Source organism: Anopheles darlingi, chromosome 3 (assembly GCF_943734745.1).
Source record: "Anopheles darlingi chromosome 3, idAnoDarlMG_H_01, whole genome shotgun sequence".
Classification (NCBI taxonomy): domain Eukaryota; kingdom Metazoa; phylum Arthropoda; class Insecta; order Diptera; family Culicidae; genus Anopheles; species Anopheles darlingi.
In genome coordinates this window covers 50,339,630-50,411,718 of record NC_064875.1, presented here as the reverse complement: position 1 = coordinate 50,411,718, position 72,089 = coordinate 50,339,630, and the positions used below count along the sequence as shown (strand labels likewise).

Genomic DNA, 72,089 nt, shown 5'->3' with positions numbered 1-72,089 from the left:
ACGACGCGTTCCGGCGTCCTTTATCTGGTCCGGGCTTCAAAAGAAACCAACCAACGATCGCCATTTCGAAAACGCGTTTCGCCGGCGCGACATCGCTCGAGCATTCGATTATGAGTTGTTCTGACATTTGCATTTCGTTTTTTTTTCGTTTTCATTTTCTTTCTTTCCTTCTCTTCACCTCCTTCTCTTCCCCTTCCTTCTGCCACCACCAGAACGATCGCATCACGAAGCTCAAGATCGATAACAACCCGTTCGCGAAGGGTTTCCGCGAGACCGGCCAGTCCCGGTGCAAGCGCAAGATGGGCTGCAATGCATCAACGTCATCAACGACGTCCTCCTCATCCTCTCACGCCGGCGGTGGACCGCATCATCATGGAGGCGGCGGCGGTCCCGGAGGCAGTGGTGGTGGTTACGGTGACGCCGATGGACAGCTGACAGACGACGAGGATCGGCACGAGCTGTACGGTAAGCGGTCAAGATCAAACGCCGACTCACCGGACGGTGGGGACGGCGAACCCTGCGGGAGCCCTCACGGTCAGCCGCCGGTCCACGGTCAACACCAGCCGGGAATGCGACACTTTCCACCGAGCGTCGCGCCGGAGATGCTGCTGATGCGCCACTACAATCAGATGTTCAATCCGGGCTGGATGGATCTGATGTTGCCTTACTTTGCCCGCCAACCACCGTACCACGTACCGCACCATCATCCGGTGTCGCCGCATGCCCCGCATCATCCGATGCACCTCCAACAGCAACACCAACAACAGCAACAGCAGCAACATCGAGGCCATCCACAGCAGCATCCCGCTTCGCTGCTACACGGACAACAAGGACCACCACCGGGGCTAGGTCACGGTCGACCGTTCCCCGGACCGTTCGGGGGTGGTGGTCCTCATCCACATCCTGCGACGTTACCGCCCGTCCTTTCACCGACCCATTCGAACCCGGAATCGACGGATGATCGTTCGTCGGCTTTCAGTAGTTCGGCGACGCCACAGATCGATCCGGATCAGGCGAGCGAACGGGAGCACCGCACCGGAAGCGGGAGTCCACCGGGATCACCACCGACCGTTCACCGACCGGCCGCCATTAGAGGGTTTGATCCGGTGGTTCCACGATCTCCAGGACTGGCGTCACCGATTCCCGAGCAATCCAGAGCTGGGGGTCCACCGGTGACTGAGGAGCAAGCTGCCGAAGTCCCGGAGGCCACGGGAGCAGTTGGTCCGGTTGGTGGTGAAGGAAGTGCTGCTGAAGCGGATCGGAAGATCAACTTCAGTATCGCGTCCATCTTGTTGCTCTAGTGCGCTAGGTCCGCGTGGCCAACTCCGACTCCCGACGAAGTAAACAATGTGCCTTAGGTAGAAGATGGCGGGATCAGGTCAAGTGCCGGGTCAAATCAATTCGAACGAAATAAAGACAGTGGAACAATCTCTATATACCAGGAACGACTATAACTTTCTGTGTCTCTCTTTTGTGAAGGGTCCTTTGAATCCGAACAAACCCCCAAAAACCGATCAGCTGCTGGCCAAGGAACAGAGTGCCAGTGCCGCTAGACGCACGAACAGTGAGTATCCTTTTAACATAATGCATCTTATTATACGCCTTTGAAGCTGATCCCCATTCCTCGACGAAACCTGAAGTGTATCCTCAGACGCACTTGGTGCCAGGTGAATCCCCGTTGTTCCCATTGCCGGAGATCATTGTCTTGGCCCAAAAACAGGGCATTCAAGGGGCATCTAGGTCATTCCATTCCCAGACTATATCCCACTCGAGACGCTCATCCGCTTTGCCTATTTCGATTCGATGGACAATGGACACAGTTTCAGAGAGGATTCGGATGGAGAGGACAGAGAACGATGAGCCCCTTAGCTCGAGAGTCTAAGGCCGTTTTTTGGGACAAATATTTGTCCCACGCGACAAAGACCGGCCACTTGAGGCACCGGCTGTCTTGAGGTCCGTCGTCGGTCCGTCGGTCGGTAATGGCCACTTACTGCGTAATGGGAATTTGGGCGATTTGGCGAAGTAATTGTCATCTGCCGTGGCTACTGCCTGCGGCTTAGAATGGTACCGCGTGTGCCACCGAATGCGACTACCGTGGTTACTGCTCGAACCTGGCTCTTCTCGACCTTCTCGAGCTGCCTGACCTGAACTGCTGGCTGGTTGGTCGGTCGGCTTTCAAAGGCTTCAAGTGCACGTGCCTCGTGCGATTGTCTCGAAATAATGAAATCCACTCGAAACCGGTGCCAGATATCATTATTATGTTAATTCCAGAATTTAATCCAGTTTAAGGCAGATTATACCAGAGGGACCTGAGGACCGGCGACGATCGGTCGGTGAAAGCGAGAACCATCCTTTCTCCGGGTCTCCGCTTTCATTTGCATTCGGTTGGCTCGTGAGACCGTGAGGGAAAAGGGGCCCCAGACCAGATCATACCGTAATGCGACCGCTAAGGAAGGAATCCGTTCCTCCTAAGGGTCTTAGGGCGGATCGGCGGATGAGCCTTGAGCCCGGTGCTCGAGAAGGAGAGGATCGGTGAGTTGGAGGATTTCAAGAAGTGATCCAGTCACCGGGGGAGGCGGACGTTTTGTGTCTTTCGGAGTGCCTGGCATTGTGCGGCATTGTCTGGGCGAATGTAAAGAGAGAGAGTGGTACAGAGCGAAATGAGATTTAAAAAAGTAAACATAAAAAGGTAATAAGCTCGCAAGAAGGAAAACAGATATAGGCTATACATTACAAAAAATCTCATTACAATGATCAGTCAGAGCCGTTTTTTTCTGACGATCTGTTAACAGAAGAGGAATTTGGGTTAGAAGTGAGCGAGTTTTTATTTTTGCATAGAGTAGTTTGTTTTGAAGGGAAAGGAATTATTATGTACCGATATCTTTAACTCGATAAAGGGCATTGTTATTTACGATCCTATCCAGCCTGTTATATTTCATATCTTTAGTCTTTCTAGTCGAATCTGTTAGTTTGGTCGTTCTATTCTAATTCTAGTCTAATTTAAACATCTAATCTTATTTATCCTAGTTGAGCGTTTTATCACTGACTACTTCTTCATTTGTCTCTAGTTTAGGGTAAGCTTTTTTTTTCAGATGTTTGGATATAGATTGAACTTCAAAAATCTAGATTTTCCTTAACTCCAAAGATTGTTTCACCCCAAAACTTTTTATATAATTGCTAGTAAAATTAAAGCTATATAGTATTTTTCTTATGAATTTGTATATTTCTATTGTTCTTCATGCAATTCTACCTCAAAGATAGATAAGGAAAATTTATCATTCGTGTAGAATTGTTGGCAATATTCAGTCGATAATCTTCTTTAGAAGCTTTAGTACTACAACATGGAAGTAGATCTCTCGTGACATCTGAGAATTTTTACGCGAACTCCTACGAGAACTTGTCGTAATCGTCGTCTTTGTTCGTTTATTCTATGCTAGTGCCTGGATAAAAAAAAGCTGCGACTAGTTACAATGCATCCTGACTTAACGAAAAGGAGTACCTCATTACCATTTACCAGCACATCTATCCTTGTCTTCTGCGATGCAGCTCAAGCTAACCAAACTGATGTGACTCACCAAGAATTATATCCATTATCCTTTCCCGGACAGTGTCATCAAGAATGAGATAAAAAAATTCCGCTACAATACCTGTTGAACACGATCAACACGTACCGCAGGGTGTCACGGCGTGAAAAATGGAATCCTTTTCCCACAATTATAATTCCCCCCTGCCCCTCCCCCTCCTCCTCAAAACACCTTCACGCTCACATCAAAACACTCGAACCGGACTGCCCCTCAACGACCGACCTTCCCTTCGAATTATCCTTCAACAATCTATTCGAAACGAAACGAACCAAACGACTCGGAACGAATTGGAAGTGAAGTCGAATGATCACACGTTGAATGTCCGGTCTTCACCCTCAGCCCACCCTCCTACTCGACATAGTTTTATGGTCATCCCGAGCGTCTAAAGATTGTAGATCGATTTCACAACTAAGTACCCCATGCCTCCATGCGACAACACCATGTGTTCCGTGTGTGTTCCATGTGTGTGTGTTGCGCCTCCACACCCCCGAAAAATACGATCGCGGGCGTTGCACGCGCTCACCCTCCATCCCTCCCTTCCTCGCACGCTCATGACGGATATGATCGTGTCACCAGCATTAACGGTAGCAAACGCGCCACTGATCCGCTCCATGTACTCCGTCGGTAAGGAGCGATCTCAAATGTCCTCTCTCTCTCTCTCTCTCTCTCTCTCTCTCTCTCTCTCTCTCTCTCGCTCTTTATCTCTCTCTTTGTCCTCGTTGGCCGTGGGAAACCATTGCCGTGGCCGTTTGTGATGACGAGTACCGCCGCCGAAAACAGAGAGAACGAACGAAACGACGGCGACTACTCCACTCCGGCGGAATACGAGGTGTCAAAAGGCACCTTCACACATTATTCACTGATTTTTATTGGGAAGCCGATGGACATTAAAAAAAAAGAAAGAAAAACATTCGATACCGGGAACACGGCACTCGCGGACCGAAACCGCAGCCCCGGTGGACAAGGCGGTCGGGACGCCGTTGTGGTCATTCCTTCCGTTCTTGTTCCTTTCTTTCCGACTTCGCGCGCCTTCCTCTATTCTCACTTCGCTTCGCTTCGTGTCGCTCCCTTTTCGTAATCCTGCCGCTCTAGGCCGGGCACTAATCGATAGAAACCGATCTGGGAACCCCCGGGGGTGGGGAATGACGGCCGAGGAGTAGTGGTCGTCGCGGTATTCCGAGCGGACCGAGTGCCAGAATCCATTTGGATGCGATTTGATTTGATTTTTTATTTTTACAACATTTTCCCTTTAAGGCAGCCTTCGGGAGGGGAGGGGGGGGGGAGAGAAGGGGGTACGAGGGGGTGCGTTGGAACCAGTTCCTTTGGGACGAGTTGGTGGTTGGTGGCGCGAACCGCGAACCGCGCTTTGTTGATGGTTCATCTCGATCGCACCACCGATCGCGATCGTTTCGGTTCCTTCTAACAATCGCCGGTGACAACGTGTGTGTGTAGGGGGGATGGATGGGAAGGAGGGGGGAATCAAAAGAAAATAAAATAAGAACCTGACCACGAAACGGGCACACACGCGCGTGTACGCACACACACATTTAATTAATATTCATCGAAGAAACGGATCGCCAAGCGCCTCGGCTTCAGCTCCAATACTAACGATTAGCGAGATGAGTCAACGGTTAATTCGTGGACCACGCGACGGGAACGGAAATGGCCATCGGGTGGAGGGAACCGGTCATGGATTGGGGCCCTTTCCTTCTTTTTGGCGTCGGCCCATCGCCTTGCCATCACCATCCATTGTTTGATAATTAGTTTATCACATCTCGTCGGGGCCGACGACGACGACGACGACGACATTTTGTCATTTTCAATTTCCGGTCCGGTTCCACGGGGCAACATAAACTCATCATCAAGAGCATGTTTTCGTCGTCGTCGTCGTCGCGGATGGCGTGCTAGGTGTGGTGTGTGCCGGTGTGTTGTTGATTGTTGATGGTTCGATCGATTGGAGCCACGCGAAATCATATTCTAACCCGGGGAGGGCCGAGAAAACAGAGAAAGATCCTCGTTAGAGACGATCGGAGTCGGAGCCGGTGCCTGGGACCCTGCGGGAGGAAATGGTCAATTTACGCTCATATTCACCGCCGGACTCGTCGCACCTGGGGAGGTCCATCGAACCCAGGGTCCGGGTCCGAACAGTTGTCCGTTTTGGCTCCACGTTTTGTTTCGCTAATAGGTGTGCTTTATGCTATGATCACTATCTTCGGACGGTTTTAGAAAAGGAGTGGGAGGAAGGGGGGTCCAGTGACCGCACGTGTGTGCGTGTGTGTGTGTAGTGGTTCTACGAAATTACTAACGCAAGCGCGCGCGCGCTCGCACCCCTTCGGAGAAACCGTTTTTAAGGGAAAAGGGGACCGCGTGGAGTGGAAAATCATTCTGGGGCCCGGGGGATTGCGATGGCAAGGCGAGAACGATTCTATCTGGAGTGCTGGAGTGTGTGTGTGTGTGTGTTTCGGGGTAATTGTTTCCTGTTCGTCGACTCGCGCGGCGCTGACCACCGCCGACGCCACAACGGAGTCTGTCCGTGGGGATTGTTTCTTCATCGATCGGTTCGGTCTTCGGTCAGTGGTTTTCATATTTCATGACGATGCAAATGAAGAGCTTTTCGATCGATCGGTCGATGGGTGAAATGGTAGAAAAGTGTTCGGAAAGACGTCTCAGCATTAATAAACGGGTGAAGGTGGTTGAAAGAAGTTGAATAGGATTGAAAATGCCAAGACAATTTTAGTTTTAACAGGAATGAAGAGTGTAATGAAGTATCGACCAATGTTTTGCAATCTAGGAAACGAAGCAACTTCTATAATAATAATATTCGTCAAATTAATCATAAGAGATAATAGCAGAAATGATAAATTGCACAAAAAATATTAATGAATCAAATTTTATTAATTATTGTAGCAAAGATTTTAAACTGATTGGAAAGAACAATCAATCATACCAGACGAGTCTGCTATGACTGTAAAATCAATATTATGCTGATAGAATGCGGATAATTCACTCGATTGTGTAACAAGCAAGAAGCATTCTTTATGCCTTTTAATTGTTTGTGTTTATACTGACAAGCATTTTTAAATAACTCGACATGAAGAAGACTAAAAAAATAATTTTTTTTTAGTTAAGTTAAAACAATTTGCAAACAATCAATAGCTTGTTCAATCAATTGTCGACGAACATTTCTTTGGCTGATGAATTTATCATAAATTAGCAATGTTAAAATGAAAAATAATTAACACATGTTGTATTCAGATGAATTTGTTGCTTCTTGTAAGATTATCAAATATTCACCACCGGTAAAATAAAATGTCACGTAAGCCATGGAATGTTAATAGGATTCTATCGGAAGTTGTAAGTCATAATTTACATTTTAATGTTCTAGCTAACATTTGCATAAAAGGATCGCTGTTGAAATAGAACAACATAAAGAGAGAAAAAAGCAAACAACAAACTTAGCAACTTTTAGCAAAAAGTTGTTTCTGTTAACATGTACACCTTAATGTGATGAAATAGAAATTTATTAAAAACAATTTGATTTTTTTTCTATTTCTCTCTCTTAATGCTGCTCTCACGAAATGAAACCGACTAAACGAGCTTTTCACACTCCGCGCACAACAACATAACAACCGAGACCTCCGCGACCGAGGAGAGAAAAAAACCGGGCCAAAGAATCGGATAACTGCCAATGCCTCAATCCGCGATCCGATCGAGGGGGAAGGGGGAGCAGGGGGATGATGTGCGATCGCGCGCGCGCGCGCCATCGCGAGCCCCGGGGTGGTCCATCATCACCGTACCATCCTGCGACCACGCAGAGTGTTGTGCTGGGCCGCGCGCTCATCTCATTTATGCTGCTGCTGCTGCTGCTGATGCTGCTAATAAATGAATAGCGGTTTTGGGCTGGTTGTGTTCGAGATTCATGTTTTTTCGGCTAATCATCGCGTCGTAACGAGTTTGACCGCCGCAGCCGGGGACGGGATGGTGGGTGCAAAAGCCACTCCACGGACGCCGCCGTCGCCGCCGCCATTGCCGCTGGTTGCTTTAATTGACCACTCGGGCGCGTTCGCTGGCCGCTGGCCGCCGGAAATGAGACAGCTTTTGGGTGGGCATCCAACAACAACGGCCGCGGCCATGCGTGCGCGCGCGCCTGCACGGGTTGCGGCGCCGACCCTACGATAGTCCGGGCCGGATGCCGGATTTTATTGCCCTGGCCCTTGCTCACTCCGGGACCGAACCGGAGTGCCTCTGTGGTCTTTGTGGCCAGCCGGCTGGCGGACCAGTTTCGATTGGATTGTTTTGGGGCTTTGGAACGAAGAAGGAGGCGCCTTTTGCTCGACGTTCGACCCAACGTGGGGTGCTCGCGGGCTTTTTACGATCTTGTACAGCTGGAAACCCCAACAAAAACACACACACACACACAGGCAGAGACACACACAGAGACACATATAAATAAAGCCCTGGGTGGGGCTGGGTGATCACTAAAAGGGGAGGAAGGCCGAAGCGACGCCCTCCTGGGTCGTTGGCCCAACATCCCGGCTTATGTCCTGTGATCGCGCGTTATGCGAACTGCTCGTCTGATATGCTGATCATGTTGGAAGACATTTTTTTCGGAATTGGAAATCGAGAATCGTTTTTGGGATCTGCTGTCTCCAACTGCCGTTGTCCACTGTTCGTTATCCTGTTCGGGAATGTTCGGAAATGGAATGCTCCAAATTGTACTCCAAAACCGCTTTTCGTTCTCTTTATTTAACATTTAACAGTGAAGAATATTTCATGATCGTACAAGAAGTAACACATTTTTCTCATAAAACATGATAGTTATTTTTCATTATAATATTATTATTGTCTCTGTTTGTTGGGGTAAAAGTTGCACACCACCACACCAGAGTACCAGATCTATTAAAAATTTCGATCTCGTTCCCCGATTCCTAAGCTCCTTTCGGATCGGTTCTGGATCCGGGAAGCTGGCGTGACGGGATAATCCGCCGACCAACGCAATGGCCTGGTCAAAGTCGAGCAGATCCTTTCGCAATTCATCCAGCAACATCCTCTGGTCTTCCATTCCTTGGACTCTCTTCGCGCCTCACTGGACCTGCCCTGGTGCCGAGAGCCGTTTCGGATCGTTCCACCTCGGTTCGGTGTGCCACGCCGCACGCCGCGGGAAATTCGTTTGAAATCGGCATCGACCAAAGATCGGGCTGCTGCTGGCTGCTGCTTTGCCTTTGCCTGTCGTCGGTATACCGGTCAGGTCAGAGAGCTCTGTCACGGGCGGCGCACAGACGGCTTATTCACGCATCAGCGCGTCACACCGACACCGATCTCAAGTAGCAGCGGACTTTACTTTTGTCCGGAGTGATGTGTGCGGAGTGATCTCGAAATCGAATATGTTGAAGCGTTGTTTACTGAAGCGATCTTATCAAATCAAGGACGTGATAACACATCTAGATGTGTGATGTTCCGTGACAATCAATGCTTCTAAGGGTAATTGCATTCCCTCGACACGATCGCGAGCAATTTTGACGCCCCAAGACTGATCGATTTGAGTCAATAGCAAGTAGCGTTCAGCGTGTAACATTTTTTCCTCGAGCACGGAAAGGAAAGTAGAACAAATAGCTTAAGCCTTCGCCACCGGGCGAAAGCTACGACTTCAATGATCGACCAACAAGTGAGTCGCGAGCGACGAATGTGAGAGGAGCAAGTAGCTGTTGTTCCCTTCGCGTCGCCGATAAGCGGTCGGTGGCGGGTTGCTACAAAAGCGAAAAAAAGCCTCGACACAAAGACACAAAACAGCGGACAGACACTCCAGCGTCGTCGGTACGTCGATCCGGGAGGGTCGATCACTTCACGCACGCACCACCAGCAGCAGCAGCAGAAGAAAAAAATGAGAGGAAATGGTGGTAGGTGATGGGTGAAGATATAAAAAGGTGATTGAATAATTTAACACGCCGCACTCGAACCGCGGCCGCCTTTGATGTTGCGCCGTCAGCACACACACACCGGGGGCCTCCGTTAATCCGTCTTCCGTCCGTGGCTTTAATGTGGCCGGCTATGAGGCCGGAGATCGGGATCGGATCAAATCGAGATCCGTTTGGGTTGTTGATGCTGCTGCTGCTGCGGCTTCCTAGCACGTACCGATAGCTGGCAGCAGCAGGTAAGAGCAGCTCCCCTGGTGCCTTTGACACTTGATGCTGTGGCCGGTGTGCTCGCGAACGAGATGCACTTTGTTGCAAGTTTTGAAGACTGCAAGCGACGAGAATGTTCAGCCCGGGGAGCAACGACTTGGCGATAAGCTATCACGCACCACCACCACCGACGACGACGACGACGACGACGACGATGATGGTGGCGAAGGGAATCAATTAGCGAATTCGCTAATCGGACCGCGACTGCTTGGTGGTGGTCGCCATCGTCGTCGCCATCGTCGTCGTTCGGTTCGGATGCTTTTGCCCAAGTTTGTCTAATTGCTAAGCAACGGCGCGCGGCGTGATGTTCGTCGCGACACATTTTTCCCACGATCGCAGTGCCCTGGCGCGCTGGCGTGCGCGCGCGCCCCGCAAAGTGACTGCACGCCGCACTGACTGAGCAAGCGACGAACCCTCCGTTTTCGTTTCGCTCTTTTTTTTTTTTACTATGTCCATTTTGCGCACCGGAGGGATGTGGTGGCAATCGGTTTGTGGCCGAACCTTTCTTCTGTTTCTTTCCGGTTACGGTGCCCGGTGATAGCCCGCCATTGGCACCCACTTTGGTGTGGTATGAAAAAAAAAGGTATCAACTGTCAGCAGCGCCGCAGACTCCAGGCAACGGTGACGACGACAGTGACGACGACAGCGACGACGACAGCGACGACGAGGTGATAGAAAGCATGTGGCTTTAAGCGAGGCAGACGCAAGACGTCTCGGGGACTGGAACAAGGATGCGAGCGAGTAAATGAATTGTAAATGATCGCTGGCTGGTTCGCTCGGAACCCATAAAATCGATCATCAACCATATTAGTGGCGCATATTGTGCGCGCCGCTTTTGGTGAGTCCCTCCTTCCCTCTACGATGGTCAACACATCGACGAGCGCTCGTTGGAGGCTCGTAAAAGGAGACAAGATCGCTCGGTTGGCTCGTAAATGAAAATTACATTTCGCGATCCACGCGAGCGAACGAAGATGAAATAATTATCAATCTCCCTGTTTGGGTTTTGTGCGGCCGTCTTGTGCAGTGGCCGCTTCAAACGCTTTACATAAAACTGAAAAGCTGCGAACAAATCGTTGGCCCCGTTTTGGTTGGTCGTTAATTAGCGAGCGAAATATACCCTTAAGTGGTCAGGCGCGACCGCAGCATATATAGTCCTCGGTTTTATGCTATGCAGCCCGGTCTGGTGACTTGTTTCGAGGAATTTTAATCAATTGGTTGCGAGTTTATTGAACCATTGCAAGCAAGCAGCTCACTTCCTAAACCCATGCGCCGGTCAGATATTGCTTTTGCCTAGCCGGGTAAACGATGCCGTGCACACAGGGCGGCCAGTTCCAGTTCCGTAAATCGTCGTGGTTTCTGCCCACTCAGCGCAACAACGCACCTACAGAGGGCAATGGGACCGGTGGGGAGAGTCCGGTGCGAGAGTTATGATCGAATGTCGATTCTGGTTTGTGGTGTCCACCAACACGTTTGCAGCGTTTAATCGTCCTTCGCGACGACTGTGTGTGATTGCGTTGCGAAGATTATGACGTTTACGGACGTGCCCTTCCAGCCTTCAACACCACCCCCCGGAGACGACGACGACGACGACGACTGCCATGTGATGAGCGCGCGCGCGTTAGATCGTCGCTTCTCTCTCGCGACAAGATCGACACCGACGGTCGGTCGGTTTGGGGCGCACCGTTAAAAGGAGTGAAACTGATTTTTATTGTGTGCTAAAATTTTAACACTCACCTCTCTCTCTCTGCCGGGCCACCATACCACTAAACATTATCAACATCTCATCATCTTCATCATCACCATCGCCGTTCGTTCGTTCGTACGTTCGAGGACGCCATCGAGAGATGCTGCTGCTGGTGCTGGTGCTGCTTGCAGGTGTCATGAGGCACATTAAAGCATTGTGCCAACTGCGGCGTGGTCTCTTCTGCGGGTAGGTGTTACTAAAGAAGAAGAAGCACGAGTAGAAGAAGAATCCGGAAAAGGGAAGAGCAAAAACGAAGAAGACTTGTACAAAAGACGATCACCCGGGCTACATCATAATCAATTAAAATGGCTCACATTATTCGCTTCTCAGTCGTCGTCGTCGGCGTCGTGGTCGTCGTCGTTTTCATGTTACGATTTGGTCTCGGGGTTCGTTGTCTGGGCCCGGGCCTGAAGTTAATTAAAATATGTCATCGCCTCAATAAATTCCGCCCTCCCACCCCTCCGAGTGAGTGTGTCTGTGCGCGCGTTTGCGAATGAACCAAAGAACTCCTTAAAACATACGGCGATAAACCGTCTCGGACGATTCACTTGATTAACATTTAGATTGCAGGTGTAAAAACCAAATTGAGCTCGGCTCTGGGGCGTAGTGGTGACCACTCCGATGGCTGGCACGGCACCGCAGGTTCGGAATGTAACTGTAAGCACAGTAAGACCTCGCGGACTTGTGTTCTTTGAGTGGCGAGGTTTTTGGGTTTTGAAATCAATTTCCTCGCGCTGGCAATTCCCTGGCTATATATATATCTCAAGTGATTCGACATTTTGTGCAGACGGACCGGGCGGAGAGGGGGGCAATAAACCGAAAATCAATCATAATTTGATTACCATTGGCTCCAGCCGTCAAGCAAGTGCCGTCCGTCCGTCTCGCGGTCAGCAAATGTTCGGGACCACACGAAGTTAACGAGCCACGTCGCGACACGACCGGACCCCGGAGCTCCGGATCCGGAGGACAGTTTTACAACCACTTAACCCATCCTTGTTGGCGCATTTTCGTTGCGTCGTTGTGTGTCCCTCCCTTTGTGTTTTTTTTTTGTTTCTCTCGGTTTGGTTTGGTTTGGGTTTTGCAAAACCAATGTCCAATATTCGAACAACGCCAGACCGCGCCAGGCCAGTCAATCGTAAATCATACGCGAAACGCCAACAAGACGGACCGTGTGTGCGTGTGTGTGTGTGCGTGTGTGTGTTTCTCTGGTCTGGAGTCAGGTAGAGGGACAGGACACACGACCAAAAACCAAAAACCGAACCCTAATCCGTTAGCCGTATGTCTAGCTGGCCCCCGGTGATCCTGGCGTCCTAAGACGAGATAGAGAGAGAGACAAAGAGAGAGAGAGCAAGGGAGAGCGATCACTAACCGGTTGATCCTTGAGCTGGAAGGAAACGAGAACGCCGATCGGAGCAGCGCGCGCGCACTGTTAGGATTCGCTTCCATTTCGTTTCGGCCCTCAGCCTGCTAGATTTCTCGAGGACCTGTTTGTGGTCAAACGGGAGAGAAAAAGAAAAAAAGAGAGAAAAAGAGAGAGAGAGAGAGAGAGTGAGCCCTCCGGGAGGTGCAATATAATAATTAGCATAATATGTCTGCCGCCATCGCTGATTATCGCCGCCCTTGGGTGCGCGCCAGCGGCGCACCGAGCCGGCCGAGTCCAGAATGCTCCGTCCGTCCGTGTGGCTGGACCCACGGCACCGGCTACCTGCGCTGGCCACCACTCCGGAGTTGGAGTGACAGGCCGCATGTTAATGAAATTATTTAAGACGATTATGATGCGTTCCCTTTTCGCAAATGCGTTCTCTGTGGTGATCTCCTGGGAAAAGGGGGAGCGCCCCCGGAAGAGGCGGTAGTTTCGTGGCTCCGACCGACGCCGCCTCCTTCCACGGCTGTCAAGCATTTCCGTGCCTCGAGCCCCTGAACTTACGGCCCTCATTATCACCACCACGACCAACGGCAGCAGCAGCAGCAGCAGCAATCGAGTCCTGTGGCCGATCGTAAAGACAGTAAAGGAAAGAGAGAGGGAGAGAGAAAGAGAGCAAGTGAACGAGTGAGTGAGAGCAAAGATTTGTTTACGCTTCGGTACTTAGACATTTACGAGCAAGTCATAAAAGGGTACTTGAGAAACGGTTACACAGGTCGCCCACAGGCCAGCGTTCGCGGCGTTCTTCTCCCGGAGTCCCGTATTTTATGGTGACTCCAACGACGGCGATGAGGACGACGACGGCGGCCACCAGGGGAGCCGCCCCCTAGGGACAAGGCAAGGAGGACAGTTTCCTTTTCGCATCTTTTCCTTCGCCTCGCGAGCTTCAACGACTGCGACTTCCAGCTACTCGTCAACATCGTTTAATGTATCATCGCACTTCATGTCCGGCGGCCCGGTCGGCCCGGTCGGCCTGATGGAGTCGATTCGATTGATTCGATGTGCACCACGACCTCCCTTTCCCTCCCACCTCTCGACTGGTTCATGAAGGAGAGCCCTCATCGGTATCACTGGCGAAGAAGAGAAAGAAAAGCAACGCAACGTTCAACGTTCGCGCGCACGGGCGGCGGTCGACGCGCGATCCTTTAATTCCCGGTGGCTTTCACTGGGGCGCAAGTGTGGCACACAACGGCGGTCCGCTCCGACACGCGGGGTGCCGATACCTTTCTTCCAGTGCTGTCTGCCTTTTTGTGCTTGTGTGTGTGTGAGTGTTTTTTTTTTGTTTTTTGCTCTGCAACCAGTGGGACTCCCCGATCGCGAGACTCGTGGAAACCACACCATCATGGTTTGTGTGTGTGTGCGCGATCGATCAATGTTGTAATTGATTAATTCGCAACAGGTTCCCACAGACGCCGGGGACACCGATCCGCATGATCGGTCGCATTAATTCCCTGTACCAGTGGGGGGCGGGGAATGCTCCTTGGAAAACGAGGGGGGATGAAGTGCCAATAATGACGATGTGGCACTGGCACGGGGTCTGCTGGTCCTGCTGGTGGTGGTGCGTGCAAATTATGCAGCAGTTAGAGCGCGCGGTGGGAAATTATAAAATGATGAAAAGCGCTTTCCTCCCAGAGGAAGCACCAGCTGTGCCCCCCCCCCCCCCCCTTGGGTGCTAGGCCGAGGCGCAAGGTGAGAACTAATTTCATCGCCCGCGAGGTACGGGGCGTTATTGTCATTTTGTTTTGATCATGCAATCGATTTATTATCGCAGGAACCGGCATTAGGGATGCATTTGCGGTCGATTTACAAACGCTTGCTGAGTAGTTTATTTAATCATCCAATCGGGTTGCAACTAATCAAATCATTTCATTATTTGAAGCGTTATTGTTTTAACAGAAATGCTTGTAGTACATTATGGATAGGATGAGCAGAGATTGAATGTGTTTTTGTGTATTGTCTTTAATTAATAGATATCACAAGCCAGTCGGTTGCTATTTAGTTATCTTGATGTCAACCGCAATGTAACTGAAATTAACGGATAGTAGTTTAAGACTGATATTCTACTATTGTTTGATACGTTGAATAACGTATTTATAACGTATAACGTGAATAACGTAAATAACGTAATAATGAAAACTATCCATCAATACATATTTTGTAAAGAATAAATTTTGTTAACTGCATATGAGAACTCTCTAGTGGCCAAATATTTAATTCTTGAACACTCGTCTCTTAGTCTCTAATTTTCTATGTCTCTATAGACACCTTTGTGTCTTCCAGTCATTAAATTTCTAGATAGGAGTTTAAAATTCAACAGGTATCATTGACCACAAAAACACCATAAAAAAATAATTAAGAAGAAAACTTACTTACTCGTTGTTGGACTTATGTTTCATTGAACATATTTAGCAATAAATTATAACATTTCTTACACTCTTAGCTGGATTCCATAAAATTAGGAAAACAAATATGTAAAAACTCGAATGACAGCCACAACTAATGTTTATGTGACAGGTTTTGCATTATTGTAATATTAATATTCATGATTCCTATTCGACCTTTATTTATGACATACTTTCCCATTGATATTGATGAGGATTATGCAGATTCAACAAAAGTAAGAAGTGTAAAAACATTCAACACGATGCACAACATAGAATTTTCATTGCACTACCTACCGTAATAGCATATTAATGATGTGTGTTTGACAAACAACAGCAACACCACCACAGGCAGAGCTGTGTTCGTTTTAAACGATTCAAACTTGTCTCTCCGGTTAGCTGAAACATTCATTTAAACAATTAACAGATGTTAATTGAAACGATTTGCCAAAAAGACCCCAAAAGGATCCATGTTTGGTGCAGGTTTGTTGCGGGTTTATAGAATACATCAGCCTAATCGAATCAAACACGCAAACAGTCATTCGATCACCTATCGGTAGCAGGGGAATTGACACCAAAAACCGACCGCACCGTTCCCAAGTCCTCGACCACGACTGCCATTTAATATTCATTAAAATCAACTCAAGAATGTTATGACCACATTTCAGACACTCGATTCCTCCGGTTGCACTCGGTTCGTTTTTTGTTTTGACCCCATCATACGCGACCACCATCCACGAATTGTGGTCCAATACGAATTCGCGTGCGCGGGGACAAATTAAGTCATGAAAGATCGTCATCTTCGTCGTACCGAGAGCATAATTGATCGTCGCTAAAACGAGTATTCCGTTTCAGGAGTCGTGGCGTTGAGTGATCGGAGCATCATAGAATTGAACACAACATGATTATGCCAAATGCAGCTGCGTGTGACAGGAGAAACATCGAACCAGAGCATTATGATCACTTGCGTTGTGCCACGAAATGAAATGATTTAATTAGAACACATTAAAGGGCAACCATAGGGTTTGAAAACTTGTTTTCCATTAATTTATTTAAACAAATCAACCTCCCCTTACCAACCAGTTTGAAACCCAAAAACGTCATTCTAACTCATCAAAGCAACAAGCGACCAATGAATGTTAATCCTTTTTCCAAACATCCGAACATCAGAACCTTAAAAAAACGCGACATCTCCACGTGTATCCCAAGATCGACATCGATAACATCATCGATGCTCCTCGGGTATGATTCGCCATTTTCGGCGCCCCGTTTCTCCGCCGAAACCGAACCAACCAAAGAGGGCGGTCGCCGGATGGCCGGATCGACAGAAAGGATCCAGGCGTCCATTAGTGGATTTTCTTTCTCGTTGTTTTGCTGTTGTTGTTGGCAGCATTTCATTCCATTTTTTTTTTTGTTGCTGTTGCTGTTCGCTCATTTATGCGCTCACCGTTGGCACCTGCCATTGTGGCGCCCATCCACAAACATTCACACGCCGCCAGGATCACGCCAGGAAGAAGAAGAAGCCAGAGTAATAATCATCCGATCGGGCAGCGCTCGGCGACGGCGATCGACCAATTTCTAAAACAAACATCTCGTGTGCCTCCCAGGGGCGAAGGGGATGAGTGCGCGTGCGTGTGCTGGTGGTGTTAGGAAGGATCCTCCGTTGGTCCTTTTCTGTTTCTGTTTTATCCCGAACCGACCGGCATTAGCTCCAGCATAAGCATTCCCTGTAGGCCGCCATAACGCTGCGTGCGCACCAACTGTTGCGGATCCGGAGGCGCAACAGCTGCTGCCTGGTTGTACCGCAGATCGCAGCAGCAGCAGCAGCCGCCGCCGTTCAGAGACCGCAACAAAGTTGAGAAAGGACCGTCTACCGACTCCGAAAATCCGCCAGCGCCTGACGATCGTATCATTAACACGCGCGACACGCTCGGGCATTTGCTTTTCTCCGGTTTCGTAAGCCAGTTCAGGTCAGTCAGGGGTTGACTTGTGCAGACCCTTTGGGCCCTTCTCCATCACTCCAATGGGTAGGTTTTGGGGGGTTCGTTTTAGGTGTAAAATTAGACGCCAAATGGCCGGCTGGCTAGGACGCAATAGCACGATATCCTCTCGCTCTCTCTGTCTGTTTGTACTTCGCATAACAAACTAATGGTTTTCTGTTTGAGCGCGCGCCCGAGATGCTTAATGTCATGATGTATTGACAGCGCGATCGGATCGTTACCTCCTGCCACCAGGTTGTGGTCAATCTTTTGTGTTTCTTTTTTTTTCTGCTTTAAACTCAATTTCGAATCCAACGATAATAGAGTACATCAACCTGGTTCCCATTGTGTGCTTCAAATTTCGTCTAAATACGACGAAACACGGTTCTCTCTCTCCCAGAACATCATTCTAGCTAGGCAAAGCGCTTCCCCCAAAAAGCACTTCCAATTCTCACTCCAAACGGGCTCCAACGTAGCAGAAAGCGGAGTAAAAGCACGAAATTTGACACCTTTGGCCGATCCGGCTGCATCCGGCATGCATGCATGCGGTAGCGACCACGGTCCACAGAGACTCTGAGACTCAACAAACTCGAAGGTGAGTGTCAAAATTGATCTTCGGACGTGGCCACGTCGAAGGGCCACGGGAAGAGTACGCGGGATTTTTTTTTTGGTTCGAGAAAGTTGATACATCGCCCGCGTAAAAAGGTTCTACTTCTCTGCTCTGTCCAAGATCCGCCGCTTGGAAGACGATCGCTAGATTGGTAAAGTCAACAACAACAACACTAGATCGTGGAGAAGAAGAGATACAGAGAAGAGAAAGATCGAGCCTTGTTGTTGGTCGCCCGGTGGTACGCAAACAGTGCTGGCGATTGGTAAATTCACCCCCCTCTCAGCTCAGATCCCTTCCACCTGTTTAGAGACAGCCCGCCAGCCCAGTGTGTGTTCGAACGACGTTCGAACCAATCCGTTCCGAAGAATTCGTTCCGGCGTTGTGCGGCGAAAAAGGCATCCAACCGAAGGGGGGAAGTTGGTTGTTTTCATGTTTTTCTTATTTTTGGTTGAAGAGGACCTCTGTTTTCCTCTTCAGACCGCGCGAGTCGCGGAGTGGTGTATGAGTGTTTGTGCTGACGGACTGGCGCGTTGGATACTTCAACCCAAGGGAGCGGCCGCCGCCGAGTGCGTAACGTAGTTGCTGAGAGTTTCAAAAGCCGTCGAGGATTGATTAATGATGGATTTGAAGCAGTTTGTTGAAAAGGCCGAGACCGGCAACCGCGCAAAACCGTGGACCTGCTACCGGGAGAGGATAGATGATCACACACACACACACACACACACACACACGTGCAATCGACCACAGCAACGAAGAGGTACTTCGGCCCGGGGGGGGGCAGCACACATAAAAACAAAAACATTGGCCTGTTGGTCCGAGAGAAGCTTCCTGGAGCCCTCGCCTCATAAGTGGAAGAAAATGTAGAAAACCTTCGACGCGTCCGAGAGTTCGGTTCAAGTGTCGCCTGATTTGCTCTCCAGCAGCAGCAGCAGGCGACGGCTGCGGTGGCGGCGTAACAGGCGTTGCGTAGCTCCGCGCGGTCACACGCAGTCTACTTCGATTCGCGGATCGACGCTCCTTACGCGGCGATTCGGCGAAACGAACAAACCACCACACCGGGGGCCAAAAACGGGGTCGTCCGCCGGGACCGGCGACGACACCCCAGACGAATTCCCCAGACGAATTTCCTGAGAAATTTTTCCCCAACGCGCGCCCATGGTCCGGCGCGGGGCGTGGATGGGCAGAATTTGTAAAATTTGTAAATTAATGCAGGGAAAGACGCCCGGGGCCACGTCGTCGTCGTCGTCAGCAGAGACTACTTCTTCTCGCGACTTCTCGCCAACCAACCAGTCCGGTGGGTTGGAAGGAATTTTTCACGTTTTTCTCAGTAAAACCGCGGGGTATTAATCGCGGGCAGGCGCTGGAAAAAGCTAGTAAGGGCATCCGTACACAAGATGGACGCCATTGGATGGACACACCGGTGCTACGGTGCTCCCTGGTTCTTCCCTCCGATTCGAGGTTCGATTCGAATTAACATTACAGAATGCATCGCAAGTTGGTTTTCACTTTTCGACCAAACATCCGCTGAATTTGTGCGCAATTTGTAGCTTTTTGTGGTCGAATTGCTCGAATGCCCCTTTGCTTTGCTGTGCTGGGAGCCCAGTGGGGTGGTGCTTCTACGTAATTTGTTTCCGGAATCCGCGTGATCCGCGGTTCCTGCGTTATCTTTGGCAGCACGCAGCAGCCCTAATAACCCACATTCCAGTGCAACAACAGCCCTTCAGCAACCTTCAGCGCGGGGTTAAGGTCAATACGTTTATCGAAGGACAAACAGTGCCACCGGGCTTATTTGGGTTGCCACCGGGCTGTGCGTCCTATAGTATGTCCTAGTTTGGGGCGCGTCCGAACCTTCGATAACGACCTTCGATCACCGGTACGAGCCGGGTTTCCACTGATAACTCGTCACCAAAAAGCGTGACATTCCGGTGCATCCTTTCTCTCGACTTCCCTTCGACGAACACACCAAACACGACGAGGACAAGCACGGACGAGGATGATTTGCATGTTGATTGCACTCGCTTCCCTCGATAACGGCAGCTCGTGGTGCATCCCGTGGTATCGTTAAGTAAACATGATGGACCATCATCATCGTCATCATCGTGATCCCGGTGCTGCGTGTCATCGTCGTCAAACATTGACGCCCGGTTCGCCCGGAGTGGCAAACGGTAGCTAGGTTTTTGGGTAAAAGGCACTCGAACACTACCAACGAACACAGGGCTTATCACTTTCGGCGTCTTCCAAATATTTCAACCACAAATAATGCGCCCATGCGAGCGCTATCCTGGCTGGTTTGGCGGGGTGCAGTCAGGGACGGTCTGACGCAGTTGACGGAAAGTTTTACGCCTGATAAAAAGGGAGACCGTAAAGCTGTTTGCGCATGTTTGCTGCTCACTTCCGGAAGCCGCGGGACTGGAAAGTGACGATGAAAATGTTATCTCTGGCAGCAAATGCAGAAGCTTCGTGTTCGTGGAAGTTTCTTAGAGTTGGAGGTTTTTCGGGTGAGTGTTTCATTTGAAAATATTCAGCTTTATACTTTCATAGATTCTAGGAACCATAATTGAACAGTAAAAGTATTTACTTTTAGTAGTGTTGTCAATATGATGAATAAAACATGAATTCCAGTTCAAATGAGAGTCATTCTCTCCATTGAAATCACTTCTAATGCCTGTAGGAAAGGATTTTTCGCTTATTCCACATAAGTACGCGTGGTTAATGCTACCTTTTACTCAACTCTAGACATTTCTCTTTTCTTCGGACTCCTATTGAACAATTTCTGTAATAATGCTAGAGGTTTGTAAATCTAATTTGTTTTCTTGTTCTCAACTTTCTTTCTTCAAAACAATTAAAAGCGGGATAAATAGTCCATACGGTCGTGATTGTTAGTCATATTAATCTGTATGAAAACGTTTTACACTACAATCGTTTCCTTCTACAGGATATCCATCTGCTAAATCTCAATCTTGTTGGCCCCTTTTCAACCTCTTTCGATGACTAGTGAAAACTGTTTGGAGTTATACCTCGTTGTGCTGTTATTTTTCTCTTACGATCAATATTGTTCTGTCCAGCTTGATTCTGTTCAGATATCCTATACACTTTGTTCTGTCCAGATATCTTATACACGTCAAGTCGAGCACCGCTGGTTTACAGCATTGATTTTATTGTTCTTCCACATACCATCACGTCGAGGTGATCGTGAGCTTTGGTTGTAATTTGAACTGTAGCTTACATCTCCTGCCACACACCGTACCATAGATCAACTGTAACCGGCGCTAGGAGATGGATGCATCCCAAACAAAGCTCCAATGTCTACCGCACCTCCACCGAGGCAGTGGAAAGTGTGCCTCAAGAGCCCTCTCTACTCCCAAACTGCCAAGTACCATCACGCGGCGGGCTCCCGAAATCCCCGGGCTACCGAATTTCACGAACTTGGTCGTGGTCATCCCGTCAGAGATCGTCAGAGACCACCGTCGTTGCTAGATGGCGCGGTGGCAGCCCTCGAGTGTGTCACTCAAGTACCTGTGTGTGTGTGTGTGAAGACGTTTAACTCGACGCAAACGCAACTAGAGCCTCAACTGTCAATGATGCGGCACAGCTTGTGTGGCGCGGTACGTTGAGCACGCGCACCATCTTGATGGCGAACAACATAAACATCATTGTTCGCGGTACGTAAGATACGATACCTTCATCCACTCCTGGACCTTGTGTGTGGTGGACCACCGAGAAGCTCTGACCGATCGTCGGTGTTTTTGGATGTTTGGATCCAGCGATCATCATCATCATCATCGGTGACGGTGACGATCCAGACGAACTTGTACTTTCGGATTTGCTGGCGAGGAGCCGTTGCTGTAACTTTTCATTTTTGGACAAATAGGTTGAGGATCATTTCGCGCTGGAGAACAGCACGCTTTCATCACATTTCGGAAGATCATCAAGTCAAGTCAAGTCAAGTAGGATTTCATTTCAAACATTCATTTCTTTATTTTCGTTTTGTGTTGTTCGACCTCCGTTCGACACTTCTTAACACGTAATGAGATAAAACATTCCAGTATATTACTAACACTAAACGCTAAGGATCCCTACAAGACTATCAAGTACAGTTTACAAACAAAAACAGATATGTACCGACGTGGCGTGACACAGTACGCGCTCTACTCTACTACCAACGCCACACACACACACTCGCTCGCTAAATAAATTAATCTTTGTTCCGTGTTCCCCCACCCAATTCCATCGATCTCCGGAGTACGGCAAACCGCGTAACACTAAAACATGTCACTGGCACCAATCCAATCGAGTCCCTGAGTACCTGAGTCCTGCGGCTATCCTATTTTAATCCACTGCAAAGCTATCAACTAATAGGATCCTCACCCCCCAGGATATTCTACATTCGCTGATTGGGAGATTTTTCTTTGCTTCTCTAAAAATTAAACAACAATCCGGCACCACGATGAAGCTGTAAGCATCGCAGTGCTACCAGACGCATTCAAGATGGTGCGGCCAGGCCAGACCGAGAAGCCATCCGGACATTGCACATTGTATGAATAAGACGGGGAAGGGGGGGGAGGCCGTCTGTATATGGCTTTTAACTTGATCAACATGTTGTTGCCCGCGTGTTGGACAATATTACTCTAATATTTGTCCCGCGTGCGTTTGTTTGTGTTGTCTACACTCTGTACCTGTATGCGTGTGTGTGTGTATGTGTATCCGTGTCCATCTTGAAGGCGTTTTGTTGCCGTTCTTCCGTTCTGCTTCTACACCTCCGAACAACGCAACCACCACCACCACCATCACCACAAGTTCCTTTCCCCAAACCACGACCTTTCGGGATCACGACAACAATGGAACGATCTGTCCACGGTGCGAGGAAGAGTCCCTCTGCCCTCCCTCTAGATTGGTAAACATCAACGGCGACTGGCGGCGGCCACAACACACCATTTGCTCAGTCATTTAGAGATGAAGTCTCACCCTCCAACAACTACAACCGTCATCACCGTCGTCGTCATCACCATCGTTCATCGTTGTTGGCGTTCTGTTTGCCGGATCCGAGCAAGCGTCGCATCCAAGGGCCGCCATTGGGCCGCGCCATGAACCAACGTCACCGTCACCGTTCACACGTCACCGTTCACCTCTCGTCACTCACCTCACGCCATCACGGATCTCGATCATCATCTCGCGTGGCTCCGGGAGGCTGGCTGGCTGGCTGGCACCCGCGGGGAGGGGCGTGAGCGAGCGGCATGTTTGTGTAGATCATTCACACCACTACGTCCGACACCTCCACGTCCTGCCAGACGCACCTTACTTATCCCGAGTGGCCAAGAATGGCCGAGATGCTGAAGGGTAGCTGGTGCTGCTGATGGGTTGGTTGCTTCTTGACGGCGATCGGACTGCTGCTGCTGCTGCCATTGTCGTCGTGTTTCGGTGAGCTGGCAGCACTGCCAACACGTTGCTGGTGTTCCCGGAGCCCGGCCTCTCCGCCCAAACTCGGCAGAAACTCTCGACGAGCGAACTGTTGAAGCTGGTGGGCCGCCTGTACCAGAGCGCTTTGCTCGAGTCCCGGTCCATTCGGGAGGCCGGCGGTTGGCCGACCAGCAAAGGGGAACATAAGCTCCATCCAGGTACTGGGAGCAGCCATGCCAGCTCCTCCTGCTAGCAACGCCGGATGCGGATGTGGTACATGATGATGATGCGGATGCGGATGATGGGGAGCGAAAAGTGACAGTCCGGCGGATGGATAGAAGGCACGCGGAATCGGGCCATGGCGGGGCGGTATCGGCGAGGCACCGAAATCGTCCACGACCACCGGTGAGCTGGTACCACTGCTCACCGAGGCACCATCACTCACCGACAGCTCACTATCGTCGAGGGACGAAAGCGAACCGGCCAGACTGCTCGTCCGTGCTCGCTTCGCATCCGGACTCCGTCCGGTCGACCCGTCGTGGCCATCGGATTCGTCGTCCTCCTCCGAACTGCGACCGGAACCGTGGCCGGAGTCGGGCGAGGACAGTAGCAGACCGGCCTTGCGCTTGCACCGCGACTGGCCCGTCTCCCGGAAGCCCTTCGCAAACGGATTGTTGTCGATCTTGAGCTTCGTGATGCGATCGTTCTGTTAGTCAGAGAGAGAGAGAGAGGGAGAGCGCAAAAATGAAGAAAGTGTGTTAGATCGCGATCAAGCTACCGGATGTCTAGCTGGCGAGAAGCACTAGACGAAGAAGATCCTGTTCAGAAAAATATGGAAAACAGACAAGTTTCAAGGGAAACCAACCTGATAGGCAGTGACGGCCACGAACTCGGTCTCGGGAAAGGTAAAGGCCTGCTGCGGTGCCCACGGGATCTGTGCGGCATCGGACGCCTTGATGACGTGAATCCTTGGCTGGTACTTGTGCATACTCGTGAGGACGATCTGTGAATGTTAAGGAACAGAACAGAACAGAGCGCAAAAGCGAGATAAGTTATCGATCTTCAATAAAGGACCTTCACTAATCGGAATCTGGAGCTAGTCTGGCCGATGGACTTACGTGGCCATTACTGTCGAGCGTGTTGTTGGTGAGCTTCACCTTGTTGAAGACGATCGGCTGCGAAGTCCAGTGGGTACCGAGGGCCGGCCCATCCGGGTGGAAGTAGATGCGCTGGGGGCTCTGCGGTTCCGCACCACCGGCCGGTACCCACTGGGAGCCGCTGAACTTGAACCGACAGTCACTGATCGGGACCATCTCGAGCAGGATAAAGTAGTTCTCCTCGGCCTCCAGCCCATTCACCGACAGGCGCATCGACGGGAACATTCGTCTATTTGGTTCGAGAAGAGAGAATCGAGAAAAAAGAAGAATCAAGCATTAGTGACGCTTTTGAGCAGCAGCAGCGAGGCCGAAGTCCCAAGGCCGGTTGCTACGTTGCTTAGCACCCCTTCCCCCCCTCCCCCTCCACCACCCCTTTCCTTTGAAAGTTCTCTTCATTTCTGGGTCCGGTTTATGACGCTCGAATAACCAATTTAGCTCAGTCGTTACTGAGGACCCGTGGACCATCCAATGTCATCTCTCTCTCTCTCTCTCTCTCTCTCTCTCTCTCTCTCTCTCTCTCTCTCTCTCTGCCTCTCTGTCTGTCTCCTCGCGATCCTCCGCGATGCCGCCACAATGGGGAAGTGTGTTTTGCTTAATTAAATTTTACGAGTCACCCCCTCGGAGCACCCCTTTCCACCCATTTCCTAAAATCTTCCCCCCGCACAAAAAAAAACCGGGATAACCACACGGTCGATGCGCGAAGCGACGGTCCATCTGCCGTCTCGATGCCTCGATTGAAACACCGATGATCCCGTGGTCCTCCCCTCCCCCCTCTCCCCCTCAGCGCCGCCCAAAACGAGCGGCCTTTACGAGCTTTTATGATTTGTGAGTGATCGTAAAACCGAAATTCGGCTTTAAATTCGAGTCTCTCTCTTCCTCGCTCACTCTTCGCTTTGTTCTCTCTCTCTCTCTCTCTTGGGGTTGATCTCGATTTCGATTTCAAACCGTGCTCGATGCGGGCCAACAATAGAACGCTTCTTCTAGACAGCCACCAGCAGGAGCAGCAGCGGCATCGATCGAGAATAAATCAGCGCCGCGCTCACGATCAACCAGATCACTTCGCACCGCACGGCACTCGCATCTCGCTCGATCGCTCGCTCGCATGCTGATGATGATGATGATCGGCGCGGTGATGATCGTGTGAAACGGATCATAATCGGATGCGAGAGGTGGGTTCATAGGCGCCATAACCCCTGGTCGAACGATCGATCGAGCGACCGGCTCCCCGCTGGCCAGCTGGACAATAAACACTTCGTTTTCGTTGTCCTCCACGTCGTTGTCGTCGTCGTCGTCGTCGTTTGCTGTTGGCGGTGTGTTTAGCAACACAATGAACGAACGAAGAGCTGAGCATCAACAACAGCACCTGCGAGGACCACCACTTTCAGCCTCGGTTGTTGTCGTTGTTCGCAGAACTGATCGCCGATAAGCTGATTGCGTTCACGGTTGTGTGTGTTTTTTTTTTCGTGCTATTCCGGCGCGGTTTTATGTTTAATTATGACATCGCCTAGGACCCTCAATGACATTTGTTTTTTCCTCGATTCGTCCGCCATATTTTTTTTTGGTTGGTTTTTTTGGTAACAATAGTCAACCGTCAATAACGTGATCGCAAAAGAGGGGAAAGTGTCTAACAACTACGGGGGGAAAAGTGTAATCCTTGAGCGTGATAATCCATCCAATAAATGGATCCCTCCATTTATGATCTCGAAGCATCACAACATAAATTTCAATTCCTCGATCGACTGGCCTCGTGGTCTCATGGAGGAAAAAGCAAAGAGGACCGGGAGGAAGAAAATAGCTCCGAAACCAGGCGCCGTCCCCGCAGGGCCCCAGAGAAACCAGCGAAAAACCAAACCAAATAATTGGCGCCAGCGTCAGCGCCAGGCACCAGCAGCAGATCCTGCGTAAGATCCCGTCCGCAAGAACGTCCGCGACGTCGACCATGCCCAGACCATGCTCTCTCGCTCACTCTCATTCTACCTCTCTCTCTCTCTCTCTCAAACTCTGCAAACGCAAAAGCTCCGGCTTCGTCCTCAGCAGCCGCTGCCGCTAAAATGAAAACATAAATGCAAACAGAACCCTTCGGCGACACCGGCAATGCGATGGCGAGGATCGCCCGGGCCCGGGGTGGCGGAGGTTTTATGGTTGTGCTAAAACAAAACACAACAACAGCAACAGCAACAACAAAAAACGATGCAGTACGAAATGGCCCTGCTGGACCATAAAAAGAAGGGAACGAAAAAAAAAAACTGCCGATCCGGTGGCCGTTCGCTAACGTTCGCCAAACGCTACGGAACGGAACGGCCGCTGGGCGAAGAAGTGTGAAGAATGGGATGGATGTAGATCTTGCTTATGGGCCGGGACTCACTCCTTCTCCCTCTGGAGACCCCCTGGCCCACTGACAATGATGATCGAGATCGACTTTTGGGCTACCCTGCTGCTGCTGCTGGTGCAACGTCTGGAGAGAGCCCCGGAATGACCGGAAGGACGCGCAAGGAAAGGCACAACCAAGAATTATGATTATTGTCCCTTACACGACAGCCCACAGCCCAATGCCAGGCAAGAGCCAGACAGAGCAAGAGCGAGCGGTGGCAGCGGAGGCAGTGGCGGCGGCGGCGACTCCTTGAGAGACACAAAAAGGATCGCCGGGATCGACCGGCGGTTCGGACGGTTGTAAAAGTTGGCGCCACACCAGCAACGGGGAGTATGTTGCGTGCCAAAGAGAGAGAGAGAGAGGAACAAAGAGCGACCGAGAAGGAGTGTGCATATAATGTGCGTGCATGCGCGTGCATGCTCGTGTGTGTGTGTACTTACCGGCCACTCTTGGTGATGATCATCTCGGTGCCGATCTTGGCGAACTGGCTCCAAAGATCGCGGTTCTGCAGCTTGACGTCCACCTCCGGGAGGGTGTTGTAGCGGGGTGGCATCATCAGGGGACGGGCTGCCGCCGCCGGTGGTGGTGCCGGTACCGGTAGCATCGCCGGGTATGGATCTGAAAAGGAGGAACAGCGGAGGCCGGGGCCAGAGACAATTAGTTTCTTTCTCGAGCTCGAAGGTGTGTGTGTGTGGGTTTTTTGTGTGTGTTACGAAAAGGAATGCTTTGAAGCCTTTCCGAAAAGGAAAGAAGGAAGGGATGAAGGGGAGGAGGGGGAGGGGGTGGTGGTGGTGGCCACCCGTCCCGTCCATCCCGCGAGGGTCTCGCGCGGTCTTGCGTGCTAACTGACTCATTTCACAGTTTGATTTGTTGTTGTTTGCTTCCCTCTCGACTCGACTCGACTCGAGCCGGGAAAACAATTATTTCGAGGGAATGCATGATGCGTGAGGGGGCGAGAAATGAAGACCTTTCTCTCTCGCTCGCTCTCTCTATACGTGTCTCTCGGTTGGCTGGGCACCCCCGTTTTTCTGTTCCGCGCCGGGGTGCTAATGATTATGATATTTACGTCATTATTTTCCCGATTCGGTGCGCTTGTTATGCTGCATCGGGGAGTCGGGAAAGTGTGAACAAGAGAGACAGACACAGATAGATAGAGAGAATGAAAAAGAGAGAGAGAGAGCACGCGTACAACAGAAGTGGAACATTGAATCTTCCCAAAAACACATAAAACATGTACTTCTCGAGTCAGCATAATTTAATTCAACTCAATTGCTACCTCGCGATCAAACTCGGCAGCGTGTTGTTGCGTTGTTGTTGTTGTTGTTATGCCAAGTGTTGCGGGTAATTAAAACAAATTGCCGTTCACACTTGCGGTGCGATAAGGATGCATAAATGAAAATCTAATCTTCCACCTTCAACCACCCAACCACTTGCAGTGCTCCACCTCTTTTCTGGCTATAAAGCACCGGGAGTGCTCTCTCTCTCTCTGTCTCGCTATCGCTCCCTTATTATCGATCAAACTCCGTCGGCAGAATGTGTGAATTCGCCGTTCGTCGAAACGGAGGAAATTCGTATCCAACCGTAACACGTAATCGACGTACATTGTTGAATGTTGTGGTGGTTGCATACCGATGGAGAGCAAGACTGCAAATGCCGTCGGTAGTTTGAGCAAGAGGCATTTTCAAAATGGTGATCTGCATGCAATACTAAACCCTTTTTCTAAGCTTCAAAGATATTACATCAAGCATTGCTAATGGTGCGTCCATCTTACCTGGCAAGCGTTGCATCTGGTGCATCTGGTGACGGTAGAACTCCGTCTGTAGGGCTAGATGATGGTGCATTCGTAAATCCATCAGATCGGCCGTCATCGTGTTGTCAGCGCGTTGTAACTGTAACTGTCCGTTTCTGTCTATCTGTCACCCAGCTCCGACACTTGTAATACTTCTTTGCACATGCACTTTTGATGCAGCGTTAAAAACTGCACTGCAACACACACCAACAAACACAAACACACTCGGCAAAGTCCCGGTAAAGTGCACTCGTAAGTCTTCCACTTCCGTCTCGAAAAACGAGGTTATGAAACTCGATGTAAACTGTTCGAGCTGGCAAAGTCTAGCAAGCCTTGACTGAGGTGTTGAATTCACGTCACACGATCCTCACACTTACAGCGCGATCTTTTTCGGTGTCACTATTTGAATTGTATGCTGTCACACGTACGCAGCAAGCACTCTCTATCGAAACGAAATGGCTTCTGTGGTACCATCAACTGAAAAGGCTACTACGGATGAAGCACGCAGAAGCACAACCGTACGCTGGCAGGTTTGTTCGGTAACTGGTTTGGCTCAAAACAAACATCGACCTGCTCGGCATCGAGCCGCCTGTCGCGGAACCTGCTCGAGAGGACAGTGCGAGAAGACAGTGAGAAAGAAGGAGACAGAGGCCGCAAGTGCGGTGCGAGATGGAACGAGAAGCAAAACAGCGAAAGAAGGATGAAAATGGAAAAAAGATAAACGGCGAAAAGTGGTCTTCGGCTCGGTTTTGGTTGGTTGTTCGGTTGGTTGGTTGGTCGGTTGGTTAGGCAGGAGGATAGCAGCAGCGGCAGCAGCAGCAACATCGCGCATGATTAATGTGCATCGCCGTGGCTAGGCTCCTCCTACTCACGGTCCGGTTTTTCTTTTCCATTCCACGCACACACTCTCAACGAAAACCAAACAGGATCACGATGCATTTTCCTCACCCTCACCGCATCGCGATGTCCCTTCGGCGTTACCAATTCCGCCAATCCAATCCATAGAAATGTAATGGCGTGATTGTTGGGGGGGGGGGGGGGGGAGTGCACCCTCTCTGGGCCGCTGGCGGGCCGTGCACGGATGAGCCGCGAACCGCGCGATGACCGCGGATTGGATTTGATTATGATGAATTACACTTTTATGTAATCGTGCATCGATCGCACGATTACAACCTGCGACAATCACGCGTCACGGTCGCGGCATGCGGCGTGTGTAAGGTGCATTGTAATGCCGCGGATCGTACGGTGGAGGAATCCAAACCAATGCAAAGGGTTCGTTCCATGTCGGGGTGTATATAAAATTGATGCGCGACTACAAGCCTAAGAAGCTTACAGACTGTTGTAAGTGAAGTGCGTGCCGCAAACGTGAGCAGAATGTGTGGAGGAATACGATAAAAATGTATTGAAAGAATGTCATTGCATGGATGCGATTATGACATGGAGTTATGATTTTTTATGTAAATAATTATTTGAATTTATTGTTATAAGACAAAAATTATATCTTCTATTTACAGAATTTTAGTAACGCATAATTTTTGGAATGAAAATTCTTTTCTCGATTCCACTACAGTTACTGTAAACAGCAGAAGATGTTTGATTGGTTTGGTATTGTAGCTTTTAATGTATTATCTTAGTTAAATAGCGTGTAAATGTGCTAATGACAATTCATTGCTTTTGATTAAGGTGCAATCACCTTATAACTTAGACTGAGGATCTGCATTTGAATCTGATTACAGCAAAGGTTGATCGATAACTTATCCTTTATTCTAACAACTAAACATACCTGCATGATTTACCTGCAAATATATTAATTCTATTGAACATATCTGGGGCATTTGATGACTGTTCAGGTAAACGTTTGCTCAAGTTCAATTGGTTTTGTAGACGGCGGCCGAAGTTAATTCAATTTCAATTAAATTGACTATTCCGCTGTCTAATGGCAAAACTATCAAAAATGTCTTTTTTCAGTTTTTCTTTGCTGAGCTATCTGCAATTAAAAGGATAAATCGTAATCAAGGAGATCACGGATTTGGGTAGATTTCTGTAAAAAAAAGTACAATAAATGCAATATTTAATACTACGATAAGCCTCAAAGGGATCATACAATATTTTCCTGCTCCTGTAATAGTATCCAATATAAAGCAATGTGATTTTCCGAGTGATGTTGTCAATATGTTTAAAATCTCCTATTTTCCAAGTTGCGTAGTTATTTAAACATAATGCATTTTTTATTATTGCGAGTTGGCTAGCTCTCTTTAGTAATATTTCCAGAAGGGGCGATAGAAGCATAATTTGAGGAGAGAACAAGGAAAACAATAGTCACTATGAACAGTAAAAAGAACACAACATTAGAGCCCTGAATATTGGAGTGCAAAAGCTGTTTTAGCTTCACTTCGTATCATGATCATGTCCCCTTGATATGCAGTTATCATGAAAACCAGGATAAACAAGTCCTTCTTGGACGTCGTTCTACGGGGTAAGTGCTCTAACCATTACCTCACACATCGTCCCGTACTAGCAGGTTGGCTTCACACCCTGAACCAACGGACTACCCGCGTCCGGCACCGGCACGTCGTCCATCGTCACACCGCAACGCTTTACCGCGAGCAGCATAAGCAAATGCTGCCCACGCGGGTGGGCGGGCAATATGTCGCTCCCGAACAATAGCCTCGCTGCCATTGTGCCCACATTGATCGCCGGTCCTGGAAATCCCAGCCTCCAACTTTCGTTTGAATGGGGATTTTCCCAGCCTGTACTCGATTCATCGCCATCGGTACCCGGCACCAAACCACTCCAAGGGTCTGACCGCACGGGAGGGTAGAGCGGGTAGTAGTAGAAGCGCCGATGCGATGCTCGCACCTGCCGCCTCCACCTGCAGGCGATCGGGTCGAGCGTCTCAAAATCTCAAGTACCAAGGCAATAAAACAATTACACCTTCTTCTTCTTCGGTATCGGGGGTACCGATCCACGTGCTGCAGAGCGCTGCAGAGGTGCACAGAGGTTAGACATCATGGTCGTCGTCGTCGCAGTCTCGCCCGGAGTGAGTACGTCGTTAGAGGGGTTGGATTTGTTTTAATCCCAATTGTCACCTGCTCGCTGGACGCTTGCGTTCTGCAGCTTTTAGGGCATAGGAGGACACTTCTCTCCAGGGCACTGAGGTAAACGCAGAACGTTTCGCCGTCGAGTGTCGCTTCCACAGGTCCCACAGGACCTTTGCCATTAGCATTAGCCGGACCGCACGATGGTCGTCGTGGTAAATTACGTCCATCGCAGACCATCGCAGAGAAAGTGGATCACTTCTCAAGACTCTCGACGTTGTCCTCGCAGTTGGTCTCGAAAGTCCTTGACGCAGGTACGCCGATCGCGAAACCGAATTCAGGTTGAAGGCGAGTAAAACAAACATCATTAGGATCGCCCAGAACCCCACCTTCCTTCCTTGCACAGTGATGATGTAGCGATGATGCTTCGAGCGAATTCTATTCTAGAAGGATGTAAGATCGCGCTATACATTGTAGTTGACCATTATAGACCAACAGTACATCCAGTTCTAGTACCCCCTAGACCTTGCATTGCTCTCACGAAAAACTCATTTTTTGATGCAATCAACCCCGATGGCCGCGAGCGAAATAAACTCATTACACCGGCAAACGGTAATCCTTCGACCGCGGGCGTTTCATCCCCGTACCGTACATCTTATCAGCCATTAAATCTCGAGCTACAAACCGCATCCCCCCTCGTAAGGCTGCATCTATCTTGAGCATCCATTTCCGTGCTGCTGTGCCGACGACGTCGTCTGGTTCTGGTGCGCCTTGGTATAGTTTATGGCTTTTTAGGCGCCACTTTATACCAGCGGAGGATGTCGAAGGTCGCTGTCGTCCGGGACGGTGCGCCACAGAACACGAGACACCCAAAAGGGAAAGGGAAGCGGATCCCCAACGCAACTTATCCGAAGTCCCTTCCGTCCTTCGGCCTTTTTGGTCGTCCCTGTTGGCTTCTGGTTGGTGCGGTGGTTCTGGTACGCTTTGTCGGAGGCGGAGATTTCCCTTTTTTTTCTTTCTTTCTTTACTTTTCTTCTTCGTTTTGATGGGAAGAGCGAGCAGACGCAACCCCATGCCCGGCATGTGATAATTGCCGACGCGGGGACATTGGGACGATTCGAAGGACGAGCATGCCTGCTGCTGGTGGTGACAAATGCGGACACGGTTTGGTGACAATGTCGTGTTCCTTTTCCGCCTTACCGGTCGCTACTGGTGTTTTCCTTTTTCTTTTTGACGGTGTATCCTCTATCTTCGGGATTTCCTAGCCGGAATCTGGAACGCATCCCGCGTAGCGTAATGTGCTCTTGAGAGCGAATGCTGATGGTGATGGATTTCTGGCAATTAAATATGTTGGATAATTGTTGGAACTGGGACAATCCCGATCCACACACGAACAATCTGTCATAATTAACCAAATAACCAGATCGAACTGTTCACTGATTATTGTTCACTGATTGTTGTTGTTGCAACAGTCAACAGGAAACAGTTAGCAGCGAAGACCGAGAACCGGGCGGTAACGGTGTCGGTTCTACTTTCCACGATCCGTTCCACGATCGCCGACAACATTTAGAACATTTCGTGAAAAGAGGACGAAACGGTTTTAAGGGGCCAGCGATCATCGTTTATGGTTCATTTACGTCCCCCAGAACCGGGACCTTCGGTGGACGCGCTAAGCGATGGCATCCGGTAGGTAGATTGCATTCTGCCGCTGAACTCCCTCGATCGAGATCGACCCCTAACCCGTTGTACCTCGTATCCCCCATGCTGTGTGTTCTAATTCCAATTGCAAGGTTCACGAGCACTTTCTGACGTTCGGTAAACGGTGCTACAGCCCCCTGCTACAGTTCCCCCTTCTTGCGTCCCAAAACTTACGGCTTGACCTCACACTCGAAACCGACCACCGATCGCTGATCGATCGATCGATTGAGATCGTTTAGCGTGAACTATCCGCTCTTCGCCTTCGCTGGCCACACCATTTGATACGCATTTAGCGCAGTGGCGTGGCGCGATTGGTTTCCTTTCTAACGGGCGCGCTAATCGAAGGCTTTTAAGAACGGGAGCTAACGAAACCGGCCGCTAAAGGGTCCGGTACAGAGCAGGGCCCCGTTCTAATGGTAATGCTAGAAATGGGTGCTACTTGCACACCGCTATACGCGTACGTGGCACGTGCCACGCTCGCGAAACTAGCGAGAACGCGAGAATGCCCGGGACCAACCGGAAATGACGGATCGATTAGGGACCGGTGTTGGTGTGGTGTTTTGGGGGCCACGAGTGCGAGCGCTAACGCTAACGCATGGTAGTGCTAAGAAAGTGTTTCGATTAATCGATCGGTATGTTTTTCATCACGGTGCGGAAGGACGGATTGGGCAGACAAGGCATGCATGATCGAACTGTACATTTTTTTTACTTTTGTTTCAAATGAATCAAAGTGCTGGTTCGAAGTCGAATCGAGAAGCAGCTACCTAGCGTTAGTAAAAGGCATTAAAAAATCTTCCAAACTTCTACTAGCGTTCGAGGCTAATCATGGACTATCGCAGCTTACAGATACCGTTGTTTAATGCTTTATTTTTTCTCTACAACATATAGAACAAGACAGAGATTGGAATAAAATGTCGATTAGGTAATATGAAAAAAAAAATGATTATCAAGCTAGGAAGTTCATATAAAAGAGAAACATCTCTTTAAAAGGCCACGTAGCATATATTGGGCTGTTCTTTATTCTCTAGCATTTTCAATACTCTTGAATAAGTATTTGAACATTCATTCGTTATAGTCACGGTAGCTGAAGCACATTTGAAACATGAACATAACAATTTCTAGCGATTAGTCCATAGCCGGACTTGTAGAAATTCAAATAAAAAGACCAATTCTGCTGGCGTGGCAATACAAATTGAATGAAAAAGGGGCAAGCCGCGATATCTATGCCGTCTCACAACGAAGAACCGTTAAAGGAACCGTCATAAATTATATGTTTCGTGCATATTGTTGCAGTTGCGGTAGTTTTGCAAATTTTAAATAGCCCAAAATGCCAAATGGGTCAATTATTTTCATCATGCTCTCTAGTGGTCCTACCTGACTACCGTATCCGTATCCGTATAAATTTGTTCGATGTAATGAATGTTATTCATTTATGATTTTAATTCGAATAGTTTTGACAGTTTCAAATCGATTTACATCATAATTGGCTGTGACTGGTTGCATTAACTATTAGCACGTAGCTCACGTGACAGAACCTCACTAGAACCGATTAACGTACAATGTTCAATTATTGATTTATTGCTTCATGAACTTATGAATATTTATGATGAAATGTTTAATCCGGTTTTCCATATCCTATGTTACTACAAAAGCACTTCTCTAAAGAAAAGGAAACGCTCTATCGATCCAGCGCAACTTCTGCTCTTGGGAATGTTTCCAACTAATTGTTTTGCACAGTGGATTCAAATCACAGCAACCTTTGCCAAAGACCTACACAAGAACGAAAGTAAAATAAGGTTAGCACGTTATTCCAAAAGCAAATATCGAATATTCACCCTCACGAAAAACCATCCCACCAGAGAGGGGGGGGGGGGTCCCCCTGATACGAGCACTCCCCCTGCCCCCCAAACACCTTCACTCCTTTGGCACCTCGCTCACACGTTGGACGTGCGCGTTCGCGCTTTTGTTTGATTTCTTCATTTCGATTTCTCACCCATGTCCATGTCACACACACACACGGCCGACACCTAGGACCTAGGATGGGTGGGCCCAGGACCACCGGCCCGAATCGCGTGTGTCCGGAAAGCCAAAATAGAGTTGAATGTTGGGGTCCGCCAGACCCAGTGTTACGTGTTTTCAACACACCGTCTCCTCCTGGTCACCACCACCACCACCAACGTCGGTCGGTTTCCGTTTCATGTCTCTCAACGTCTCGACCCTCCCCGGAACCCACTTTGGCACTTGCACTTTTGAGGGACCGCACCGGAGGGGCCGCCTCCGGTGGTGCCAAACATAAAGTTCGACGCCGGAGGTCCACCGGACGATCAGATTGCCCCCCTTAATCACACACACACACACGGGCACGAGTGGGGTACAAACCTCCCCCCCTGGGACAAAAATCAAGGCAGACCGCACACCGGTTTCGGGGTTTTTGGGGGGGGACCCCGGACGCCAAACCCCACGATAAAGGCGAACCCCTCGCCGTTCGGGACGCTCGTGGATGAAATGTTAACGAAATTGTTAAGCCATAAAATCGGCACCCAGACCACCGGTCATCCCCTTTCTGCTCCTTCCACTGTCCGGAGGTTCTGTCCTGGTCCGGGTGCGTTCCGACCGACCGACCGACCTAGCCAGATGGCTAGGAGCGCATCTTGTAAATTGATGGATCCAATAAATTATTCACCGCTAGAAGTGATTAAAACGTTCGAGTCCGTCCTCGCAGTCGTCGTAGTCGCCGTCGTTGTGGTCGCTGTTGAAGCTTTTCTCCGCGCGCGGAATCATAAATGCGCGGCGCGGCACGTAAATTAGTTGGTCGGCCTGAGAAGGGGATGCGGAGGTCCGCAAAATGCAAATAAATCCGTCTGCGTCTGATCTCGTCTCCTAACCTGCGGGCTCGCTCCGTTCACCTTGAAACTCGAAAAACCGTGTCGGCGATCGGGGCGCGATTGGATTGAAACCCCGCCACCATCCCGCCACCATCCCGCCACCATCCCGCCGCCAGATCGTGCGCACACAGAACACGCTGCTAATTAATACATTATTTATGGCAAACAAAATTTGGCAAGCGTTTTAACAACTTTCCATCCTGCACTCGGCGACGACGACGATGACGATGTCCGTTCCTGTGATGTGATGCCGTCCCGGTATCCGGTCTGGCGCGATGCGCCTGCATTTCGGCATGCGCAGCAGTGTCCTTACCGTGACCCCTGGGATCGAGCATCTCACACATCATAAACCCGGGCGCGCGCGCGCTCACGGGACCTTGAGCCGGCCCAGAACGACATGCGCCGGTCCTCGGACTCCGACTTCGATTCCGACTTCGACGACTTCTCGTACTAATTGTTTTGTGACGACTCGGATTCGTTGGGAGGGGGAGCGTTTTCCCACTGGTGGTCGTGATTGTGGTCCTGCCGAGCCGGACCCGAGTGGGATCGGACCAAAACCCAAAAAAAAACAAAAAAAAAAACGCTACACCAAAAATCCCCACAGGACGGACGTCCTGTGGTTCGTAGCTAATTATCGGTGGATAGAGAGAAATTTATGGCTGTTTTTATTGCTCAAATCAATACGATCACAACAGCGCCAGAGGCACACACACACACACACACACGCATGCGGCCACAGAACTGCTTGGTAAAGCATCTTTTTTTTTTCAGGGAGGTGGATAAAACATTTCCATCTCATTGTGCCTCGCGTTGTGGACCCCCAATCTCGATCAAACTCATCGATATACAGAGAGAGAAGAGGAGAGATGGAGACCGAGAGAGAGACAATATGCGACTTTTTGTTTAATGCTAGCAACGTCTCAACTCATCTCAACACCTCTCTCAACACCGAAGCGATCGCATACAACCATTTCATGGTTCAATCCATAGCAGAGAACCCCCAAAAAACCTTTCTCATTTCAGGTTGCGATCGTCGTGTCGGAGAAGCAAGGATTCGAGAAACCATTTTATATCTGGTACCTGGCACCTGGCACGACGATTACGATGAGGGTGAGGTGAATTAATGGTCTCGATGGTTTTCACGCGCTGTCACTCGGGCTGTCATTCGGTTGATGGGGTGATGAATCAATTGCGCATCCCGGAGATGCCGAGAAAACGGTTGGTTGGTTGGTAGGTTGACCGAACCGAACACGAATGCGAAGGTGTTGATTGACCTATTCGCCAATCGGCAGTCATTAACCGATCGCAGGAAAGCGAGGATCACCGTTAGAAGCATTAGCATCAGCACCGGCATCAGCAACAACACTTATCTTGATGCTTAATAAAGCCAATTAACCGATCCGACCGGGTTCAGTGGGTTCGATGGTTGCTCCCAGTGCACCGCAGAGCTTATTACAACATTAAGATTCGCGCACAACAACAGATACAGCTTGGCTTGGAGTCTTTAGGCTGCATTTAGAAGACGTGTTAGCGCGCTTCGGTCAATCGGACAATTAGCACCATCAATTCGTTCCGTTTGCTGTTTACCCTTCACAGCTAACCGCTAAACAGCACGTGTGTCCCGGGGCCAAGGGGGCTGCATTCCCAAACCCTCCCTCCCTCAAACCCCTTCCTCGAATGTGCTCCCGATGCTCCCGATGTTCGCCGCTCGCCAGCGTTAATCGGTTTTTTGGCACCTTCAACGAGACGCCGGAATGTACTCCCCGGTGAACCGGGATCGGGAAATTAGCCAGAGCGTGTCAACCGGAGCGAGATAATTGGCCGGTGAATGGGCCACCGGTGCAAAGGTGTTGCCCGGTGACGTCCTCATCGCTGTCCTCAGCGTCGTTCTTGGTGCAGCCGCGGCGCGGTTGACTTGGATGGTAAACAAGGCAAACGACCCAAAATGGACACACGATTTTCACGCTTTACGTACGCGTTTTGTGCGCGCGTTTTGTGAGGTTAGCGCTGCTGGGTCGTTGACAGAACGCGTTAACATCGGCATCAAACTGCAGTCGCGCATGCGTCAATGTGTCAAGCCCCGGGGCCGGGTTTGGCTACCGGATTTGGCACCTGGAATGCAGCAGGAGCATGTTACATAAAGTGCCAGGCAAATGGCGCTACTGGGGCTAGGAGGTTCAATAAGCAGCGAGGTTCGCTGGCATCGATTGCAACAACCGTTCGGTAAACGGGAGCGTATTAGAGAAGGTCAAACGCGTGAGCTAATCGGTCGTCATTCGGGGGACGACCACGGGACAAAATCGGTTACGTCCGCCTGAATTAACGTTCATCCGGATCCCCTGCTTCAGGTCATCGATTTGTTAGCTGAGGACCAGGTGTGCCGAGTTAGTGTGTCTTTAGCCAACCTTCGGCCCCGACGGTAGCCGACGATCGCGGCAGTTGTGGTTTAATGTCTGGCCACTCGGCAAATGGACCCCCGGCGCTTCACTTGTTTTGTACACAAGCGTTTCGAAATCGCATGGAATGATGCGCGCGGTGCAATTGGCACACCGGGGGTAAGGTGGGTCCCCCCGTCCAGTACTACCAGACACTTTCGATGGCCCCAACTGGGTGGTGCGCGAGCTCAAGCGCGATCGAAACCCCGTTTCGATCGGGAGGTCGCGAGTACGAGGCAGTTCAAAGGTCAGTGTGTCGAAGAGGGCCACCATTTTCGACAGTGAATTCGGCGCCTGAACTCGGGCCGAAGGAAAAGAAGCAAATTATACGCGAGTCTTTTTGCTATGCTCCGAGAGATCAATGCAATGGTGGGCGGTGATCGTCAAGGTTAGTGGACGGGACGGGCACCGTAAGAACAGCTCGATTAGTGAGCAATTGATGTGGCAATTGAGATGCTTGCTTGTTGCTTGTGGCGATTAGGTTTTGGGAGAAATAAGTAGCGAGGGACCGATTTAGCTTTGCCTTCTTGCAAAACCACAAAATTAATGCATTCGTTCTGGTAAGTAGCGCTGATGCAGATACATTACTGAGTAGAGTAATGGATGAGAACAGGGTATCTAACTACAACAGTGCGTTCCTAAATTAATTGTCGATACATCTGGTGAGTGGCTTCCAGCGAAGTCAAACATCGGCAGTTCGATTATTATGATTCTTTCGCTGTATGAGTTTTATTAACAGACGTGCAGAATCAAGCGATCGAAAATATTGTAAAACATAAATTACTATTAGTTTAGATTCTTAATGGACCACATTTTTAATTTTACAATTGAGCTTCACTTGTCATGGAGTCATTGCCGTGAATTAAATTTTCAAATTCAATTTAAATTAAGACGTTCGGTATGCTTCAAATAATTTTCCATTAATATCCATGCCAAGATAGCGCAATAGGCAGTACAAACAGGCTAATAGTATGCACCCTAAGTGATTCAAACTAATAGTGCTCATAACCAGAAAATTTGTTACATTTAAAGAAGGTAGCATTTCGCAGCGCATCTCAAGTTTAAAGGGAAACAACTAAAAAGGGATAATTGTTTCATGGGTTAAAAAATGGAAATTCATGCCGAATTGGTTAGCAGCTTATTTATAGTCTTTAATTTTAGTTTTTAAAAATTAAAATGTATGACACTAAATAGTAAAGCAAATGCTATCCATGCAACTATTATGAATTATTACCAACGTATTTTGATATTTTTACATACTCTACATAATTGGCAAACTTAATGCTAGTCCAGCGCTAAGCAAATCACTATTGTGTTTGTCGTATAAGATGTCAATACTTTTTAAAGTATTTTCTAAATAAATAGCCTAGATTGGAAATTATTCAAAATTACATTGTGCAACTTTAAACTTCTTTTTGAAAAGACAAATATTCACAACTATCGAATGCTTTAGCTCTGCGATTATAAATAAAAAATACACCTGTATGATTTAAAAACGCACGAGCATTGAAACAAGCATATAGACCACATTGTATCGATACAGCTGGATACAAATTCATTTCCAAAGTCATTCTTCCGGGATAGATAGAAATGGAAACTAGTAATCCTTTGGCAGCATCCCAATTCCAAGCTTAAACATGGCTGCGCCCACCGCCTAAATCCACCATTTTATAGCAATCCAATCCCCGGTATCCAGCCCCCACATCGAAAGGAACGAAGACAAAAAACGAACGAGTGAGAGCGAGAGAGAGGTGGAAACGCGGAAAGGAAGTAAAACACAAACACTGACTACAGCAACAACAGCAACAGCAACAACAAACGGCGCAACTTCACGACTCGACACCGGGCCTCCGGGAACGGCGAAAAGCCAGTGCCAGGTCCACCAGGGGAGGAACACCAGAAACCACCCCCGGGTCCGAATGTACGATCGCGCCGCGTGAAGCCACCACCGAGGGAGGGATCCACACCGACGCCAGCGAGGAAAAAGGATTGTGAGAAGACCTCCCAAAAATCGGTGCCCGATTCGTGCACCGGGTATCCGCCACCACCACCACCACCGCCGCCGCCATCGAAGATCGCTCCTACTACTACTCCCAATCGATCGCGGTCTGCGGCGCGCGCGGCCTCGTGCGGTGGGTCAATTGTTGCTTTTCTTGTCTTTCCTTCTCCTTCTCCTGCTGCTGCTCGCTGTTAGTTTCTTGTTATAATTTTGTGTGTTTTTCTCGCCCCAAAAGAGGGGAGGGAGAGATGAGGTTGAAGGGGGAAGGGGGAGCCATCCGAAAACATGCCATACGTCCGGCCTGGGTGCGTGACGCGCCGGGACGCCCCATGGGCCCCTCGGGGATTCGACGCCATTCCAAGATGACGACAGCGACGACGACGACGTCGCAGGATCTCGTCTCGATCTGCGTTTCGTTTCGCTCCGGACAGCTCCCGCGGGCGGAGAGTTTACAAATTTAATTACTTCATTATATCTTCACTGCTGTGGCCACTTCTCCGCTCCACTGACCACTTCTTCCGCGCCACCCTTATGCAGATCCTAATCGATGGTCGTGAAACCAGGCAGCAACAGCAACAGCAACCGTTCGAGACGACACACAGCACAGACACAGGGATTCCATTCTCGCCTTCGTCGATCGAGCGTGTGTGTTTGTGTGTGTGTGTGTGCCAGTGGTTGTGGTGTTTTATTTTTTCATTATTCTTCTCTCCTGATCGGCCTTGAGTCGAGCCTGGCTAGTAGGTCCATCTGATCTGATCAGATAAACCTTACCTACCACATTCACCATCACCAGCAAACGAACCGATCCTGAAGTGAGGAATCCAAGGGGATCCACCCCAACAGCACCCACCTCTCTCGCTCTCTCTCTCTCACACACACTCACTATATCCAGATGCTCGCTGGAGTTCGATAGGATCACGTCTCGCGATCCTCCGACGTTTTCTGGCTCGTTATCATAACCTCCACGTCCGGCGATCCTTCTTCGCGCCCTAATCAAGCAGCGATCGCTTCGAGATCGATCGCCGAAGCTCTGGAAGCTCTCTAAACGGTGACCGAAAGCCATCATGTGCCTGGACCGTGAGTCGACTGGCGCCACTCGATTCGTCGCCGCCATCGCCGCCATCACCGTTGTTGCCGCCCAGTGCGTCGCTTTATTAATAATCTACAAATATTTATCCCACCCAAAAAAAGAAAACCTCCGGCGATCCACAAACCCCTTTTCGTACCCCTGCTTTGGACCCTTTTTTCCCTAGCCAAGACCACCATCTGACAGACTGAGGCGCGCTGACAGGGACGCTGGTGATAAATAATCTGCTTCAGTTTTGGGTTGAATGTGTTTTTGAAAATATTTTAATTATCCTACACACCGTCACCGGTGCTGCGGTGCGGGTCTCGGATCCAATAGGACTGATCCAATTATGGTTCCGCAACACCGCACATGGTGATGCTCTGTGTGGCCAACAGGCAGGATCCTTGGATCGAGGCCCGAAGCAACAAGGACTCACCATCCGATCCATCTCCTGATGTCGGGCAATGAAAAATGAGCAAAACTTGAATCGAAAGGGATCGACTCCAAAGCGCAGGATGTTCGCCCCGAAGGGTCGTCGAAGGAATCACATATATTTCCACTCGCCCCCCGGGGGCCCTTCCCTTTTAATGCACCATTTAAGCGAACGTTAACAAGCCGTAAAATGGTGCATTCCCACCGTGGTGCGCTCAATGTTTGTTTAAGACCGAAAAAGGGGTCCCCGGGAAGCCCCGGGAGAGAACGACGGAGACGATCAAAACTACGTAATCTTGTTTCGTGTTCTCTCCTGGTTTTTTAAGACGAAAAAAAGAAACCCCGATAAACATGTCCGTAGAACACCCAGAAGCAACCTAATTGAAAACGTTTCAAGTTTTTCGGACCAGCGGACCTGACGGTATGGACCATGGAGGAATACCAACCTCATTAGGATACTTGCACAACGTGTGCAGCAACAGCTGACTGGCAGCAAGTGTGACATTAACTTAACATTCTTCCCGTCCTAATGACTTCGCGGAAGACCTCGACGAGCTGGTGCGTGGTGCGAAATACCTTTCATTCATTGCGCAGACAACCTGCAGTAGCAGAAGTGAATGATCACCAGAACCTCACCTGACCGGGGGGGACCACTTGTTGAGTCATTTCTGGGAATCGATCCCTGTGTGAATATATATATACGTATTGGGTAAAACCATTTGCCCTCCAGCAGTAGCAGCCCTAGCGCTAATCCGCCAAACTGGATAGACTCGTCCATTCGAGTTCAAGGGAAACATTGACGGAGGAACCTAAACTTTCTCGCTCGACCCCTCGTTGCTCGACCTGACCAGCTCGACCGATCGTTTCGTGATCGATGGTGCTGCAGGTGTGTGCTGCATTGTGCCCTTGTCACAATTAACACTAATCATAATCACATTCTCGTTTGACTACGTGCCCTCCGGTCATAGCAAGTCCGGGATCTCAAGTTCGAGCGGAGAAGGAATATAGATATTACAGGGCATAATTATACGTACCCGGGCGACCAACACCCCCTCAAGGGGAGAGCCCTGATTGCCCTGATCCCTGAGAACGGCCTGGATGACCTACGTGGTGTGCCGTCGTCGACGTCGACGGACGCATTCAAAATCATGCAGCTCGTAAACTGAACGCAGCGATGAGAAGACTCCAATCAAAGAGGGGCCGTTCTGATCAGGGCGTGTGCGCGCGCGCGCCTAAGATGGGCGTCAGTATGGCCTAACGGTGTCAAGGTGAGGTGAAAAGCGGGGGGACTCCACTCCACTGTCTCCCTTTCTTCTCCAGAAAAAAAGGGTTCCGTGAGTATAAGAAATGAGTTATTGAATTGTTGGTGGTCCCGGCCACCCGGCAGCAGCAGCAGCAGCAGCAGCAGCAACAACAGCAGGATCCTTGGGCGAAGGTGATTCAGAACCGGGCACTTCCCAAGAATTTGAATGCCTCTAACGAGCGCGATCATGGCGTCTGTCTCGGGATGGATGGAAAAAACAAAGAAGTCCGCGACCAAGAAGAGTCGCCCCAAAACCCCGAAAACGAGACCAGAGACCGTCGACGACGACGACGACGACGACGACGACGCCAGGATTCCGAGGGCGATTTGTACGTCCGTACGTTGTTGCGTTTGTTGCCTCCTCGACCACGAACAACCACCGCTGGGCACGATTATCGTTGGCCTTTGGTTGCTTCTCCCGTCCACGGCCATCGTCGTCGTCGTCGCCTCCGGAGGCGCCTTCTGTATCCTTGCTCTGTCTGCTGGAATGTTCCATTCTCGCTCGCTCCAGCGACCAAGGGCCCTTTTTTCTGTGCCAGAGGGTTGCTGGTGCCGGTGCTGAGCCCTCCCAGTACGCCGTGTCCAACATTCTTTCCACCGCCGCTGCCCCAACTACCACCGTGCGGTCGTGCGTCAAGTTTGGGGTTGTGAAATGGTATTAACAACTTTTTAGCAAGATAAAGTGATCATCATCATCTCGTTTAGTGTGGTCCAGCCTGGGGTCGGTCGGTGCGCGGTGCCGGTCGAGCTTCCCTCCGTTCGACACACAGCTGGAAGCTGGCGCAGGAAACATCGGCATCGTTCAGCACGGCATACGCATACACCAGCCGTTGAGTCGTGGATTGTGGGCGAATGCCAGTCGATGAGTTGGTCAAACGATTCAACGAAAGATCCCGTTTTGGATGGGTTAAGCAGGAGTTTGAGGGCAAAATGAATAGATCCCTTGTTACTTACAAGTTCATTTTTTATATGTAACGTTTTTAGTATTAAGTTATATTTAAAGTTAAAGTACTTAGGAAATTTGATTTGATTAGGAATTATTGCATTTACATTAGGATACTACTCAAAAGATAGTTCGCAAAGAAATAGAGTAAACTGGAAAAACGATAAGCATATAAACGCGTATTAGGTTCTATCTTCTTTTGCATAATGTGCTCTGATTTCTTAACACTAATCCTTTCGCATAATGTGCTCGGTGTTTTTAAAACACTTGATTTCCATTTGTTGATCCATTATCAAAGAAAAAGAAAAACCTAAAGGAAAAGCAAAACCAATACAAAACATAAATATTAGTCAGCTTATTATTCCTAGTAAATGCTTAGTGCTTCTTACCACAGAAGCTACCCTTTCATTTTCAATAATTTTTCGCAGACAAGTAGTACAAAGTAAATCATCATCTGAAGATATGGATTGCTAAGATTGTTCTTCAATTGTTGCTACACAATTCGAAGGTGCTTGTACAGTTCAAAAAGTCTATTTCATATTTTACAATTCGAAAAGCAAAAGCGATACACTGAAAGTTGAAGTTGATGTATTTGTTACTATCTATAAAGACACCTGCGATCTATGAAGTCCATTGGCCTTAATAATTCTTACTGATCGCGCTTGATCTTTATACTTAAACAACTACAGATTATGTCCGAGAACGTCTCGTCCACCGTGTGCTTGGCGCCTCGCGTGCAATTTGCCTCTTCCCCGTTTCGTTTCGCGACTCCCCGAATCCTCCGCGACCACGATTCACGAATGCACCGCGCGATGCGAGATCTCTCCAGATCTGTAGCACCAACCCCCTGGTTGGTGAAGTGAAATTCTCGGAAATTTTTCAATCAAATTATTCCACGCCATACGCAGCGCCACGCTGCACCGCCGTTCTCACCGGCTGAGGGCCACCGGCTGAGCTGCTGTCCAGGCCCCCACAGTGTCCACCGACGGACCGGCGGACGGCACGGCACGGCACGGTGGAGCCCCGATTCGGCCCGAGATGGATGATGCCTTTTTTCGCAGCTTTACTCACCGCCCGACCGGATTGTGGGACATTCCCTCACATCCGACCGACATTCCGCTCGACGTCGGCGGTTTGGGGAAGGGGTGGAGGACAGCTTCTCACAGACACACACACACACACACGCACGCGCGCGGATCATTGTTCAGCCTTCAGCATCCCTAACGAGCCTTGTCTATAGCTGGATGGTTGCTGGCGCGCTGAAGACACGTTTGGACTGTCATCCTTCTGGTTTAAGGCTTCGTTTCCCTCGTTCTCCACCTCACAACCGAAAAACATGGACCCGAATGTATCATCAAAACTCGACCTGCGGCTGCCAAGATCTAGAACCGTTGATACGGCCGCAGTCGGACGGTTGGACGGCCGCTGGTTGCATCCCACCGAAATACGCACCGATCTACTGTCCGGAGCTGCGTCTGCGTCGCGTCTCGGAGCCGTATTTCGTCTCAAACTGAACCGCTCTGTGTGAACACATGTTGCTTGGCGCCTTCTCCGGTTCCACGCCACCCAGATCGTTCCAACCGGGACACACCGGCAACGTCAGCATCTCGTGCTGCTGCTGCTGCTGGCCTGCCGATCGATTCCCGGAACGTCGGCAGAATGGCACATGGCATGGCCATCGTCGTCGTCGCCGTTGCCACGACTCAATATTCGTTTATGGATGTTTTAGTTGAAATTGAACACTAAACAAACACATGCGGACGCCTTCGCCCTCTCCCCGGAACAGCAACAGCAACAACATTAACAACATGCCAAATTGTAGGACACGGCGCGTTGCGTGTGGCGCAACAGACCCCACAATGCTCCCCCGGTCAATCCCCGGGTGTTGTGGAGCACAAAAGCCACCTTTTGTTGGGTTCGAAATTTCCTTCTTTCCGGACTCGCGCGCCCGCGCGCGTTAAACACGAAAGAAGAAGAGGAAGAAGAAGTGGAAGGTCCCTGTCCTGGTCTGTCCTTTCCCCCCACCCCCCGGGGGTCGTGTGCTTGTTAAAAGGGTCCCCAAAAAACCAAAAAAAAAGGCCCAGTGCTAACCTTTTGGGTCACTCACCAGCGCAAACGTCAAACTCGTCGTCGCCATCATCGTCGTCGTCGCCACCAAATTATAGACATTTCATCGAGATTTCCACCTTCTCCCCCCATCGCACTGCTTCTCACTGCTCCACGGCTGGCTCCACGGTGTGGCCTTCGAAGGTGTCATTAGCGTGCGCAGCGTCACCGGCGGGCTGCGGATTGTGGCGATCTCGCTAACAAGATCGTTTCCACCGCACCCCAAACGCTGGTCGGGGCGTGAACGAGGTGCGTCGAGAGGCACACACACACACGCACACACGCACGCTGTGGACACGAACGAACGGACGGACGGACGGACGGACGGACGGATGATGATAGTCTTTTCAGAAAACGCGGCCAATGAATCACGGGACTAATTATATCAATATCGTAAATTGAACCCAATTTCATATCAATCCCCCCCGAGGAAGGTGAAGGAGGGAGGAAGGAAGAGACCCCCATATCCTGCTGCTATCTCTTTTGTACTCCCCCCACCCCCGTCGTTGTTTCACTTGATGTTTGTTGGAACGAAGGAACGAGCTGCGAATGTGTTAACGGCAATGGCATGTAAAGATTATTTATGATGGATTGCTGATCATCACCGTCACCGCGACGATGATGACGACGACGACGACGACGACGACGAAAGCGATCCGCGCCTCGGTGGCGTCTGCGGTGTTCCCTCTCCTCTCACCCCTCTCTTGTCACGCACGGCGAGACAGGAAGGCGAGAAAAATGGAAAGGAAAATACATTCATTTGTGCTGTAAGCCGATGATAAGTTGCGTTATGCTGCCCGCTTGGATATGCTTGGCTCTCGTGCAGCCAATGACTCCAGTCCAGCATGCAAGCAGAACATTTCGAAAAAGGGGAAAATGGACGAACGCGAACAGCTCAATTCGAACGTTAACGATACGAAGTTTAATTACCTCGAGCGATCCGGGGTCGTCTTATCTCCTGTCCCGCTTAACCTTAACCTTATATCGATCCCGATCGATACGACTCGCTCGCTGCTGATGATCGACACGGTGACAACGTGTCCCGTTCTCTTCTCTCTCTCTCCTGATGGGTATAATTAGCACAGTATTCCGTGCTGTGCGATCCTTCGGCAGGCAGGCGACACGCTTATCAGATACCCGATTATCATATTTATTATGCTGCGCGCAGACCACCACCGCGCGTCTCGCAGGGCGCGCGCGCCTATAACCGTGAAAATCAATCACAAAATGTGTGTATCTGCGTGTGTGTGTCCGTCCTTATGTCGCACGCAGAACACGAATGCGAAATGAAGACAACGTGCAATTATGGCAGCTTGACTTGCTTGACCATCGGCAGCAGCAGCATCAGAAGCAGCATCAGCAGCAGCATCAGTAGTCGTCGATGTTGTGCCCGATGTTGGTAATTGTTATGCATCGAGGATAATTAACGAAATGGTATGTTTGCTTAAACAATTCTGATACCTTTACTCGCGTTACGTTGCGTTTACCGGAGCGTTTTTCCGCGAGGGGGGCTGAGGTGCTGGAAATGGGTTGGTTAATTTAAATCGCGAAGCTTTAAGGGTACCACTACCACCGGCAGCAGCATCGGCAGTGCACATAAAAGCGTAGACAGGACAAAGCACAGCGACCAAGGAGTAATGTCCATCAACCGATCTCTCTCTCTTTTTTGGGGGCTTGTTTTTGCGAAACAATTAATGTTAAATGTTTTCTTACCACAAACACACACACACATAGCGTTGGGTGAAGGCTCCGTGTCTTCGATCAATAAAATCGATTTTAAACCGTGCGCAAGATCGTCGCTGGATCGAGTTTGAGGCGCCAACGACGACGACGACGACGGCGATGAATACATTTACCCTTCGACGATTCCACTTCACTCGCGCCACTCGCGGATGCTGCGGGACCTTTCCACAAATCCCCCCCCCCTCCCCCTAAAAAAGATCATCATCGCCGCACGAACCCGCGATGGCCACGATCGAGAAAGAAAGAGGAAAAAGACAGACAAGGAGAGAATGTGTTAAATTATAAGTTTTCATGCAACCTAACAAGGTAATTTTCGGACCATTCGCGCTCGTGTGTGCGTGCGCGTGTGTGTGTGGAAGATCGTCCAAGAAGAAGAAGAAGAGGGTCAAAACGAAAGGGGGAAGGGTAAAAGCCACCCTTTGCCAGGGGTTCGAAGGCACCCCATTTGGTTGTGTGCTGGCCTGGCCAAGGGTATCCATTTCGGAGCCTGCAAGGAAATGTATCATTTTCGGCGCTCCGCTGGGCCAAGTAGCGCATCCAAGAAAGGGATTGTTGCTGCTGCTGCTTCTGCCGGTCGTGAATGGATCATGCGAGGTGCGTTTTGTTCGCTGAGAAAATACAATAAGAAACAAACCAAAAAACCTACAATCAATCCAAGATACATTTTCCTCCTTCTACTCCTCTTCGCCGTCGTCGTCGTCGTCGTCAAGAATCACACCCAAGAACCCCCACCGGCCCCACGCCCCTTCGACCGGAGGAACCGATCACTCTCGATCGCACTCCATTTCGGCGCAGAGTGTCTCCTACCGAGGGATCGCTGGCTGCTACACCGGGCACACACCACACCTTTGGCCCCCTGCCCTATACCCTTGTGCTCCCGATATGTGTGTGTGCACCGTTTGATGAGGCAGCATTATATACACATTACCGCGATGAGATTGAGGCTCTTTCGATGGGTCGGAAATTTTTAAGGGCGGGATGAAAACGTATAATTATCACATGCGTGGATTTTAACATATTTCCTCCACCGTCCACCACCATCATCATCACCATCATCATCGAGCATCAGGCGCGAGAGCATCGCACGAAAGTGATCGCGATCGGCAGCTCAACGCTGCTCTCAAATACTATCGCCTCGAATCGAATCTTAGAAGCGTCGGTCGTCGGTCGAGGGGAAAGGGGAAATGAAAAGGGGGTGCCAGTCGCAAGAAAGCCAAATTAAAGTGATGAAACCACGGACCACCAGGCGGGCGAACGGACGGACGGACGGACGGCATCGCTTGCCATGCACTTGAGTTCGATCCCCGCTCCTGGTAAAAGGGTGGCGTTTGGTGGCCACTGGGCAGGCATTCGGTTTTTCACCTTCTCCTCCGTCGCTGCGGTCTCGTGGATTGAGGAGGCTTGTTAGGCCGCCATCGTCTCGTAGCAACGTGGCCAACGGATCACTTTGATCGAGGACTACGTCTCATCGCATCAAACGCGCTAGGATCCTTCATCTCCATTTCTTTTCGGCTCGAGATTCGAGATCGGCATCGGCGCGACTACCGGGTTAACCGGGGGGTCCCTCAACCAAATGACACCGCACAATGGCCACCGCATGGTGGTCAGTCGGTGCAAATGGATCGCCGGAAAAGAAGGGGAAAACAGAAGGAAGCAACGGCAGCGGCATTGAAAGCAAACGCAGATCGTGCGGCCGTTTGCGAGGTGATGAAATTCATAATTAGCGCCCGGAAGGGACAGCCCTCCCCCCCCAAAAACCGGAGAGGCGGCGGTCTCGTTGGCCTGTGGGTGCACTCAGACCACTTTCGCCGAGGCACGGACGGTTGTGATTTTTGCGATAAATCGGATCGATCACTTCCAGCTCTTGTTAAGGAAATCCCAGCCAGCCAGGCAAACCTCTTAAGCTGCTGCTAATAACCATGCTAATAACGAGCCGCGACCGGGGAATGGAAATGCTTCACCAGCCGAAAACGCCGCAAGCTGGCATTCGTAACATGCTCCCGGGGGTAACAAGTGTCACGATCGCGTTCGATGACAAATTGTTGGCGAAACTCTCTTCTCTCCGTTCAAAAAAAAAAAAAGCCAGAAAGCAGATTGATACTTGACAATTCTGGTCAATGCGTACGACGGCGCGCCGAACTGGTCCCCCGGGAGCTGGCACGGGAAACGCGTCGAAAACCGCGCACACGGACGCCACGTTACGTGCCAAGTGCTGCAAGTAAGTGACTCTGGTCTCCGGTCGCAAAAGTTGGATCCTTTCGCACAGGATCCGTTGGCGCTGGGAGAGGAGGAATTTTCGCGTTTTCCCCCCCTTTCCCTTGCACGTGTCTGGGCTGTTTCGCATTTTTTGGAAGTTTCAACAGTAGGTAGGGCGAGAGCCAGTTTTTCCCCCACCGCAGCAACCAGCAACCAACATTACTCTTTATGGATCGATCGGAGTCTGAGCGTTTAATGAAGGTTAAGTTCATTACGCACCACCACCACCACCACCACCACTACCACCACCACCACTACCACCACGACTTTGCGAATGAATGCGTTGTGTGAATGCAAAAAGCTTGGACCTCGGGGTAGGGGAAGGTGGAAAATTAATTCACCCGTGCAGGAAATGGGCTGGGAAACAGGCGAAATAATGAAGCAATAATGTAAATCGATTTGCTTGTTTGCTGTTGGGAATGTTTGGCTTTGGTTTTTTATTTTAAACTTTTTTTGGCTGTTGTTTGTTTTCTTTTGTTGTTGTTGGTGGAGCAGTATTCCTGTTCGTTGCGGAACGGGCCCCGGCACCGGGCGATATGCTAGCAATGCGGGCAATGCTGCGTCCGTACTGCCACGAATTTGCTGGGAATTTGGCTGGTTGGTCAGGAGAGGGGGAGGAGGCCGTGTGGCATTTTTAATTAAAATTTTAACGAGTTGTATGATGCCAGAAGACGAAACCGTGGACGTAAAATTCGTGCTTCGGGGATGTTGTTTGGCGAAAGGATGCAACGCCAAGCAGATCAAGCAATTCGATGCCGAATGTCTGGTGTCACTTTGTTGATCTGAGGCCATCATTTGAGAATGATCGAAGTCAACCCAGTGTAATAAAGAATTATGTACTGAAAGTGTTTAGTACACTATTTCAAAGTTTCAAATTCAACACTATTTCAAAGTCATGAAAACATTAGTGCAACACGATTGCTAATATCAGATTAAGCAGGGATTTATCTTGTGGGGATTTAATATGTGAGCTAAAATATGCATAAAGATCCATCTATATGCTTTAACAAAGATCCGCTTATGGTTAGAAAATGATCGCTTCTTGACGTCATTTTAGCAAAGTGATGCTTCAGAGGCATTTTAGCCATGAAGTATCAGGTACCGCGAGCATCTTATCAGGAATAGATACATGATCAAAGATTTATCATTCTTTTAGAAATGATACAATGATACACAGTAGTCGATCAGAAAATTAGAGAATCTCAATAGTGAGAAAACAAACCATATAATGCATATTCGAAAAAAATTATTTACCCATCCATGTCGATCATTCGGGGCGGTCAGTTTGAAACGGTCTCTAATCCATAGGAAACTCTCTCTGATACATCCTGAACTCAATAAGCTCACGGCTCGAGTCAATTCACAGAATCCTAAATCAAACAATATTAAAATTTTTAAAAGGGTAGCTATCTGCAAAAAAAGGGTCAATGATTGTGGGAAAAGTGGAGCATAAAGGCGGCTTATTAGATGATAACTTAGTTTTAGAGTGTCTCGGTAACAATAGGCTTGATTATGAGGCATAAATGCAGGAAATGCTTTTTGCACCTTCAAATTGTAGAAGAAAAGAAACTAAAGAACTCAGAACAAAAGATTTTTAGTTTAACTGTCATCGATTATGGTTTTCACTTAACTCTGAATCCTTTTAGCACACTCTCGCCATCCATACATACATACGTAGTGATTCACCTGATCTCACCGGTCATCCTGCACCGGTCATCCTCCACCGGTAACAGGATGCACCTTTGACCGCCTGCTGGTTCCTAATTTACGATTACGGTGCTCCTCCGCCGACGGTCTCGGCGACAGACGACATCTTCGGCGACACCTTGCTCAGAAGCATGAGACCGCCGCACCGAGCCTGGAGCCTGGAGTGAGGGAGGAAAAATGTCATAAAATATCTCCTTTCGCCTTTGTTCGGCGCGATATGATAGTGGAACCATAATCGGCTACTGGAAGCCGCCGAGGACCCTCTTTCTCTTTCTCCCTGCCGGTCGCGGTATGTTCACAGGTTAACCGAAGGGTCATATACATTACATTACGACAGCTTCACCGAGATAAAGTCGAGTCCGAGAGTCAGACGTCGAGCCGAACCGAGCCATCCCGGATGATTGCCATGGCAACGCGAAAAGTGTAAAAAATGCCGACAAAAAAAATGCTCTCGCCAGAGACGCCACGTTGCGAGCTGATTGGACCCGACTAGCCAGACCACGTAGGCCAGGGACCATTGTGCTGAGGTGTAAATGGATCGGTGTTCATGCCGTGTTTCCCGTACCGTGTACCTGGTCCTCGGTCGTCGAAATCCGAGCATAAGTGGTTCATGCAATCCATGAATCCCTTTCGCGTTGTTGCTTCCTATCTCGTTGCGGGATCTGTTAGATCCGGGGTCCTGGGGTCCCTGGGGTCAATCGCACTCGCAGGGACACACGGATGCGCTCGTAGCACGTTCCGGCCGGTTCCAAGGATCAGATCACACGATGCGCGACGATGACGATGATCTGATCCTCGCATCGCATTACTCGTGGCATTCCTTCGGTAATCTTTTTCTCCCTCTCTGGCAATCCACTAATCCCGCGTGTCAGCTGGCGATCGACGAATCCTTTTGGCCGCCCCTTGAGCACATGTTACCGTCTCGATTGTGAAGCAGCGCTTTCTCTCCGTTCTGTGATTGCCGCGATCTGCGAAATTCGAAATTGTCCATCTGCGGTGACCATAAATTGGACGTCCGCAGCTCTGAAAAAAACCGGCAAACCGGGATCCCAAAGTTCGTCCTCTGGCGCCTGGCGTCATGTCCTCTCGCTAAATCACTCCCCCTTGTTCGACCGCTGTCGCCGCCGCCGCCACCAATGGTTCGTCGGATTTTCAAGTGTGCAGCAGCAGCAGTGCCCATTCCACTCGAATCCACTGGCGACGGGGACTGGCCTGTGCCACCAGCGTGGTTGGTGGTCGGCGCTTAACGGTTGTCTTAACGGACCTTTCTGCGCCGGGACCATTATATTGTTTCATATGTTTCGCTTATACACGCCGTGCGTTTCTTCTGCTTCTTCCTGTCTTGTGGCTGCTTCGTCTTCGTCTCTGCTGTTTCGTTGCGGATGGCCGCCACTCGCCTTATTGATGTTTGGTGGTGATCGTTACGGGCACGGAGCCATGCTTTGATGGGCTTGTGGGAGGGAATGATGATTTACGTGAGCAAACACCCTAATTGAGACCATTTCACGACGAAAGGCGTCTCGGGTTCCCGAATGGCGCGGCACGCACGGGTTACCTGTTGCCGTTGCAGAATGCGATGCTTAACAATCCGGGCGCCAGTGCCTAGTGTTAGTGTCAGATTAGGTATACCTAAAGTCTGGACCTGGAATAACATTGTTATAACAGGATCATCGCTCAGTGGATTTTGCGGTGATATGCGTAGAGGGTGCTATCGAATATTAATTTAGTATCAACATTTAAATTATTACTTTACAGAAGTTTGCCAATCTTCAGTAATTTCAAAGTCAGTTAGATTTATTTAAGATTTCCTTACATACTTACACAATAAATCATCTTACCTTACCATACATTACTATTAAAGGAGAAAGGTTTTTGTAATTCGAATATTGCTTGGAAAAATATCTTTTTTGACGTTCATTGTTTTTATCCTATTAGCAAATGGCGTATGTATCTGCTGCACCTTTGAAGCACTCGTCAGTTTAAAATGATATTTCTGATTGTAAATTCAACGACCAACAAAACAACAAAATACTTTGAAGTCAATTTAAGTATCTATCTTAATATTAATGATTATTCCAAGCTTCATTTGCAAATGCTTTAAATATGTCTCAAGCCGCGATTTGCCTATGCCTGAAAGCTAAATTCAGAAACAGAAAAAGATGATGATGATTATAGAGTGTCACAAAACAGCTTGAATATTCTTCTTTAACTGGGCCAGCAGTAGAAAAATAATTAAAAGTTCAATAAATACGAAAAACACATAACAGATGGGAATATAATGATGTGAAAATCTCGCGAATATGTTCAAATAAATTCATAATGTTGTACAAAACTGTATTCAAAACTATTTCTCCTACATACAACTTCTATGCATTCCATTTCTGGTGTATGTATAGAAGAGGCCTTGCCGATTTCACAACTCCTTTCTTCTGTTGTCGCATAGTACAAATTATGTGCCTTTATGTATATTTAGCAAAGACAAAAGTCCTCAAAATAATATTCTTCAAGAAATTCTAACACACTATAGCTTGCACCTAAGCGTAGCTCATATCAAACATCCCATCAGCGGCCGATGAGTCCATCAGTGTAACTCTCGTCTATTTGTCGAATCGCTTAGCGTAGGGACATCATATTTTAACAAAAATATTATCAAATTAACAGCAAAACCCACATAAACTCAATCAATATTTTATGCTGCCCGCTTCCTCCTCCTCCTCCTGTCGTGGGGACCACCTTTTGCACGATCAGCGCCCCCCTTCCCCTCGATCGGCCGCTCTATCTCCCGAAAACCATCTCCAGGTCGCATAAAATGTGATCACCAGCAACAAATTGGTTACTTTATAGACCTCGCCCCAAAAAAGGCCAAGAAGTTGGCCGTGTGATAAACCACCTTCTCCCCCTTCCTTCCTTCTGCCCTCTGCCGTCTGCCACCGCAGAGCATCTCGAAGCCCGCGGTCGCAGCCATCCGATCCGGGGCATGGATTCAAACGATCGGCTGCGAGCGACTGGTGCTAATAGGAACCTAATTAACTTTCTCACCCTCAGCGAGCGAGCGAGACGCTCGAGGTTGGACCTCCGGCCTCGGACCTGGGGCTCCGGCATCCCTGGATCTTGGATTCGCTTGACTTTAATTCATTGACAAACATCGCACCATTCATACCGGCAACGACGACGACGATAACGAAGACAACGAAGACGACGATCCTTTATCCCGTTTCTTCATCTTCTCTTCCTGCTCCTTCGCTCCGGGCACCCCGATTGAGTGATTTGCATACAGACAGAGCAAAGCATAGCCAGCATAGCACCACACCACAGGTTCCAGGTTGAGGTCCCGATGACCCGAAGAAGAAGCGCCTCTCGATCGAAGACCGCTCGCTCGTCGGTTCGTCCTTCCGGTTCTGGCACCACGCCGCCAGCCCAATGATGATGATGATGATGATGATCATGGTAGTGGTGGTGATGGTACGAAAACACCCATCTCCCCTTCCCCTTTCGGCAAGGTCTTTTGCAGGATCGTTGGTCGAATTCGGTTTCGAATCCCTCGTGCAGCGTCTCTCTCTGGGTTTTTGACAGCTAATTTCAAAACGATAAATCGTCTCCGGCGATGCTGAGGTCCAAGGGGCCCGGGTTTGCCAGCCAGTCCCGGGGTCTCATGTTGATGATCGAAAGAACAAACAGACCATTGTCTGGGCGCAGCATGTGGCATGGCGCCTGCGAGCTACTTTCCATTACCTCGGCGTGTTTCCTCCTTTCCCCTCTTTTGATCCGATGTCCGGGCGAGCCACAGGCCACAGGTCGTCCCGTTTTGCCGATCCCCCGCCTTGCATCCCCGTTCGACCGTACAGCATTCCATCCGTTCCGGGTCCCGGGAACACGGCAGAGAGAGCGAATGAGAGAGACACTTGGACAGAGATCAGAACAGAAGAGGATGTCTCGAACCGCGTTGGCCGCAGCGGAGATTTCCCACCAATCCCACCACCGGTTCGTAAGGTGTCCCCCCGGGTGTGCGAGAGGACATGGCGACGGCGACGGTGACGGTGACGGTGACGGCGATGACCACGGATACCAACCAGCATGAAGTTACACGAGTTTTCTGGCTTTTAAAATCTTGTTCTTTGACATCTCTGTGTTCTGTGTTTGAAAGCTACGATGTCTTGTGTGTCTTGAGGAAGGTTCTAAGCACCAGCAGACCTCTCAGCCGCATTAGAGAAGAAGGGAGTCCCGGACCGCGACCCGTAACCGCAAAACCAACTGGCGGATCGTCGATCATCGACGATCGATCGATCGGTCGATGAGCTGCTTCTGGACACGGACACACCACACAAGCACTTCGTGGGAAAAATGGTGGTGGAACCTCACTTCTCGATGTCTCGAAAAGGGGTCTGTTCTTGATGTGGCTCCTGGAATCCAGTGTGTCACCAGAACGCGCGCACGCTCGCCGCAGACATCGAACGTCAGAATTGAAACCTCACCCTCGAACCTACGAACGACGAACCCACGGGAGCCTTGGGCCCTGGTGTGTGCCCTGGTGTGTCTGATATCTGATTACCGTGAACCGATAAAGGACGCGCATTCGGCCACGAATGGAAATCAATCCAATCCCCTCTTCCCCGTTCGGAGATGGACCTCTGGTCTCTCCCTCAATCAAATCGAAACAGACAACAGACAACGCAGTACCGCCGGGGGAATGGACATCTCGGAATGTCGTGCGCTCGTCCACCTTGTCAAGGGCGAAGAAAGTGAGGAAAAGGAAAGGACTCCCGGGTATCATTTCGTGGAAAGGCCGCCGGGAGAAAGAGACCGAGAGAGAGAGATCAATTTATGTAAAACACTACTTTTACTCGTCAATAAACTATCGGGGAAGCCACGAACGTTGATGTTGCATTTGTCCCGTCCCGTCGCCGTGGTCTTGGTTTATGGTTTTATGGACGGGATGGCTCTCACCCTGGAACCGTTTTTACGACACTTACGGTCCTGGGGACCGGAGTGCCCGGGGCGGGAGGGAGGGTGAAATGCGGCCCATTCCCGTCCGATAAGCGAAGGCGTTAAAATCAATTTTATTGAATTATCAATTCCCCGTCCACAGATCACTCGCTTTTGTTTTTTTTTTTGTGGGATGGGAGTCGGCCCCAAAGTGGTCCTTGCCGTTGGCTGTTTATCGGTTCCCAGAAGCCCAGCAGTAGTCGGCGCGATTGCGACGCATTTAACGACGTCAACGACGTCAACGACGACGACGACAAGAAGCGGCTAGAAAGCGGATCCCTCCCCTGCCATCGCGCCCACCGTTTGTGTCTCTTCGGCAAACCGGGAATGTAATTCAATCTCTTCTCTCCTTCACGACGCCCAACTCGTTCACCTTTTCTTTTCCTTCTGTCGTTCATCATGCTCAACAACTGTGAAGATGCTGCTGCTGCTGCTGCTGCTACTACAACGGTGGGAATCGGAAAGACATTAGAATAAATAAAGGCTGTGTGTGTGTGTTTGGCAAAAAGATGTTGACTGAATTCATAAACCATATCGGCATCGACAAAATAAGAACAGGACCGGGCTGGAAGGTGGTTCATGTTTCCATCTCTCACTGTGTTCCCTGGACCCTGGTCGGTATTACCGAGAAATGAAGAGCGAAGCGAAGAGCTGCACCAAATGCGAGCTACGTTTGTTTTTGGGCGGCTCGGCCCCCGGCCAGTCCTGGAGCCGGATATTTAAATCATTCGCTAATGAGCCATAAAGCGAGCCAGAATCGTTCCTTCTCTCGCTCTCTCGGTGTCGATGAAATGTGGCCATCGGTCGAGGAATGATATATCACCCCCGGTACACACACACACACACACGAGCCAGCTAATCGACAAGCTGATGATTGTGCTTTAAATTAATAAATTAGAAAGCAGAGTGTTATCACCTCTGATGGGACCGGAGCTGAGATAGAAGACGAGATAACAGACACACCAAGAGAGTCTCTCTCTTACCTCAGAGCATTTTCGTAAAGTGATTCGCGAATCTCCGGTTCCAAGAATCCGTCTGGCCAAAAAGGAAAACGACATCCAATGGGCGGCGGCGGCATCACTGTCGTCATATCATATCATGTGGCTTGACATCTCGCGCATCCGTGACAACAATAGTTCCGTGTGCGCGGGTTCGTCGCCGAAATGTGCGACAAGCGACAAACCGTTTCATTAGCGCCACAATCCTGCGCCTCTGTCTCGTCTGGCTCGGTCTTTCCACGGAACTCACCACTCGCTAAAAAGGGCGCAATGTGGCGCGACACCAGATTTATGCGCCCCGTTTAGCCAGCCAGCCAGCCAGCAACCGCAGCATCGCGGTTCCTCTGAAAAACGAAAAGAAACAAAACAAAAAAGGTTCCACCATAAAAAAATGGAACAAATCCGCGCCCCCGGGCCGGACATCACGGGCAGTGTGTGACGCCGTCGTCACCACCACCACGCCGGGATGGTTCATTTTCAGCACCAAACCGTGCGTATCTGTTGCTATTAATCGTTGGCGCCAGGCGCCTTCGAGCGACCGATCACTTCAGCCGCGTGATCTCGTCTTGTCGGTGCCGTTTGGCCGGGCTCGCTGGCTGGCTGGCTGACATCCCGAGAAACATGCCAGACTTGCCGGACGGATGAGACAGACGGAAAGAGTTCAAATTCCCTCCTAAGTTTGCATACCGATAGAATGGGGGGGAATCTCCTGTCCTCCGGACCAAACCAAACATCAAACCAAACCAAAGCTTGAAGATCGATTCTTGAATGGCACACACACGCACACACGCACGCGTACACGCGTGCACGGAGGTGAATGAAATGATTTATGATCGTACTATGAGCATGCAAAACGTAACAACGAACCGAACCACGACCGAAGGAAAGGGGAAAAAGGGGATCGTGGAAGACGAAAGAATTTCTTCTGCTGCGGGCAGCAAACCCGCACACCCGAACGGAAGAAAAAGATCGTAGACCCGGCCTCGACCCGCGCCGTCTAATGGCCGTATTAAATTGGCAGTTAGGCAGTTGGCCCACGCCCGGAGCCCCCCACCGGTAGAACCATACCACGGGGTGGTACGAGCTGTACTGAACTCGAACGATCTGTCTGCACTCTGGTTTCACTGTTGAATTATAGGTATTTGATTTTTCTAGAAGCATCATTAGGAGCTAAGAAGTGACTATAGCGGGTAGCTGGAATGGGATGTGGGATCTTCCACCGGGAAGATGTTAGTCCGTTCCGTTCGGTTTCGGGTTTCATGCTCGATATTTCTGTAGTTTTGTTGACTTTAGCGTGAGGAAACTAGTCGCTAGCAACAGTAGCAACAAGTCAAATCTGATGTCATCCTTTATGCTATTTTCAGTAAGATCAGTATGTTAGATCAATATTCATAAAATCTATGCTATCTCGTATTCAGTATTCACAGAATACTAAACGAATTGAAGCGTACATTAGAATTGATTAGAACTACATGATGTGGAGTGGATAGTACACTAGTTTTTGTTTCCATTTCGTCCTTAAATCGCGATTAGATATTCGCAAACATTTATTCATCCAAAAAGGAATAATCCGAATTCAGAAGTATTCAAATTTTAACATATATGACTTCAAGCATCACTTTTTCAACTAGAGAAAGCTAGAATAAATAAAAAAATATAAATTTAACAAAATCTGTTGGGGCTACCAGGATGAACTTATAATCTAACTAAAGAATATCTATTTGTATATTTCCGATGATCCACCAGAAAGCTATGCACTGTCCTGTTTTGTATAATATGATATCAGAGACGTAGTTTTTTAATTACCTTCCCCCAATTACAACCAACTATAGCGTTAAATGGTGCCAAATGTCAACGAAAAGAACCCGAGTGTAATGAATAACCAAATGTAGTATCATCATCGTTGTTCAAGGTTGAATATAGCGTCTAAAAGCTAGTCCAAATTACTTAAAAATATAATATGAAAACCACTGTAACATAAGCAGTAGTCAGCAAATAGTTCGGACAGTAATAACCTAAACTGAAATTGTAAACGTTTAAAGATTTTCGTCAAAAATACTCTTAAAATACGTTGTTTAAGAGAAACTCGTCTTTAGACAATGAACGTTTTATTTTTATTGAACAATTCGCATGATCTTGATTTGAACTACCAAGTCTAACGTCAAGCAACTGAAACACAAGAGTTGAGAGAACGTGAATCGATAAACCAGACACAATTAGCCTAAACTGCTGATGATGCTGGCTGGCTGGTTGGCTGACCAAACCGCAGAGTGTGATGATTGGAACAAACCGATTGAACCGATGGTTCCGCTCGACAACAACAACAGCAACAACAGCTCGTTCGCGGTGTGAAGCGCCCCGATTGAACAATTGACGCACCGATGAAAGGGGGTGGGGGGGCACTCCGCACCCTTCTTCTGGGCACATGTTGCGCGCACGCGCCATTTTACATTCCCCGATCCGCTCCGGTCCGTAGTTCGGCGGATCGATCGATCGATCAATTCCGCAGATAATGGATCACAGAACGAGGGCGCGTGCGCACCATGAACGCCGATATATCGGCCGATCCGTGGCGATCGATTAATCGGAATCCGTTGGTACCGATCCAGGGACCGGGACCGGTGCGTGACCGGTCAAGATGGCCGTCGAAAGAATCTCTCTCTCTCGCTATCTCGCGGCGCGGCGCAGGAAATGGAATGTGATTCGACACTGACTGCGCTGCGGTCAGTGCGCTGCGGCGCGGCCAACATCCCACTCGCCGACCGGATGTCATTCGGATTGAGCCACGGGGAGCAAAAGGGTCCGTCCGGCCACTTCGGCTTCTCGCGATAGAACGCCACCTCAGCCCCCGGTTGTATCCATTTCCAATTTTCTAATTTTCAATTATGATCTTTTGGGTTCCTCCGTTCTCGGCACACAGTTCGCACACACACACACACACACACACAATCCCTCCGGTTCCCTCGGAAGGGTCCATTTGGGGTCTGTGAGCGCGAGCGCGCGCGAGCGCGCGCGCGCGCCCGCGATGTGGTCGGTAATTATCACATTTTGATTATGACGTTGCGCTTTTCACGAAGCAGATAGACAACCCTTGGATACCCTCCAAGGCAGAGTAACGAGCGAGTAAAGAGGGAAACAACTTCCGACGAAATCGATTACCAGTCGTCCCAGCGTCCGTACGCCGATCGATCGCTCGCTTCGCAACCCTCCAGAGAGAGAGAGAGAGATCTCGAAAGACTTCCAAAAAAATGGGATGAGGGAAAATCATCGCATCGTCATTGCACGTTGATTAGCGCGTCGATGAGGATGCGAGCAATGGAGGAGGAGAGCTAAGCAGCGCATCCCCTAATTCGGGGACCACCACCACCTCTCTCTCTTGCTCGCTCTCTCTCTCTTTCTTTCGAGCGATGATCGTGGAAAATCCGCTCGACTGGACAACGATTGGTTTGCGAGCGAGCTTCAAACACACACACGATCAAGATACAGCGAAGACCGAAGCGGGGGGAAAAGATGAAGGCGCCGGTGGAAATCGGACTCGCGGTGCGGTCGCAGCACAACATGGCCACGGACTCAAGGGGTCCACACACAGACCACGCACAGGCTACAGGAATCACATTAACCCAGCCGCCATAACAGCCGCGTTCCGTTCCGTTCCCTTCTTTCCTCGGCTTCGACGCTGGAGACCCCCGGGATCGAGATCATCAGCATCACACTATTGCGGGGCCATTAGCGGAGAGGAGGGGTCCACTTTCGGGTGGCCAACCAGCCGCCGTAGTCGCCGATGCCGAAGCGCCAGTGCGCCGGAGGGAATAATGACTTACTTACTCCGTTGGGCACTCATCAATGGTGACGGTGCGACCGTTTGTGATCGACGATCGGCACCATCGCCTTCACTAGGGGAAAAGGGGTTAAAGGAAGGGGGGAGGGGGGGACCTCATGTTGGCCCCTCCATTGGGGGGGGGGACCCCCGGCCAGCTCGTTACGCTGCAGCCGCTCGTTAAGCTAATTTTCTCTAATTTCAGTCAAAACAGTCCCGGACCCAGAAGGTATTAAAATGAGCCGCAATTGAGTGACCGCGTCTCGGGGCCCGCTGCATCCCCTGCAATCCTCTCCCCTCACCCCCTTTTCTTCTTCTTCTTCATCATCTTCTGCAGTATGCAGATGACAGGCCCTGACACTGCTACAACTACTTGCCTTGGTCTGGTCGTTGTCTGGTCGTTGGCGGCTAGAGTAGCGTGGCCACGGCATGTAGCAGTCAGTCCGTCTGGGATTCCAGGTGGTCCCGGAACCGGAAAAAGGGAGATCTGTGATGCTCCACTGGTGCACGATGGTTAGGATTACCAGCACCGTGGTATCCGTCGTTGCTGTCGAACTCGTGGAAAGTGCACCCCCCAAAAAAAGCCATCGATATCGTGACGCGGGTTGATGAGATTGATTCCCAGTCTTTTAGTTTCCAAAAACTGGTCGTTCAACAAGCATTTAAAAAGCTGCTTGATTGTCTTTTTTTTGTAGCTCTGCGATGCCTTGTTAGGAAGAGGATAAACTCTATATATTTCTATTCATCGCAAAACTTTTACTATTCTCAGTTACTATTCCTTTATAGCTGCTTGCTTATAGATTGATTTTATACACATTGCAAAGTTTCGTTAAAATTAATAGTTTCATTAAAAGGAATATTAACGATAGTTTATTGGGAAATGATAGTTATGCATGTTATCGATTGTACGCCTATACTTTTGCAACAAAGATGAACATGTTAGTATAAATATGTTAGTATAAATATTTCTGTGCATAAATGTGACACTCAAAAGCGTACTATTTACAATTATAAATATAACACTCTTTTTACTGATATATTTAGTAAGTGTGTGTGAAGGCTGAATAGTAGTGTTAAATACATTCAGAATTTTGCTGGAAAATTTTCTGCTTTTAAAAGCGAAAGCTGTAATTCATCCATCCAGAAGAGCAGATTCAGTGCAGAGGAAAATTTATTTGGGAGATATGAAATAGAGTGATCTGTATACTTCCTACGGTTATTACACTTTTAATTAGATGTTGTACCATAGTTTTGAGCGAGAAACACTTTTCCATTTATATTTTAGATACTTTCGTTTTCGATACGTTAGATCTATGTTTTTGTCTAATGAATTAGCATTAGATGCTGCATTTGTCTCATGAATACTGTCGACGATATGATCGTCTAAGAAGTTAGCATAAAGTGTTCTATAAGCCGTCTGCTTAGTATAAAGCTCCAAAGGAATGTAAAATTTAGGATAGTTTAGGAAGGTTTGCATTCAACACTGATAAGAAAGGCAAAAATGGAATCAATTTATGCGATTAAGTCGATCAGTATTGGTAACCGATATCCACAAACCCCTGGCGACGGTGCCACGTGTTTAGTACCACAACAATCGTCCCTCCATACCACTACATACCTCCAACAGCTATCCCACGCAGGGGGTAAGCGGATTCATCCGCTGCACTTGGCTCCGCAAGACCAAGATCGCATCAACTGTTGATGATTTTCGAGAGGCTCGACAGCCTGAGCCAAGAGATGCAAATCTCGCAAAAAAGGCTCACTCCGAACCACTTGTCTTTCGATGTCGCCGCCGGTTTCTTCCAGAGACCGATCTTCCAGAGAGACCGATCCCCGATGAATGACGGTCGTGGCGGCGACGTCGGCGACAGCTACCAGGACAAAACACCCAGACCGGAGGTTCGGGCGAGTGTTGGCGACAGTCCGGGCCACCATGGAACCCCCCCCCTGGCATGGACACCCGCTGCTAGTTGGCATCGGTTCCGAAATTATGCTAATTCCATCCCATGCGAAACCATTCATAACGTTTCCCGGGGGCCGGGCTTCTTTTTCTTTTCCCATTCCGTTTTCCATAACCACTCACAGGGAGTGGTCCAGCCTTCGTTTACGTTGACACCATTGATATACCGGGGGGAGAGCGAAGAGAGCGTGGACTTGCATTTGCGGCCATATGGACTTGTTCTGGCGCTTGGCGCACCCAAAGCATCGACCGACGAGATTGCCGCCAGTTTCCAGCTGTGCTGTCGATTCTTCCGGATGGGTTGGACCAGCAGTAGAGGCAGCAGCAGCAGCAGGAGCAACGGCAGGGTCACGCTGGTTCCCAGTGTCACCACTGGACATTGGCTGGATGCTGCCGGACGAGCCTGTCTTCGGACGCCGTCGGACTTACGGTCGGCACGGAGTAACACGTTCGTCCCGACAAGTGTGACGTATCGATGGCGCGCCACCAGCCACAGGTCATTCATGGGAAGATGCTTACGAACGATACGGCGGTTCAGGTCACTCCAAAAGAGTCACCAAGGCGCGCCATTCAGGCGGCACATCGGTTTCGGGTTATGTGTTCTTTTCTTCGCCGTCTTTTTTTTTCCTCCACTTGGTTTTTCGTGGGTTCTGTGCCGGCTGTGGGTCGTTTTTGGCCAACAACAAAAAAAAAACAGCCTTTTCGCTGCCGGACCGGAGGTCGAATCGTAGCGCCACTATCGGCGCTCCTTTTGCTTCTTCGACGGATCCGCGGCGGCAGAACGGATGCAGCATCCAGAGCGCCTCGAGAGCTCTGGTGAGCATTTGAGATAAGCATCGTGTTGTACATGTGTCGCGGCCTGCATTTTGCCGACAATGCGGCCGTACAGCCGCCAGGAGCCGCCTCGGTCTCGGTCAGGGAGGTTGAGGTCAGGGAGCTTTGATTTATGCGGCCGTTGAGTCGAATCGATGAATCGTTTTGCATGATTGTCCTGTGTCCTGTGAATCGACATATCGAACGACCTTAAAGTAAAGCGAGACGCTAATACATTCATAGGGATGTAACATTGATAACATTGAAAAAAGTTATCATCATTTTAAAACAACGAAACCAAATGTTGCTCAATTTTTTTTTGCTGCTTGCTTACTAGTTTTGTTTGCTCTTCGTATATTTGCAATGACGACAACAAAAGGATTTGATGAAAGCAATAAAATTGTAGAATTCTAATTGTTTATTTCAATCTATGTTGCTTCACTTGTAGAACGGATGCGTCGGAAAGCTTTGCATTCAACAGAAGTAAAATGAGTTTCGTTTTGATTTAATCGATATTATCAATTTGGATTTCGTGAATTTATGCTGTCCGTCAAATTGATTTTGTTCACATTGTCCAACCATAAAGAACTAGAATTTATAGAACCCGAATTGATGGAATATGATTTTAGAATTGTCAACCTTGATTCGTGATCCGTGCAGCGATCGGTACTTCGTAGTTGATATCAAAAATACGGACCAAATACGGAATGATATAAGCAAACAAACGGATGTATTAGAAAATGCAGAATAAAAGTCGAAGTAGAATAGTTGCAGTTCCCGTTAATTATTTAAGCCAAACATGACATTTTATGCATTCCTCCGACTATGAATAAATAAGATCTTGCATTCCTGTTGCTTGCTGTATTTTAGGTACCGAAATATGCAGGAAAATGTACGGCATTCGTCCTCGAGATTATGTCAGGCCTTTTTTGCTCCTTTCGTTTGCCAAACATCCGGCCGAAAACGGAGATTCCCGATAGGATAGTTCGCGATAACATCCGGTCTATCTTCCTGTGTGAAATCCGGAACCATTAACTATGCCAGCAGGATGTCACCGTGCTCCTTACGGCACTTTTTGCCATTTCCGGCCTGAACCCTCACCTGAACTCACTACTCAAGGAAGTGACTTGCTGACCTTCACCGACGCTTCCAGCAAACGGAACGGATCGAAACCAGACACTGACCCACCGGTTGTTGCTGCTAATCATGGAGAAATAGCATTCCTTCCTTTCTAGTACCATTTCGTCCCTTTCCACCATCGCCAGCACCGCGACATCTTGGTTTTTCAGACCACGATCCCTAGACATCTTGACCGGAACGAACGGTGTTGGTTTTGCTAAAATTAGGATTCACCGGCGAGAAAGCAGAGGGATAAATAAATAAATAACTAACCTTTTGGGTCAGACGAAGAAAAGCACGAACACACGCACATTATCCTCTTGCGAGGCGGTTCCGGGGGCGTGCTACGGGATAGAAGTTAGGAAATTCCGAACCCATAATTCCACCCGCAATTCGGTCCGGTCAATCATCGACTGCCCAACATCCATGATGATGATGGCGATGAACGGCTGACTCCCCCTCCCCCTGAACTCTACAAACGAACCCAAACCCCGGGTCCGAGGCGATCCAAGGATCAAGTGACGGCTGCCGGCGACGACAGCGGCGCCTGGATGCCGAAAGTGCACCCGAATGAATGGTCCGCAGCGGTCGGGGTCGACCGCTTGACCGGTCCAGTCCGGACCCGGATCCCGGACTCCACCGACTCCGAGGCCGAGTGTTAAAAGTCAGTTGGAAAATATGTGAACAAATCCACTTGAGAGGTATTAGTTTTCTCAAATTTGGAAATTGCACTTCACGGCGCCATCGCCGCCGCCGCCGTCGATGTCGTCTGTGTTTTCGACCACTGGCCGCTTGGACCATTGGGCAGTTGGGCGGAGATTTTTGTTCTTTCCTTGACTTTTCCGGTGGACCTGCCGTTGTTGGCTGAGTTGTTTGTTTTAACGGAGACGAAGTACAAGCACCGAAGGCCTTTGTGTCCACTGTTCCTTTGCAACCAGCCCCGGTGCGACCGAAGTGTGTACTTCCGCTCTTCCAGACCATCCAGTTTCATGGCAGTTCGCCTTTGGGCCGTGTTCCGGTCGACCGCTGATCGCAGGACCATGTGTTTTCGGATGAAGAGCAAATTTTATTACCTCGAAGTCAATTAGGACCACATGGATGGTTGGACGGTCATAATTGTAAAGTGTGCGTGATTGCTGTCGCCTGTTGCTTCCTGTTTTCGTAGAGAATTTCGCTTTCCTCTTGGCACTGGTTTTGGGCGGCCAGGTAAAGAGATAAAGGAAAGGCACCTAGCATAAGGCAGCTAATGCCGGAAACGGAAGCAATAGAACCCGGGCGGTACGGAGGAATGCAGATTTCCACAGGTATGGTGGCAAACGACAGACAAGGTCTTTCGTGATAAGAACACCACTAAGAGGCATCAGCGATAAACTACAGAACGGGAGCTGGCGCAATATGGCGAATGATTCACTGTTTGACCCAAATTGAACAGGAATGTGAAGTATTTTATCACTCTCTCAAGGTCGTTTTGCGATTTAAATGGGCCACAAACGCAGTTTTTGGATGATTTCACACAACTCGACTTGACAGTTGCTGTCTATTTACTGCTTCAGAGAATGGACCGATTTTGCTATTTAAATTCTCTCATATTGAGACCATCCATGCTTCTAAATCCTTCCGGAAACGCCCAAAACGATGTTATTAAATTAAAAGTTAATCACATTTGAAAAACTATGATCAGGATATTTATTGAGTTTCCTATTTCTTATTCTATTGGTCATCAAAACTTGGTTGAAATTCATCAACTTTTTTCATAGTTGATCTTCTCAACTCATCGTGATTTTGCACTGCTTCTAATCCCATTTACCTAAACAGCGGCGAACATTTTGACAACAAAAAATATTGCATCACGGACTACGTTTTTACAGGAGCATCACTGTTAAAGAAACTGTCTTATGCAAACTCTCTCGCCCCAGAAATACATCGCTAGCAAACATAAGTAACAAAAAAACATTTAGAAAAAAGGTTTAAGAACGAGAGAACGGAGGCTACTTATGGAAAATGGTGTTAAGGACTCACAATCAAGAAGAAAATAAAGCTAAAATTTAACTTGATGATAAAGTCACGTCTATTAGCAAATTATTCTGTTGAAATAGCTTTAGATAGAAACGCATTCAAATGTATCACGTTATTATATTCCTGCTGGTGAAATGCAGATAGAAATTGAAAAGAAATTTCGTTTTGATATACGAAGAAAGATTAATCTCAATAAGTATCAGTTTGAAATAGGATACTTTTGAATAGATGCTTAAACCATTTTGAGTTCCTTGCTCAATAGATCGACTATCTATTAGCCAACCATTTTACACAATCCGTCCTGTGCAAAATAGGATCATCAGCTTTGCTTTTTAGTATCAACTGGATCGCTAATTTTTCGCGTAACTTCTCTGTCCACCTTTCAATCTACCTGCTAGCAATGATATAACGCTAAGATCGAAAGGAAGTGAATTAATAAACCCCTTATCAGTGGAACAGTATCATACCGTCATCGAAAAAAAAAACCGGGACGGGAATGATCCTCTCGTATCTGCAAAAATATCGCAAAAACTCCTCCCGATAAACCGCGCTTAACAGGAACGCTTTACACCGCCAAAAAGCGGGACTCGTTTGGCTCCTCAGCAGGACACCGTGGACAGGGCGAGCACGTTGCGTTCTGCAGAAACACGGCTACAACACCGTAGTGCGGTGCTGATCGTGCAGCAGAACCAAAAAGGAAAGGGAAGGAAAAGGGAAGAACATCAATTCCCCATCCACGCGAGCCAGGGCGAGTCGTTGGGGGGTCTCACCATTTGGGAAGTTATCGTTCACAACTGGAAATTACCGCCGTGATGGAATAATTGTTAAATTTCTCTCCTGGCGCTGACCCGGGTGGTGCGACTGCGACCCCCCTGGGGCGGGGGGTAAGCCTCCAAGATGGCGGAGCATACCGTGAAAAATGAAGCGCCAGACAGTCGGCGGTGGGTCATGGGCTCGTTTGGCTCTGTCGCCATGTCCGCTTCATCCGTTTCGTTGCGTTCCCTACTTTTCGCTGCGGTTTTTGGTAAGTTTCTCAAGATGTTGGAGAAAAGATGAGAGGACGCACAGGTTGACCGCCGCCGCAAGTTGTCCTCAAAAATATGATTCTAGCGCAAGAGTGAGTTGTTTGCAGCGAAGTTAATTTGCGACCCTGCTTGCCGATGTCCCTTAATGGGCTTCCTATTTTTAATTACAGGTAACGGTAGAGTTTGCTGTTCGAATGCCCACCACGGCAGCCATTTTGTGTGGCCAGTCAAAGGGACGAAGAGCTTGCGTTAAACAAACAGGAAGTTCACGTCAGTCTCGCTCGGTAATGAGGTATCCTTTCCGCCGTGCGCCATCGCATCCGATCGTTTCTGGAGTCGCGCTGCCTAGGATCCGTCGTCTGTTCGTATTCGGGTACCTGCCGCTCGGGTGGCCGCCCATCTAGCCAGACGCAGCAGGCCGCCACCGGTGATCCGACGGCGGCGGCAGCGGCCAGAACGGTGAGATCGGTGAAATATTATAATTATGACTTGCCAGAAAATGAAATGAGACATGGCGATCGTGAGATGGTTTTCTGGACGGGCGGGTAGCTAAGACGAAGGAAAAGGAAAAGACCGATCAGTGCCCGGAGATGACCGGAGAAGGGCGGTCTAATAACGGTTGGTGAATCGAAAAACTAACAACACATTTACGATCCGCCTCGGACGACCGATCGGACCCTCCTCGGATCCCGGAGATCCCGGGATCCGAGACCCGGTGATTAATGGGTCCTAACGATCCGCTCCGTGCATTCCCTCGCTACGTTCTCGCCGTTCCGTTAAACAAACATAGAACATCCCTAGGCGCTATAGCATCGGAAGTGCGGCATGCGGCTCGGGCTCGTGGGCGGTACCCCCGATGTTCCGTATTTTTGCCCATTGGATTAGGATTTTATAGACACCATGGTGTGGTGGTGGTGGCGGCATCCACGGCGACCACGGTGGCATTTGGGATGTGTGGGAACATCACGCTGCTGCGGCGAACCATGAACCAAGCAGTAGGTTAAGGTGATCTGGAAAATGGCCGATACGACGCGGCGTCGTCCGATCTCGCCTGCTGAAGAACGAGGCGTCATGGACCCGCTTTGAAGTGGCGCAGAACCGTCGCGCCGGCCGTAATTGAATTTTAAGTGTGCACTAATTACGCACTAAGGTTGCCGGCCGACCGACCAGAACGGGAGAACCCGTATCACCCGTTTGTTTGTGTGTGTTGGTGTCGTAGATCCCGATCCGCTCCTTCGGGCGCTCTGGATTATACGGGACCGCCAGAAGGAAGTGTCCACTTTAAGGTGCATATTCGTCGCGTATGGCACCGTCTCCATCCGGCGTTTTGGAGAGTTGATTTGTCGGCGACGGCGGGTTTTTTTATGTGTTACCGCAACATCATAACATGTGTTCAACATCGTCCAGCCTTGAGCACACTTGAGCAGCAAATTGCGATTTCGTTTGGTGCATGCCGCCCCGTGATGGTCCGCTCAACGCGATGGCAAGTGCATCGCGAGATGAGTTTGCACTTGACTTACTTTACCCGCGGTGACCTAATTTCCCTGAGAAATTTTCAGCTAATGGTACCGTAGATTAGCCTGTGGGAAAATGTAAATCACATCCTTTTAAGACTAGTTGCTGGTTTGTCTATTGGCATTCAACCCCGGCATCCACGCGATTCGAAATCCAAAGTGGTGACTTTGCTCTTGAATTCTTCTTGCGGTACCATTGAATGATCTTAAGCAAAGAATAAGTAGATTCTTTTAGTAAGAGACTTGAATCCATGTATCGAGATCCTTACGATGGGTTTCATCTTCCTGGTGACGAGTAACGGGACACAACAAACAGACCGAACTGTAAAAACATGCATCGCTAGATGTGATTTATGAGGAAGAGTTTTTGTTTTGTTGCAAGCTAGTTCAGGATATCCGGAATCCTTCGATGACTCTTCCTGATTACTTACTTCAATGTAAAATGATTAGCTAGAAACTTGGCTGATTTTTATCGTCCATCGCTGAGATTTTCCTTGATAACAGTTACGGCCACGTGTTAAACATACGGCACGTCCGTCCTTATATGCTAAAAAAAACAGTTGCGACCACGTGACTTAGTGGATCGATCCAGAGAGAGTTAGTTTAAAAGAATCTAGGAAATTTATTCATCCCAGTAATGAACTCTTGGTACCCAGAAGATTAGGAATATCCATTACCTACTTCGAGCCAACTTCCGAAAATATTTTCCGTTTTAAAAAGCTCAGATAAGAAACCGTTAATTCAAATCTACGGTGATTCAAAAGCGCCACGCCGACCGATAAGCGACCGCTAGACGGGCTGCGACAAGTAGCTCAGTTTGAGCTAAAGTCGCAAAGTCGCAGCTTTTTGACGACGCTGGAACTCCAGATCGGTCTATTATTAAAAATCGACGTTGGTTTCCTGTTGGATGAAAGTGTTAATAAGTGGTTCTCCTTTCAACTGTTGCACAAAATCGTAAGTAACTCGCAAATGAATACAAACTTCAATAATAATTAATTTGACGTTCCCATGTCGCAATCGCGGTGAGATCTCTAGCATCGCAGTTTCTACACGTAGCGCGTTTGTCGCAAAGCCAAAATGTATTGATTTTACAGCAATTTGGTATCGCGTGCTCGACAATCGCACCGTCGTCTGGCGGTCGGTTAAGCGCAAAAGCGAGCGAGAAACAGCCCAGCCTTTAGTCGTATAAAACACGATTTAGCTATCATTCAATAGATCTCGAGGAACTGTATTCGTCTTTTACAAGACTTTACAACGCATCTAGACGGTCATGAGAAAGGTTAGAAGTTTTGCTAAAATTTTGAAGTAATGAGCAATTCCCATTTTGAAAATGAGTAATTTTCCGTTCCGGCGCTTAGAGCGCTATCAAACGACACCAAAAGTATTCTTTTGTTGATAAAACCGACTGCAGACAACATAAAAAAAATAGACTGCATTATTTCATAGATGGTTCGACAGGTAGCTCAATTCTCAATTCTCCATTCTCGGTTTCTACACGAGCGTCTAGATGAGCCGTAAGCATTTGTGCCACCCACCCACACGCCCGCTCTGTTCCACCGACCAAAGTTTAAATTCCAGTTTGAGCAGTGATCATAGTTCAATTATTGTATAAT

At 49.2% G+C, this 72,089-nt stretch overlaps 3 protein-coding genes across 3 annotated transcripts in view; 2 read left to right on the top strand and 1 right to left on the bottom strand.

The window, feature by feature from the left end:
• The window catches only part of LOC125955576 (T-box transcription factor TBX6-like), a 21,776-nt gene extending 20,475 nt beyond the window's left edge, over positions 1 to 1,301 (top strand). Inside the window, exons 5-6 of the mRNA XM_049686712.1 lie at positions 213 to 759; positions 832 to 1,301. Of these exons, the coding sequence (XP_049542669.1) occupies positions 213 to 759; positions 832 to 1,301 (1,017 nt within the window). The remainder of the gene's footprint in view (positions 1 to 212; positions 760 to 831) is intronic.
• A 21,901-nt stretch (positions 1,302 to 23,202) lies between these two features.
• LOC125955805 (T-box transcription factor TBX6-like) lies at positions 23,203 to 43,072 on the bottom strand. Its single transcript, XM_049687014.1, is given in 14 exon segments — positions 23,203 to 24,006; positions 24,166 to 24,303; positions 24,419 to 24,686; positions 27,269 to 27,446; positions 28,600 to 28,705; positions 28,707 to 28,760; positions 31,429 to 31,512; positions 32,754 to 32,795; positions 36,056 to 36,111; positions 38,076 to 38,152; positions 38,820 to 38,844; positions 38,847 to 38,967; positions 41,749 to 41,821; positions 43,017 to 43,072. Coding segments are annotated over 14 exon segments (2,082 nt in total).
• A 28,940-nt stretch (positions 43,073 to 72,012) lies between these two features.
• Positions 72,013 to 72,089, top strand: part of LOC125955806 (electron transfer flavoprotein-ubiquinone oxidoreductase, mitochondrial) — a 2,348-nt gene continuing 2,271 nt past the window's right edge. The window contains exon 1 of the mRNA XM_049687015.1: positions 72,013 to 72,089. This exon is cut by the window's right edge and continues 146 nt beyond it. The gene's annotated coding sequence lies outside the window, so the exon portion shown is untranslated.